Here is a 70,661-nt window from a genome sequence, read left to right on the forward strand (position 1 = left end):
AAGATTTGCACACTACTATCATGCGTTTTGCATGCCAACTAGCATATATGAAGGAACATGGGGATGCCGCGAATGTCAAGACGTTTAAATTTTCTCTGGGTAACAGAGATCAGCTTCCTGAACATAGAGGGTGCTGATTACAGGTGCTTCCAAGAGTCAAAGAGTCTAAACCAAGTGTAGCCGTTGCAACTGCTTGTTTCTCTCCCACTCCCACCCAAACCTTCCTCCCTTAACCCACAAGTATTTCAAAACCATGTTTCTAAAAACCAGCCATTTATATCTGTTTAGGTAAGTTACAGAGGAGTATGGTGGTGTATTTACAAGTTGGTTTGTCCAGGTATACTATAACTTAGTGTCTGTACTTAATATTGACAAAAAAATATATAAATATTTCTATCTATACACAGCAGGGCAGGAGCATCCGCGTGTTCTTGAGTAGTTGAGTTCTCCGTCCCCCACGGCCCTCCTCTCGTGGTGATCGTCCGGCCTTCAGTGCAGAGGAGACTAGAGTCTGGCAGCCCAGTCTGGCCCTTCCCCTCTCCTCCCTCCACTCCAGTGCTCCCAAACTGGTCTCAGGCAAGGAAAAATTAATGAGTGGTTGGGTAGGAAGAGACGGAAATGGGCGAATCCTAACGGAGCCTGACCCCTAGGGTGGGGAGATTCAGGGCCGCACGAGCACGTGGCCCTGGCCACCTCTAGGGGTAGGAGCCTTGTAGTTCATAGTTCGATTAGTGTGTCCTTGGTCATAGATCCAGCCCTACAAATTAGCTTGGTGAAAAAGGCAAGTGCGTCTAGGCAGGACTTCGTCCCCACCCTCAGGCACTGAGCCATTCAGGGTGGAGCCTGAAGTGTGGGTACAGGAGACTCTGGCTGATACAAAAATAATAATAAAATCAGTAATAAAAAAAAAATTATAAAACCTGTTGCTCGTCTGAATAGACCTGAGCAACAGTCTTGCTTTTGTTAAAACCCTGGAGGCGTTAAAAAGTCCTGAATATGCTTCTGGACATCACTGCTGGCTGAAGAAAGGAGCCCAGGCCCAGCTCTGCTGAGATGTGTCAGTGTGGAAGTCGTGTCCAGCGGCCAGTGCTCGGAGACCCTCGGGGCTGCTGGGAACGGGCTGGGCCGGCGGTGGGGGGGCTCCTCACACCTGGGAGTCGGCTCCCAGGGGGTGGAACAGCTCCTCGGGTGTCTTGTCGCTTTGGCTGGCTCCCCCCTGCCGGAACCCGGAAGCAATCTCATCGAAGGTCTTGCCTTTGGTCTCAGGAACTTTGAAGTAGGTGAAGATGAAGAACAGAATCAGGAGCACCGTGAAGATGATGAAGACGTAGGGGCCACACAGTTGCTGAAAGACACAGACACGCTTGTTTAGAGTCCTGACTCTCCACATTCTAGCTGTAGGATCTTTATTTTTTTTATTTTTTTTAAAGAGAGGAAGAGAGTTAGAAACTAGAGTTCTTAGTTAGAAACATCGATGAGAGAGAAACATCTATCAGCTGCCTCCTGCACACCCCCTACTGGGGATGTGCCCGAAACCAAGGTACACGCCCTTGATCGGAATTGAACCTGGGACCTTTCAGTCCGCAGGCTGAAGCTCTATCCACTGAGCCAAACCGGTCTCAGCTAGAATCTTTGATAAGTCACTTTACTCTTGAGGCCTCTGATCTGAGAAAGGGAAAACCCACCTACAGCCCAGGAGTGCTGGGGTGATTAAAGGAGAGCCTGCCTGCCTACAGTGGGCATGCAATAGGCTCCAGGGGTGCAGGTGCCCATTGCAGAGCAGAGTGGAGATAATTCAAAGCCAAGGAAAGAACCCTGGGGCTGAGGTCAGGGCTCTCAGCCGGGTAGCCTGGGCTTCTGAGACTCAGTCCAATGGGAACAGCTGGGAGAGCCCTTGGCAGGGGAGGAATGGTGTGCGGAGAAACGGGGGCTCTCACCTCCACATACTGGAAGCACATGCCCACGATGAAGTTCGAGGTCCAGTTGGAAAAACCGGCAACAGCAAAGGCAGCCGGGCGGGGGCCCTGGCTGAAGAGTTCGGCCACAATGAACCATGGGATGGGGCCAGGACCAACTTCAAAGAAGGCGACAAAGCCAAAGATGGCCACGATACTCAGATAGGACAGCTGGGGCACCTGCTCCTGTATAGGACAAGAGAGAGAGAGGGGAGGAGTGTTAGATGGGAGCTTCAGGAGACAGATTGCAGAGGCGGGCTGGGCTGGACAGCAGCAGGCCTGGGGCTGATCCTGGATTTACAGAGGGAGTGAAGTAGCCCGCCTTGGGGCTCAGTTTCCTCATGGGAACAAAATGATTGACGCCCTGCATGGTGGTGGTGAGCTCATCCGCCCTCCGGGGATGGTCACGCTGTGCCTGCAGGAGCGCTAAGAAGAGATCCCTGCGGCCTTGCTCTGGGTGCAAGCCAGTCTGCCGGTGGCGGGTGTCAGAAGCCTTGCAAGGCACCCAGCTCAGGGCCGGCACAGCATAGGCCTCAGACGTGTGGTTCTATATGGAATCACTGCCACCCTGAGGAGGCCACAGAGGAGGTTATGGGTTTTGGCCCAGAACCCAGATCTGCCACTCGTCACTGTGTGCCGGGCCTCTTAGAAATCATGGGACTTTCTAAGTCTCAGTTCAGCTGTAAAACCGGCGTACTGGCGCCTTCCTTGCGCAGAGGTTGGACACATGAGGGTTCGAGTACGTGAAGTGCCTGGCACAGGTTATCACAGAGGTTCCTCAAGGGCTTGCAGCCAGCAGGCCCGCGGTCAGTGCCTGACTTTGTCCTTATCTGCCACGTTACTAACCTCCCTGGGACTAGGTTTCCTCATCTGTAAAATGGGACTGACTACTGACTGAGCTACACGGAGTTGTGAGAACTGAGTGAGATCAGGCATGTGTTCACAGATGAAGACACTTAAAGGGTCAGCATCGGGCCAAGCAACTCGCGGGGAGAGGGGACTTGGGGTCTGCGGCTGGAGTGCTGTGGTGGGCCAGCTCCGTGCAGGGAGGAGCCAGCTCCGTGCAGGGAGGAGCCAGCTCCGTGCAGGGAGGAGCCAGCTCCGTGCAGGGAGGAGCCAGCTCCGTGCAGGGAGGAGCCAGCTCCGTGCAGGGAGGAGCCAGCTCCGTGCAGGGAGGAGCCAGCTCCGTGCAGGGAGGAGCCAGCTCCGTGCAGGGAGGAGCCAGCTCCGTGCAGGGAGGAGCCAGCTCCGTGCAGGGAGGAGCCAGCTCCGTGCAGGGAGGAGCCAGCTCCGTGCAGGGCAGGATGCGAGTGGGCAGAGTGCAGAACTAGGGAGATCAGCAACCCCAGCCTCTGGTGCCGACGGCCAGGCTGGGGCTGAGGCAGGCACTTTGGAATCAGAAGCAGCCCCCGTGAGCTCTGTACCCACCCTGCCACCTCACCCCTCACACGGTGCCAACTCACTATTAATGCCAGAGCGATGGTCATGAGCACGGCACAGCCCGCCATGCCAGCCAGGCCAATGAGGTGCAGCGTCCGCCGGCCAGCTCGTTCCACCACAAACAGCTGTGGGCAGAGAGAATGTCAGTGCACCCCCCCACACACCACATGGTGCCACGCTGAACCCCCCCCCCCCCACCCAGAGGTTCGCCCCAAGAGTGGGAAAGCCACGTGGCACTGCAGGGACCACGAGAAGATGGTACCCCCTCCTCCCGGGGACTCGGCGTGGGGGCCACACGGGGAGTGAGGGAAGGGAGGCTGGCACTAAAGCCCGACAGGAGCCAAGGGGGCTGAGAGCTGGCCCTGGAGAGCCAGACAGCCGAGCACCCCGACCGTGACCTTGGGCAAGCATCGCTCATCTCTGAGCATCCGTGTCATCAGCTGTCTGATAGGAGTAATGAGCTTGATGAGTTGAGGACGAGGCACTCAGGGAGCACATGACACAGGCCTGGCCCGCAGTAAGCGCTGCCACTCAGTCATGCGGCCGAGAGGCTCTAAGCTGGACCCTGGCTGCTGACCGGGGGGGGGGGGGGGGGGGGGGGCGGGCGGGCAAGGACGGGCACAGACTCACAGACTCACCGACACGACCGTGAAGGCGGTGTTGACGATGCCGGTGCCGATGGTGGCATACACAGGCTGCTGCACGCCCGCTTTCTCGAAGATGCTCGTGGAATAATAGAAGACCTGGGGACAGAGGAGTCATGGGCGCCGGGGTCGGGGGGGGGGGGCGGGGGGGCCGGGACACAGGGCGGGCCCAGGAGGACGGGGACGCTGCAGCAGTTTGGTGATCAGGAAGGCCCCTTTGGCGGGGGCTCTGTCCACAGCATGCACCTGACCACGGGGCTTGGCTGGGGCCACGGGAGGGCGGGTGTGGGGCACTCACGGCGTTGATGCCGGACAGCTGCTGGGACAGCTGCAGCACCACGGCGATGAGGATGGGCTGGCGGTAGAGGGGCGAGCGGAACAGCTCGGGGATGGTGACCTTCTTCTCCCGCATCATCTGCCGCCCCTCCTCCTTCATCTCCTGCAGGTCCCGGGTCACGTCCGCCAACCCGCGCAGCTTCTTGAGCACTGGGGGGCACGGAGGGGAGGCGGGCGGCTCAGAGCAGGAAGAGGGCCGGGCGGGGGCGGGGGCGGGGGCTGGGGAGGGGGCAGGGCCCCGCCCGTACCACTCTTGGCTCTGTTCTCCTCGTTGCGGTTGATGAGCAGGAAGCGGGGGCTCTCGGGGCAGAAGGGCAGCATGATGCACTGCGCCAAGGCCGGGACAAAGATGATGCTCAGCAGCAGGGGCCACAGCTCCCGGTTGCCCATGATGGAGTCCAGGCCGAACACCTGGGGAAGCAGGGCGGGAGGAAGCGGCTGTGAGCGCTCCAGCCCCGGCCCCACAAGCAGCCCCTGCGGGCCGGGGCCTGGGCCGCTGTGTGTCTGTGCTGCTTCAGGGAAAGGGCGCGGGCTCTGGGGCTCTGCCCTGATGTGAGGCTGCGAGTTCTCTGACCTCAGCTCCCTCACTGGGAGGAAAGGAGGACCTGCTTCCCGGCATCAGTGAGAGGACCAGTGGCCCAGGGCACGGGGACTGCCCCTCGTCCACGGGCCTCTCAGGCACAGGAGCAGGACAGCCCCAGAGAGGGCTCGTGCGGGGGAGACACGGAGGCCTGCAGCCATGGCAGAGCCCGGCCAAGGCGAGCCACCTCCGTGGCCTGTGGCTGAGTTCCCAGGCGAGGACAGAGGCTGAGCGAGCTGGGCCGGACGTGCTCTCCTGCCACAGAGGCCCAGGGGGAACCACGCGTGGCGGCGTGTCCTCTGGGACCCGTGCTAGGCCGTCCCAGGAGGCAGGGCTGCGGAAGGTGGGGCGAGAGGTCTAGCCGGGGGCTGTCTGGACACCCTCTCAGGAGCCACTGGGGCTGCAGGGCGGGGGCCGCGCGGGGGGAGCAGACCCTGCCCCACTCACCTGGGCGATGAGGATGCCGATGACGATGCCCAGCTGGTGCAGGGTGCCCAGGGCCCCTCGGAGGGCCGTGGGGGACACCTCCCCCACGTACATGGGCACGAAGCCCGTGGTCAGGCCGCAGTACACGCCGATGATGAAGCGGCCCAGGATCAGCATCTCAAAGGACTTGCCCAGTTTCGAGAAGCCCATGAGCACCGCGGCCATGAAGGCCAGCAGGTTTATCATCAGCATCGAGTTTCGCCTGCGGGTGGGGGAGAGGGTCACAGGTCAGGTGGGTCCTTTGATCCCCCAGACTCCCCAAGGACTGGGTCCTAGGGAATATCCGGGAATAGGCAGGGACATCTCCTCCAACCGCCCCCACTCCCATCCGGGACACCCCGGGCGGGGCCGGGACCCCTGTGCTCACCGGCCAAAGCGGTTAACGAAAAGGCCCACCGAGAAGGAGCCAATCATGCCCCCCACGGAGAAGATGGCCACGGAGAGGGACCAGAGCGTGGTGAGCGTGGTGGGCAGGATGTTCTCCCTGTAGCGGTGGAACCACGTCTGGTTGTAGAACTCCTCGATCACCTGCAGGGGGAGAAGCAGCCCGGTGGGCGGGGGAGGCCAGGACCCAGCGGCTCTTTTCCCTGGCACTTGCCACCCAAGGACGGGCATCTTACTGCAGGATGCCGAAGAGGGCCCTGTACCTGGCCACGCCCTAAACTCACCGCGTGCTCTCTTTTTTTTTATTAATTAGTATTTTTAAAATATATTTTATTGATTTTTTACAGAGAGGAAGGGGGAGGGATAGAGAGTTAGAAACATTGATGAGAGAGAAACACCGATCAGCTGCCTCCTGCACACGCCCCACTGGGGCGGTGCCTGCAACCAAGGTACAGGCCTCTGACCGAAATCAAACCCGGGACCTTTCAGTCCGCAGGATGACACTCTAGCCACTGAGCCAAACCGGTTTCAGCTGCATGTTCTTTTTTTTTTTTTTTTAATGTTTTTTATTGGTTTTTAGAGAGAGAAACATCGATTAGGCTGCCTCCTGTACGCCCCCTTCACCCCCCAACTGGGGATCAGGCCTGCAACCCGGGCATGTGCCTCAACTGGGAACCGAACCAGTGACCTCCTGGTTCGTGGGCTGATGTTCAACCACTGTCACAACAGCCAGGTCTACTACTGCATGTTCTTGAGCCAAGTCCCTCCCCACTGTGGGGCTGAGCTTCCCCAGGTGAGGAATAGGGGCTGGGCTCCGCCTCTGGCTCTCCTCCGCTGGGGGAATGGTGCCCCACCCTGTGGGTGGTGCGTGCTCAGCAGGACCTGCTGGGGACGACGGCAAATGCCCGGTGGAGGAGGTTCAGGCATAGAGCCGGGCGTTGAGAGCAAGTGCTCCTTCCCACTTGCCCCTTTCTCCTCAAGGAACCTAAGGCCCCAGCTCCTGTCACCAGGTTTCCCCCCCTCCCCCCTCTGCGGGAGAGGAAATACAGCCCGACAGACAGGTTCTGCCATTCCAGAGGCCCGGGGAGGGAGGGAAGGAGGGCAAGCTTACGGGCTCTACGCTCAGGGCCCGGTGTGCCAACGTGCACACAAGCCACGCTCATGAGACTCACTCTGCCACCCTTTTGTCTCCCAGGCCCAGCTCCTTGTGGCTGGACTGGAAATCCCATCCTGAAGGCCCCATGGCCCCCTCCCCTCTCCCAGGTGCCCAGCCGGGAAACATAGGAAAGGCTTGGACGAGGAAGTAGTTCTAGGAACTGCAGCCATCTGTCCTAGCACAGGCCTGCCCGCCATCCCCGTCCCTCCCCAGGGGAGGGCCTGGCCGGCTCCCAGGAATGTGAGAGGCAGGAGGCACTGGTTATGCCTGAGCACCCTCTCTCTCTAACTCCAGGACACGCAGACACACACCTAAGGCCATGGGACCGGCCAGACCTCCCCGGCCACATGTGCAGCGGGCACAGGCCCAATGTACCCAGAAGCAGCTTCCTGTGCACACAGACCTCACACACATATTCATGCCCACGTCACCTGAGCATTCCTGGCATCAGCCACTCACAAACCTGCGTGCCCCTCCTCCCCTCACCACTTGCGGCTCAAACAACCCCGTTCCCATCCCAGCGCCCTTTGCTGCATCATGCTGCAAGTTCATGCACACTTGGCAGATGCATCTCTTAGACACCCTCCCCTGGCCCTGTCCTCGGCCCTCCCTCACCTTCCCAAGTCCCAGGGGTCTAGCAGAAGAGGAGGCTGCGGTTAGGCACAATCACCAAAGGGGAACCGGAGGCCTCCGGTCCCAGGAATGCCATGAGCGTGCTGGGCCTGGCCGGAGGTTCCAGTGGATCCCTAGCCATCTTTTCTCAGCCCTGCTGCCATTGTCTGTCTCAGGTGTGGAGACACCTGGCAGGCTGGGCTCTAGGGAGTTAGGATAGGGGCCATGGGGAGTGGGGGGAGGAGAGAGGCAGCTCCAATGATCTACGTATTTATCCCAGGGAAGCCAGACAGTACAGGGTTAGGGACCTCGACACAAAGGCAGTCCCAGCTCTGTCCTTATCTCCAGCGTGATCAAAGACTAATGATCTCATCTCAAATGACAACATTGGAAATGCCTACGCTGTAGGAAGTTAATGAAGTGTCCTTACGGTGCTTACATGGTACCTGGCACCATCCCTAGGCCAAGGGATCCCACCACGTCCCAGTCCTGCCCTGAGGGAAGTGCAGACCATTGACGAAGTCTAACAAAGCCTGCATTTCACAACTCAAACCAGGGCTCCTGCCAGCTATCAGTCCAGCCTCCCATCTACCCATGCCTCTACCTTAGCCCTGCATACCACGTTCCCACCCCCGTGGCTACCCTGCCGGGAGGGCCCACCCTGCCTTACCACACTAAGACCTTTTGAGATCCAAGAAGTCTGTCCTCCCGGAGGACAGGGACCCCAGTGGATTCACACCGGGGCCTTTCCCAGAGCTGGTGCCAGGGACGCCTCGTGAGTGAAGGAACAAGTCCATGGAGAAAGGGCCCTAGGCCCTCCTTCTGGAAACCCCTGCCTCATCTGAGGGCAGAGAGAAGGCGGGTTCCAACAAACAAAACAAAACAGAGTGCCTGTGTTCCTCAAGGGACAAAGCCACCCCCGAGGAGGACCGGCCAGGAACAGGAATGCTCTGGTTATCGGCCCCGAGGAGAACAAGCTGTCCTGGATAAGGATACGGTCCAGATACACGACATGCCTCCGAGGCCCCACACTCTCCCGACCTGTCATCCGGGGGAAGTCCTGCTCCCTCCTGTCACTCTCTCTGCTGCCCTTAGCAACCAGACCTACACACAGCGAGAGGTGCTTGCCCCAGAGGCTCCTAAGTTGTGCCTCCTGCAGCTCTCAGAATCTCCCTGTGGTTCCGATGGTCGACCACAGAACTGCCCGCACCACCTTTTTTAGATTCTGCCAAGAAGTCGGCAGATGGGACTTGTCTGAATTGTGCACCAAGAGTCAACAGGTAAGGGCTGAGTGAGGACTTCCTGCCTAACATGAGCTGCAGGGTACAGGCAGAGGTGTCTGTCTGGGCATTTCAGGCCTGTAAGCCTCTTCTTGGGGCTGGCTTGGGGCTGGCTGGAGGAATATGTGCAAGTGAGGTGTGACTGGACTCCCCCCCTTCACCTCCAGTTAAGTCTCCTGCTTGTAGTGGCAAGTGAGAGGGCCCAAAGCTTATGCAGGCCTGGCTCCTGCATGGCTCATGGGCCCCTCTGCTACCTTATGGGGTTGAGGAAAGGGGAGCAGCCCAGCCCTCCACCTGGGAGGCCCCGCGCTCATCCTCTCTCCCCGCAACAGCACCTCTGGCCAAGCTGAGGCTGTGCCGTGGAGCCCTGCCTCTTGGTCTGAGACCCAACATTTCTGGGAAGAAGCGACGCCCTGTTCTCCATTCCTGCTGCCGGTGTGGGGGCCGTGTGTCCTCTGGCCCCTGCGGGTCCATGCCCCACGAGGTGCTCAAAGCTGGCCCTGGCCCAGGAAAGGCAGGGAGACAGATCCCTGGGGAGCCAGGAGAATGAGAGGTCCTGGGATCACTGCTTCCATCCAGTCACTGCCCGCAGCACCCCCCTTGCAGGGGCTGGGTACCCCGAAGGGAAGAACCTACTTACTACCCCCCTAAAAGAACCCCACAGATCCAGCCTCCACAGCATGTCTACTGGCAACATCCTCGGCCCGGCTCCTGTGTGAGGAGAGGCCTGGCCCGGGCTTCTCCTGAACATGCCACCTCATGCGCCCTCATCCCACGTGCTCGTCACAAGCCTGGCAGACACCCTGGGCCCTGCCATGACCTCCATCCGACCAATCACCAGGCCCTGTCAGTTCTGCACTCGCCCCTGGCACCTGCCCCTCAAGGACGGTCCTCACGCAACATCTGCCCTGGGTCGGATTCTGCTCCTGACTCCTCCCACCTGCTGAAGCCAGAGTTCTCTTCTCATAATTAATCCCCAACATGGCAGGCAGAGCCCTGCCCATCCAGTGCCCAGGCTCAGCTGCCCCTCTCCTCCGCTCCCTTACAGCTCATTCACCCTGCCAAGGTGCATTCTGGGGAGAAAGGGAGGGTCTTATGAGGGGGGGACTGTCAGGAGTTGGGGCTTTTAAGGATCTCTGCCCAGTTGCCCCCTCATTGAACTAGCGTGGCCTGCTCGGCGACACTGTGGGGGCCCACATGAGAAGTGGGTGGGCTCTGGGCAGGTGAGATCCCTCGGTTTCCGGTTAAAAGCGATGTCTCACCCTAGCCGTTCTCCGGGGTAAATAAGCATGGGGGGTGGGGGGAGGGAAGCAGGCTTACGTCACGTCTGACTCGTTGGGAATGATCCTCTCCTGCCCCCACACCCGAGCCGCTGTGGGTGACGGACCACATGCCTGCTGTCCACACAGGAAGTTCCCACTTCCGCCCTGCCCTGGCAGGAGGTGGAGTGCGCTGCCTGGCCCACGGAGTAAGCTGTTACTGCATCACCGCGCGTCCCTGAGGACCCTCCGCTTTCGCTTTCAGAGGCTTGCCATTTGCGAACTGCAGGGAGACGAAGCATTACTCTTAGGAATTTATACTGTGGGCAAGGACCCAAGGCTAGCGCCAGCCTCAGACTGCTGGTGGACAGTCAGCCCGGGAGAAAAACGCGGCTTTCAAGGCCTTACAGGACGTGACCACTCACCTGACAGGCAGTGAGCTCCCTTACAGCGGGAAGCATACCAGTCACAGTTCAGAGCAGGGCTGGTAAACATTTTATGCAAAAGGCTAGGTAGGAAATACTAGGGTCTGCAGACCACATATGGCCTCTGTTGCTTCCTTTTCTCCTCCCCTACCCCTAATCGTTTAAAAACATAAATGAAAAACATTCTTAACTTATGGGCCGTCCAAACAGGCAGCTAGCTGAATGTGGCCTTCTTGCCAACCTTGATCCAGAACTCTAGTGGATGACTACCAATAGAAGGGGTGTTCTGGAACCTCTGGCTGTCTCACCATCCTTCCCTGCAGACATCCCTCTCGCTCAGGAGGCCGGGGCCTTCTACAATAGATCATCCCGAGAGAGACTCAGAGCTCCCGCTCAACCTTCTCTCCTCTCCCAGAGACATTACTGTGGGGATGAAGGGGTTAACAGCCAGGCAAGCTTTGAGAAGGGCCAGCTCCTCCAACTGAGTCCCTCAGTCTGAATTTGACCCCTATTTCCTGTTCTCCCTTTCTGTCCCCCCCCATCCCCACAGCTGGAGCTGCACCCCATCCTCAGCCCGGAGTTTATGTCTCTACAGCAACTCTCAGCCACGCCCCAGGGCCAGCTGCTGGTTCAGAGCCAGAGGCTACAGGTGGGGCTGGTCAGAGAACCCTGCCCCTCGCGTCCGCTGGGCCACAGAAGGAGCTAGAAGCTGGGCCCCACCCGGCCGCAGAGGCCCCGACCACCCAGGCTGCTTCCCGGTTAGAGCCCGGGCTTGGCTTCTCCCCAAACCCAGCCAGGCCTTGGCACTGGGCTCCTCCTCACGGGGGCCTGGCCTCCGGGGTGTTCCCTGCAGACAGCCTCTCTCACCTGGGATGGATGAAGTGTCTCCTCCGCCCACACAACGCCCCCATGCTACCGGGGTACCCCACGCCCCTGCATTTTCCTTTGTGCTGCTGCTCTGCCTTCTCCCGGGGGCGCTGCTGACCGTCTTTCAGAAAAGGCACTAACTCTTCTGGAAAGCCGTCCTGATAACCGCCCTCCTCTGTCTCTGGTTCTCAAACAGGACATCCGGCAATGTGCGGAGGAGCCATCTTTGGCTGTCTCTCCGGTGGCTTACTACTGGCACCGAGGGGGCACAGATCAGGGGTGCCGCCAGACATCCTACGAGGCACGGGGCCCCGGGCATCTAGCTTTGAGAAAACCCTGCTCTAGGGCCCCTCCCTCTCCTCCGCTCCCGCTGGCCGGTCCACGTTTCCATGACGGCCCCGAGGAAGTCACTACTAGGTACTATGTGCTCCCCCCACACTGAATGTCAACACGAGGACCGTCTGATTCATCTGTGTGTCTGGGGCTCGGCGGAGGCTGGGGATAGGAAGAGCTGTCGCATGATATAGCTGGGACAGGGCGTCATAACGTCAGAAATTGTGTAAACGGTCGAAATGTCTGCATGTGACTCAGCCTGGCTGGGCTTGGAAGTCGGAGCAGGAGGGACCAGCTGGGCAGCAGCTGGAGGTGGGAAGGGGGTTTTCCGGGCTCATCAAACTACAGTATGATGGCTGGGGTTTCCACAGTGGTCAAGGGTGGGGCCTGGAGCCAGACTCCTTGGGTTCAAATCCCAGCTGTGTGTCCTTGGTTTAATGGCTTTAGCATCTCTGTGCTCCAGTTTCTTATAAAGGAGGGATTATAGTGCCTACCTAACGGGGTGATGGAAAGAATCAATTGCATTAGGATTTCTAAAGCACCGAGAACAATGCCTGACACACGGGAAGCGTAAGCGGCTGTGTTAGTGGAGATGGGGGAAGGGGAGAGGGGAGCCGGACTTTTTAGATCTAGGCACAGGTAAGGAAAGGCGCAGCCTGGTGGTGGTGGTGGTGGTGGGGCAGAGGGCTGGGACTGGGACACTAGCTCACCAAGTCACCCAGTCACTGGGTGAGGCAGACCTTGCTGGCTCTCCAGGCCAAGCTCCTCCTTTGTCAAACAAGGAGGGGCAGCCCAACTGTGTGTTTTCTGAGGATACCTCATCCTTAGACGTGCCTGACGCTGTCCCTGGGCCAGGAACTCATGGTTCCTAAATGGCCGTTAGTCATCCTGTTGGCAACTCAGCCACCTGTGGCGGGAGAGGCTGCTTCTCCACCCAGGCCGATGCCCTCGTTCATTCGTTCCCTCTGCGGCTGGGCTCCCCTCCCGCCTTCTCCCCCAGGGGGCAGGCGGCCTGGCACGGGGCCGCGGAGGGTCACGGAGGCATGGGGCCTGGAGTCCACCTCCGGCTCAGCCTCTCTCCCCGGCCGGGGGACCTCACCTAGCCTCGGTTTCCTACTTCACAGCCTCCGTCCCACGCACCTTGGGAAGCTACTGTGAGGAGATAATTTATGGGGAGCTGCTTTGTAAACATTTAAAATGATATTATCGTTAATTAACCACTTCCAGGAGGAAGCCCTCCGGGGCTGTTTTATGGAGGAGCCTGAGCTTCGGGTGATTAAGAGCAGCCCCGGAATGCTCACCTCCCGGACAGCGGGCGACCCATCAGCCCGCGCCGTTTCCTAAGAGAAGGTCTCAACGGACCGGGCAGTCGGCCTGACCTGTGGGCAATCGGCTGGACCATGCCGGCAGTTAGCTATTCGGCATTAGGGACACACTTCGTACCGCTGCATCTCACACAAGCTGCCCCCACGCCTGGGACACCTGCTCTCCCTCACCGTTAAGGTTTAAGGCAGGGGCCTGCAGGCCGTATACGGCCCAAGAAATCGTTTGGTCCGACCCTGCCAAGGCACTGGGGGTGAGTTCATTAAATGATTGATCAAATATAGCAGGCTCATTTTTAAGTTGGTAATGTTGTATGGCCTGGGAATGAAGTTATAAATATCCACATGGCCCTTGGCTGGAAAAAGGTTCCCCACCCTGCTTTAAGGTGTAGAGCAGCGGCCAAGTCCTTTGAGAAACCCTGCCTCTCTCTCCCACCTCCACACCCCGGCATCAGTCATTCCTTCCTCTTTGCTCCCGTATACCTTGAAGCCCTCTGATAATTATACTGGCTTTTCCCGAAGGAGAATCTCCCCATCTCCTGGGAGGCTGAGTCTTTGGAGGGCAGAGTCCTGCTCAGACCATGTGTAGGCAGCTGCCTGAGGGCCAGCATGTGCCCACCACTCTGTCCCTCTTGTTTAGGACACCACCTGGCACAGTCCCTATGGAACGAAATTGCAGAATCCCCGTGCCCAGCCTGCTCTGAGCTGTGCTTTCCGTTCTCGCTCTGACGTACTCTCCCCTCTTTGGGTGTTAAACGTATCCCTTCTAATCTGCCTCTGGCTGGGGCACAGGGGCCAGCCTTGTGAGAAGTGTTTGTCAAGTGCGAGAGTAAATAGATGGAGCGCGCCCCAGGAAGTGCTGCTCGGCTCAGGGTGTGCGTTATCCATTTCCACCGCTCGGGTCCCTGGCTCCAGTCCTGAGGCTGGCTCCTCAGTGACCTTTGGACGGGTGCCCACACACGCAGTTTATGGGCTCAGCTGGGCCCGAGGTGCTGCCCACCTGGCCTTCTAGAGGCCCTGGCTAGCTGCCCCACCTGTCCTCCACAGCACGTCTCACCTTCCACCTATTTCCGATGGGACTGGAGGCCCCAAGACCTGGAGGACTTTGCTCAGGATTTGTCCATATCCGCAACCTCAGAAGCATTAGTCCCTCCGGCCAGAAGCAGCCCCTCTGCCTCTGCTCCACCATCTTCCTCTGGAGGCGCTCCTCCTGGCTCCTCCTCACCCCCTTCTCCTCTGCCAACTCCTTACATGTTAAAAATGAAGGCTTGCCCTAGCCAGTTTGGCTCAGTGGATAGAGTGTCGACCTGTGGACCAAAGGGTCCTGGGTTTGATTCCAGTCAAGGGCATATACTTTCGTTACAGGCTCCTCACGGCCTGGGCCCTGGTGCAGGAAGCAACCAATTGATGTGTTTCTCTCACATTGATATTTCTCCCTGTCTTTCCCTCTCTCTAAAATACAATGGGAAAATATCATTGGGTAAAGATTAAAATAATAATAATTACAAAATAAAATGAAGTCTTTATATTTCTTCTTTTTAAATATATTTTTATTGATTTCAGAGAGAAGGAGAGAGAGAGATAGAAACATCAATGATGAGAGACTCATCGATTGGCTGCCTTACCACTGGGGACTGAGCCCGAAACCTGGGCATGTGCCCTTAACTGGAATCAAACCCAGGACCCTTCAGTCTGCAGGCCAAAGCTCTATCCACTGAGCCAAACCAGCCAGGTGGCCCCTCTAGCTAATACCCCTCTTCTCCCTTCTCCACCATGTCTCTCCTCTTTCCCACTCACCCTCTCTCTTCAACTGGCCACGGGGAGGTTTCTACTCACATGGCTCCCCAGTGGGTCTTCCACATCCAGAAATATGGGGCTGATTGGTCCAGGCTGACCTCCAGGCCCCTACAGCGTTCCTTCACTCCATTCCTCCGCCCACTATTCCCGAGTGCCTCTTACGATGGATGGACAGGCAAACCCAACACCCTGGCCCTCAGGTGCTTCCATTCTTCCTCTGTCTTGTGAGGTTTTGTCTCTTAGCTTGAAAGTGCCAGCTCTCCTCCCGCCTAGGATCCTCCTCTTCAATCAGTGAGGCTTGGCCCTCACTTCTCTCTATTCCAATCTCTCTAGAACAGTCTCCTCTCCCGCTATTTGAATACCAATGACCAACCTGTAGCTTTTCTCCAGCTGGTCCCTAAGAAACCGACCCCACGTCCAAGTGCATCTCGTACATCTCTGGTGGTGCCATCCCAAACCTCCATTCCTGCACGGCCCTCAGGCCCTGTCAGCGCCTCCCAAGCCTGAAACCTAGAAACAACTCTGAAACCCTGCCTTCTTGTCCTCACACCTATCTGATGACCAAATCCTGCCCATCCTTCCTACTCAGTGTTTGTTTTTCCACCCCTATTGCAAGAGCAGCCTTCTCACCAGCTTCCCAGTCTCTAGTCTCACATGTTCGGATCCATCCCATTCCCTAGACACCCGGATCATCACCCCAAAATACAAATCTGATTACTTCTGCCCTCCTTCATGGGTCCCCGCTGTCCTCATTCTAAACTCCACATTCCCTAGCTTGCCCTAGCCCATGGTCAGCAAACTGCGGCTCGTGAGCCACATGCAGCTCTTTGACCCCTGGAGTGTGGCTCTTCCACAAAATACCACGGCCTGGGTGAGTCTATTTTGAAGAAGTGGCGTTAGAAGAAGTTTAAGTTTAAAAAATTTGGCTCTCAAAAGAAATGTCAATCGTTGTACTGTTGATATTTGGCTGTGTTGACTAATGAGTTTGCCCACCACTGCCCCAGATGGTAGTGTGCACATGACCATTCTTTGCCCCCTCTCCCCCAAATATGTTATTATTGATTTCAGAGAGGGACAGAAAGAGAGATAGAAACATCACTGATTGGCTGCCTCCTGCATGCCCCCTACTGGGGATCCAGCCCACAACCTGGGCATGTGCCCTGACAGGGAATGGAAGCATGACTTCCTGGTTCATAGGTCAATGCTCAATCACTGAACCACACCCGTCAGGCCCACATGCCCAGTCTGACTGTCCCATGCCACACCGGTGGCTGAATATTTTACAGATGAAAGCTACCCTACCCACAGGCCCTTGGTGGCCAGGCTCTGGCTTAGCTGTGGCCTTCTCAATCTTTTCTCTCCTCCCATTCATCCAAGTCACACACCGGACTTTCTCTCCTCTGGGCATTTTATTCCCCTCTCTGCAGGGTGGAGGGCCCCTGCTCATCCCCACCCTGATGTTTCTGGAAAACACCTCCTGTGTCCTGCTCTGAGAGCCCTAGTTCTGTCAGTAACTCACTATGTCATCAGTCATGACATCACTTCACCCAATAGTTCTCAACTTTGGCTGCACATTAGAATCAGTTGGGGAGCTTTAAAAATTCGATGCCCGGGGGAATGGGGTGGCTGGGGAGAAGTCAATGAGGGAAAAATGAGCCTTATGTAATACTTTAAGCAATAAAGACTTCAGCTGAAACTGGTTTGGCTCAGTGGATAGAGCACAGGCCTGTGGACTGAAAGGTCCCAGGTTCGATTCCAGTCAAAGGCATGTACCTTGGTTGCGGGCACATCCCCAGTGGGGGACCTTAATAGGAGGGACCTTGTTTCTAACTATCCCTCTCTCTTCCTCTCTGTAAAAAAAAAAAAAATCAAAAAAATTTTTTTTAAAGAAAATAAAATAAAATAAAGACTTTAAATTAAAAAGAGGAAAAACAATTCGATGCCCAAACAGAAGCCCAGACCAATGAGCTCAGAATCTGGGAGTGTCCAGGGAATCCCAATGTGGCCTCAACCTCCTTCTATGATGATACAGATTTTCCGTCTGTAAGGATTCCCAAAAAAAGCCCGCTCCGAGGAATACACCTTGGCAAGGGCTGTTCAGAGAACTTAGCGAAGCAGGGCTGGTGGCTGCACCAAACACGCGCCCTCAGTTCCCATCCCAGAGAAGCTGAGAAAAGCTCCTTCATGACTCAGCAGGCCAGGCCTTCCTGTGACCTGCTCCTCAGCACAGGGCGTAGCTCCGACAGCCACCCTCCGCCTGCTGGGAGGAGGCCCAGCTCTGACTCCGACACCACCTTGTCCTTCCCACGGGCCCCCGAGCCTTGGGAGCTAGCCACTCTCACTTTCTAGCCTGAAAGCGAATGTCCACTCTCACTTCGCCCTCCCCAGGGAGGTGCAGCATTTTACACTCACAAGCAGGTCGGTCAGGAAGGGGTCGTGTAAACAAGAACGTGGCTTCTGACACCACCATTGACTAGCTACAGGACCTTGAGGCCATTAGTCATGCCATCCACCCTCATCTGCCCAGGGCCAGTTCTCAGGTTCGCAAAATGGAAATCACCGCCCAACCTCAGGAACATATGCAGGAGGCCTGGTGTGGAGGAGGGAGGGAGGCAGTCCAGTTCCCTTTCCTGACTGCTTTCCTCTTCCCTCCTCCCTGGGGCAAGAGGGCTGGGCTGAGGTGATCACCAGGGTCCCTCCTAGTGAACAAGTGAGGGCAGATCTGGGATGCGTTGTGGGGAGAGGAAGTGAGCACAGGCCTTCAGCCCCTGCGGGTTCCCTAGGGCAAGACGCCATTTGTGTTTTGACTGGCAGAGGGCCTCCAGGGAGAGGAGGCGGCTCAACCTAGAGTGGGAGGCCTTATAAGGAGTGTGCTGTGCGTGGATGGGTGTGAGCACAGGCTCAGGGGCCGTCAGGCCCGGAGGGCTCCCCGGCAGACTGGTGCTGGACACCCGCTCCATCCCTGACGAGCTGCGTGATGCCAGACAGGTGCCTTCTCTCCGGCTACTCTCTCCATCTGCAGGATGGGCATGGTGGATGCTGCCCACCTGCCTTTTAGGGCAGCAGGTGAGCAGCCAGTGAGATAAGCACCACGAGAGCCCTCTCTGGCCCCAGGTACCACTTAAAAGCAGCACCGTTATACCAGGGATTGCTCTGATTATTACAAATGTCTGCGTTGTAGAGGAGGCTGCTCAAGGTCCCTTCTATGAAGACCCCATGTTTCTATAGGTTCCAAGCTTCTAGAATTCTGAAGCCCCAAGAATTTAAGGCCAATGGTAAGAACCTCTGACCTGTTCGGGGCCAGAAAAGAGGCAAATGGTGAGTTGGCATAAATGCCTGACACCTCAGAGGCCGGGTGAGTGTGTGAGAGGGTGTGCAGTGCGAGCTGGTGCTGATAAGCCAAGGAAAGCAGAGCACTCACCTTCTGGGGGGCATTGATAACCCCGGTGTTGTAGCCGAACTGCAGGGAGCCGAGCACTGCCCCTCCCACGGCCAACATAAGCGTGCCGGTCAGCTTCTGCAGAGAAAAAAAACACACACTGTTACAGGCAGCTCTGGGCCGGGTTACTACAGGGCAGAGCCTGGGCGGGCAGGTTCTCTGGCTCAGGTATCTTGCCTGACTCCTGGCGCTCCACCAGCCTTTCTCCCAGGAAACTTGGCCACTTTTTGACTCCAGGTGCCCTAACCAGCCCTCCTGACTTCTAGACACCAGGCTGGCCAGACTCATTCTGGGCGGAGGGGGAACTGGGTCTCCTCTCTCTCTCTGCAGCTAGGTTTCAGCTACAGATGGACAGGCCTTGGCTTCTCTGGGGTGTCATTCTCTGGGTGGAGCCATGCCGGGGTGCAGGTGGCTCCAGACTGTTTGGGGAGATCCAGGAAGCAATGCCCCTAGGAAAGGGGACCAAATTACACGGGAGAAACTACAATACATAGATGGGTGGGGGAGGGGGAGCCTTGGATTTGGACTCAAAAGGGGCTAACTTCTGATTCTAGTCTGCCTGCCTACTTGCTCTGTGAATTCTAGCGCGCTAAGTGTTGATAAGACTTAGCTCCCCCGCTCGTCCCAGACCCTCTGTTTGCTGGTCTGCAAAATGGGAACAGTTTCAGGCTGATCAGCATTGGAAATGTGGTCCCATCCTTCCCTCCCTCCATTCACCGTGGGAAACGGAGCCCCAGGAGGCAGAGGTGAGGGAGAGCAGAGTTTCCAGCTCGCTCAGAGGTCTACAGAGAGCCAGGCTGGAGCTCAGGGTTCCAGGATTCCCCACCTCGTGTCCCTCACGTAGCCATCCTGGACCTTGAACCTCTCAGGGTTATTTGGACACAGATGACATACGGCTCAGGAATGCGCTCCGGAAAAGTACATGACAGGAGGCAAGCAGAAGCATGGGGCCAAGGCTTTTCAACGGGCAAAGGGGAGAAAGGTGGTGGTGGGTTTCTGCCCCCCGGATGCTGGGGCCTGAGAGCAGCAGGCAGGTGGGCCCTGGGTGACGAGGCCCCTTGCTAGAGAGTCCGTGCCTTGTAGCAAGAGCGCCTCTTGTTAAAAGAGGAACTTTTTTTCTTTTAAAACAAAGAAGTCAAGAATGTGACATGCGGTTTGGCTCAGTGGATGGAGCACTGGTCTGTGGACTGAAAGGTCCCAGGTTCGATTCCGATCAAGGGCATGTACCTTGGTTGTGGGCACATCCCCAGTAGGGGGTGTACAGGAGGCAGCTAGTGGATGTTTCTCTCTCATCGATGTTTCTAGCTCTTTATCCCCCTCCCTTCCTCTCTGTAAAAAAAAGCAATAAAATATATATTTTTTAAAAGAAATGTGACATTAGGCAGGCCCTTAACTGGTAGTGAGAGAATGGAGCCAGGGGAGGGACAGCAAAGAACTACCGTGGACATCACACCAGGCTGGGCCCTGAGGAGAGGGCTGGCAGCTCACAGTCCTGAGCCATGCCCTCATGGCTCTCAGCTCAGCCACGCCTTGTGATGGGCCTCAGTTTCCCCACCGAACCCTCACTGACAGCACTGGGCTTAGCTGCTCATCAGACATGTTCCCAGTGTGGTCTTTCCATTCTCTGCTATGAGGCCAACACTGAGAAAGCCGAGGTTTTCACAGCAGAGGCTGAGGAGGAGGAAGGGGCTTCGGCCAGCCCGAGGGCGCAAGCTCAGAGTCCGCTCTTCACCGGTGAGCGCTGGGCCCTTCCTTTCCCCAGCCCCTCCCGGGCCAAACTCTGGACATTCATCCTGGATGCCGGGGCTTTCTTCGCGGCAGGCTGCACCCCCTTTAAACCCTGTCCCTCCCCGCCCAGCACCCCAACCCCACTCAGCTCACCCCAGAGCCCCCAGAGCGCCCTTCTCTCAACCCCTGAGGAAGCCTTCAGACCCAGGGAGTCAGGTCTGAGTGGCTGGTGAGTACCTGACAGCCCCCTCCGGTGGGCCCCAGCACAGCCCACTCATAGGCTGACCCCTGGACTGAGGAAGAGGATGCGGAAGGCACGGAGCAATGGCAGAGGCGGGGCTGAACGGTGGCTGCTGAACCTCACCATGTGAGCGTGTTCCGCCTGGTGAGTCACATGCTGGGGGCTGTCCAGCGGGTTGTCCAGAGTGTGACAAACACGGTACGACAGAGATGTTTCTCTAGTACACAACAGAGTAAGCGCAAAACAAGCCATGCGGCCCCGGCCAGTGTGGCTCAGTTGGTAGGGCGTTGTCCTGAGCGCTGAAAGGCTGTCGGTGGTTCGGTCCCCTAGGCACATGCTTGGGGCTGCGGACTTGATCCCTGGCAGGGGGTGTGCAGGAGGTGGGCGATGGATGCTTTGCTCTTGCATCCATGTTTCTCTCCTTCTCTCTAAAAATAAAAATATTTTAAAAAAAATCCTCGATATAACGAGCGATGCAAACCTATGATTTAATAAAACGTGTCCCAATTATATAATGCAATATTAACTTGGGACAAACACCAAGATATATTAAGTTAAAAAAAAAAAAGCAAGCTTCAGAGCAGTATGCTATATGCTACTTTTTGGGAAATAAATAAATAAATAAGGCTTGGGGTATAAATATCTACTTATTTAAGGGCACATAAGAAAGATATTTTAGCCAAAACTGGTTTGGCTCAGGGGACTGAAAGGTCCCAGGTTCGATTCCAGTCAAGGGCATGTACCTTGGTTGCGGGCCACATTCCCAGTGGGGGGTGTGCAGGAGGCAGCTGATTGATGTTTCTCTCTCATCAATGTGTTTCTAACTCTCTATCCCTCTCCTTTCTTCTCTGTAAAAAAAATCAATTTTATATATCGATATATATATTTTAGGGGATCTGAGTAGCAGAGGCAGCTTTGGCACATTTTTGAACTTTTTACAAGCCCTGAAGTTTCATATGACTTAGAACAAAGCAAATGAAGTGAAAAATGACACAGATGAGATGTGTCCTGGTAAAAATCACGCCGGTAGCACATGAATACATGAGGCTGCGGCCGGGGCCCTGTGAGAAGTAGTGCTGTTATCACAGGCCCTGTTCTCAGTCTGGCTGGCATCTTCCAGGGGCCTCTCTGGGTCTCTTTAGTCACCCCCGGGACCCCGACCAGCAGCTGTCGCCTCTGGCGGCTGCTAGGAATCAAGGACTGTGCTATTTGGCAGGTCAAGGTCAAACTCTGCTATAGAAAACCTGCCTGTCCACGCCCTGGGTTATAAGCACATCCACCCAGGCAGGCTGCTGCGTGAGGACCCACAGAAACGCTCGGGGATCCGTGCTGACATCACGGAAGAGGCTTCTGGTCCGGTGCGCAGGCCAGTGCGGTCTGAGCTTCAACCAGCCGGTGGGAGAGGGCACTGTGGGGGTCCTGGGCAGAGAGACTTCTGGTTTTGCCTGGGGTCCATCAAAGATGGGTTCTGCGGAGGGGACACCGGAGTTGGGCCGTGAAGGGCTCCATGCAGGGAGTCTGCCAAGCGGGGAAGGTGGTGGCAAGACTGCATTCCAGGTAACGGAACAGCATGTGCGAGGGGAAAAGGAGGCCCCATAGGGGGCCCCTGATGAAACAGGAGGTGCTCAGCGTGGCTGGATGCGAGGTGCCCATGCTCTCTGGTAGGCACCAACCACACAGTTACACTCCTTCCCCCTGCGCCCACCAGACCCAGCTTGGCCGCTGCTGGCCTTAGGGTCAGGAGGCCCAGGCTGAAGGGCAGGGAGCTGCTTCCCTCACCGTGGACTTGGGATCTGTGGTGGCCCTGGCTCTGGTTTCTTCACATAGGAAATGGGGACGAGAGTTCCTTCCCTGCAGGATTGCTGTCAAGGTCTGAATCAGTGCCCATCATAGAGCTCGCAGGGTTCACTAGACAAGTGTTTTCTGAATCAGGGGAGGAGGGGAAGCCACCCTCGGCCGGGCGGCCATAGCACCGTCCGCTCCCACCATCCCTGTGGCTGGAACTGAAGCATGGTGACGGAATCCATTTATTCAACATGTATTTATTTATATTTTGGGGGGTCAAGCTAACGGACAAGTTGGTGGTGCCTTAGGAAAGGGGTGCAAACCCCACGGCCTGCAGTTTTCTTAGGAAGCCTTTTCTAGGGGTGCATAGTCATGTGGAGCCCAGGCCCTGAGGCCCCCCTGGGGATGGGACTGCCTCTACAACACCCACACTCCTCCGGGCCTTTCCCTTGCCGTGTCTGCTACAGTCCCCCGCTTTTGCTCCAAGTAGCTGGGAACACTCACCTGCTGTTTACCCACCAGACTGGGAACTCAGTAAGCAGGGCCTAGAGTGCCCGGGGTAGGACACAGCACAGGGACTTTGTAAAAGACCCACCGCTTCTGAATTTAACTTTTGGACAAAACTGGCTCTGTGTGTATCTGCTCTGCCAGGACGGTATTCACTCTCACGGACTAACTTGGCCATTTGTCAGTCCTCCGATGAGCACTGAAAGCTCCGCTCTGAGAGGCGGAAACAGGCCAACAGGAACGGCCTACCCCCACCCACCGGGCTGGAGAGGAAAGACCACCGAGCCCAGTTTACCCCCGACACCCGTCGGGTGCCCCAGACACTCCAGGTCAGCAACGGCTCAGGCCCAAGGTCCCACACCGAGAGGGACAGCACACCCCCAAACATCGTCCCCTCTGTACTAAGTCTGGGGGTCCGGAGCCTCGCCGAGAGCTCCCCCTCCCCCAGAAGCCAGCGGTGAGGTGTCAGCAACTGGGACCTCTCCTCCCACACACCGAGATGCTGCTGCTGGCTCTGGCCGGGTAGCGTTGCGAGCAGCATAGCCTTTTGACTTGCTGCGTGCCCTTCCTCGGACTTGGCCTTCAGCAGAACCTCGGTGGATCCTGGCAGAGGGAGGGCAGGTGGCTACTGCCATTTGGAGTCAGGATGTGGCTCCCATGGCTTCCCCAGGCGCAGGGGAGCAGGGGACACAGACTTTGTAACTGGTTGGCCCCCAGCTCTAAAGAGATGGGGACTGAGGGAGTGGGAGCTTACTGGGTCCATGGCAGCCCCCTTTGTACTTATTTCCTGTACATTTCTTTTTAAAGATTTCACGTGAACAGCATTCTGGGTAAAAAAGAGAAAGCCCAATGCCATGGCTGGGTGGCTCAGTTGGTTCAAGCATCATCCCATCTACCCAAAGGTTGTGGGTTTGATTCTCATACCTAAACTGCCAGTTCAATCCCATGTCGGGGCATGTACAGGAGACAACAGATCAGTGTTTCTCACACTGATGTTTCTCTCTCCCCCTCTCTCTCTCTAAGGTCAATGAACATATCCTTGGGTGAGGATTAAAAAAAAAGGCCCAAGAAATTGCATAATAGCCTTAAAACCCCTGTGTGAAAAACGGAAGCAGAAGGTCAGGGCAGCGGCCCAGGACACCCAGCGGACAAAGCCGCTGCTGGGACGGAGTTCTTTGGATTCCTGTGCTGCCTTCTGCCCTCTCTGCCCTTTCCTCCTCAGAGCTGAGCAATGGCTTATATGGCCCCAAAGCCTGACCTTCCGGGGACCTCAGGCATTTACTGCCTTTGAAGCCATTCGCTTCCACCCTCCCAGGGATGTCAGGACTTGCCGGGCGGAGCCTCTCTGTCCCCGGCCCCGGAGGCAGAAGGCACTGATCAATCCTTTGTGTGTGGGGAGCGGTCCTCATCAATCTTTAAAGCAGGAGGAGAGGAGGGAGCCGCTGAATCTAGCAGCACCTGCAGCACCTGCAGCACCAGTAAGGGGCCAGGCACCATCCCAGGGGCTGCTGACACACCCCATTTCACCACGATGAGCACACGCTGGGGAGAGATTGCTCCCACCTTCACAGATGAGAAAATGGGGGGCTCGGAGAGGAACATGGGTACCGGCACATCCCTCGGCTTCTGTGACATTTCAAGCGGGGAGGGAGGGGTCTCTGATGCCAACGTCTGCCCTTCCTGCTCCTGTCCTCCCCGCTGCGCTTCCGGGTTCTGGCCCCTGAAGGAAACAAGGTTTCTACCTGGTGCTTTCTATGTAGGTCAGATCCCCATCCAGCAGCGCGGGGCCTTGCCCATTCTGAGTCAGAACAGCCCAGGCCCAAGCTCCTGGCCACTCGGGTGGATTTTGCTCCAAGGTCGGCGACAACGGCCCTTGGACCGAGTCCAGCCTGCCAGCTAAGAATGGGCTTTATGTTTTCTTAACGAGCTGGGGAAAAGGACTAATATTTTGCGGTGCAAGAAAATTGTATTAAATTTCAGTGAGCCTTAATAGAGTTTGATTGAAACACAGCCACGCCACGCTCACTGGTTTATGTATTGTTGATGGCTGTTTCTGTGCGACAGTGACAGGGATGAGTGATCGTGGCTGACGGTGACAGAGCCGGTGATATTTACTTACTACGTGGCTCTTCACAGAAAAAGTTTGCCAATTTCTACTTTAAGCCCCAGGTCCCCTGAACCGCGCTACGTGCAAACTCGATGGGTAAACGGCACAGGATTTTCAAAGCCTTTCAGGCAAAACCACGTTGTTCTCCCTAAATAAGTAAAACGGGGCTGCTCCTAAAACGAGATGTTAGCAAAACCGGTGTGGCTCAGTGGATAGAGCATTAGCCTACGGACTGAAAGGTCCTAGGTTCAATTCCGGTCAAGGGCATGTACCTGGGTTGTGGGCACGTCCCCAGTAGGGGGTGTGCAAGAGGCAGCTGATCGATGATTCTCTCTCTCTATCCCTCTCCTTTCCTCTCTATAAAAAAATCTATAAAATATATATTTTAAAAATATAAAATGAGATGTTAAATGCAAACAACTAACTCCCTGGGCTGTGTGTGTGTGGGCCCTGCGTCAGGACCTGGACACCTGGAGAAGCTGCCACCCTGAGGGGGTACCCCTTCATCGGTGAGATGGGTACCAATTCAACTCTGGCCAATTTAATTTGATAAGACCATGGGGATAGGCAAAAGTCCACGACACTCTCGGCAAACAAATATAAGTTCCAGCTTCCCCGACCTTGAACATGCCCTTTCCCCTAAGACCTCCAGTTCTCAATAAGAGAGGTTTTCTACAAAAAATAAATTACATTACTAAGGAAAGGATAATGCTTGGATGCACATTCCCAACACTATGCTAGTCAATGGGGAATTGGGCACTCTACACCAAATTCCTTTCTGGAACTTGATATTTTAGTTGAGGGCGAGGACGGAAAAGAAATACCTAAGATATACATCAGGCGATGAGTGGCATGAAGAAAAAGTGATGGGGGTACCATTTTGTAATCACGGGACACGCCTGTCATGGAACACTATGTAGCTGGTTGAAAAGAATGCAACACATCTGTATGTACTTGATCTGGAATAGAGCCCCAGGGTAGATTTTTTTCAGAGGAAAAAAAGCGAAGTACAAAACAATGACTAGAATGTACATTTTGCGTAGAGAAAGGGAAGATAATTAGCTTGTACAAATGGTACTTGCTTCTACACGCAGAGAAGAACTGCGAGAATTTACTCCTAACGGGTGGTGGGCCACGCAGAACGGGATCCAATTACATAAAAATTACACTTACAGGCACACATACCCACACGCACAAAATGAGGTGTGTGAGGGTAAACAGCAAACTGTTACAGCTGGGGGAAGGCATTTACTCTTTTACTGTGTGTATTTCTCCACAGTGGCCTCCAATACTTCTATAATAATAATAAAAAAAAAAAATCCACAACCTGACCCAGAGAGGTATTTTCTGTTTTCCTACTGCGGCGGTTGAAGAAATGAGTTCCAGTAGGGGGTGTGGCTGGCCTCAGGTCCTTGTTGGAGAAATGAGTTCCAGTAGGGGGTGTGGCTGGCCTGAGGTCGGATGGTGGAGCTGTTGCCTAGGGGACCTCCTTTTCCTCCCCACTCCCAAACGTCTCCACAGGGAGGAGGGCGGGGGGAATCTGGTGACACGGACGGAGAGGCCTCCCTCTGTAGCCAAATGCTCCATAAACTGGGATCTGGCAAAAGCTCTCTCCCCCTCAACTTCCAGGGTGCCGAGGCCCCTGGGAGGCAGACGCCAGAGAGGTGGTCTTGGGAGAGGATGGGTGCTGCCTTCATTCTGCCCAAATCCAAGGCCTTGTTCCTGTCAAACCCCAGCATTTACGCCTTAGCTACGGCTTCCCTGGCCACCAGGCCGGATGGCAGGGCCTCCAGCTCCATTCCACCCCTCCCACGGACCGAGGTAACAATGGAGGTTTGTTTTGGTGGCCAGGCGGGGTCTGTGGGCCCGGACACAGCCTCTCTGAGCCCGCAGGATGCCTTCTTGGCCTCTACGATCCTGGGGACGCCGGTTACCAAACTGGTTACCAAACTGGTTACCAAACTGCGTGGCTTTTTCACCTTTCTGTCCAGGAGTGCCGTGGGGGAAGGGCCTCGGGTCCCCAGCCAGTGCCTCCACACACTTTCCCCTTTGTTCCCGGCCTCCGCACCTCTGCCAGCCCGGGGAAGGGGGGACTGGATGCCCGTACCCTTGGAGCCAGAGCCGAGCTCTGGGCCGCGACACCCCGTGACCAGGAGGCTGAGCTCCCTGAAGTCACAAGCTGATTAGGGGGGATTTGGGGCTGACCCAGCTCTGGGGCAAGTGGGGTCGGGTCCCCGAATGGCTCAGCCCGGGACAAGGATCCTCATGGAGATGTTTACAATAGCCTGCGCACCCAAGCAGGCCGGACTGAGGGTGTATCCACTTAAAATAGCCGCTGCTCTGACTTAGGGCCCCGGGCCTGTCTCACCGCACCCACCACAGGGGAGCAAGCCTCCATGTTCCAGGGGAGAAACCAGAGCTCCGAGGAGAGCCACTTCCCCAAGGTCATAGTTTTGTGAGGACACATGTTGTTCCCGCTCACAGAAGGGTTTCAGTTGTCAAGTTGTGCCTAATCCAACTCTGAGACTCCTGCCGAGTCCAGAGAGAGCTTGCTAAGCCCCAGGAGTCTGGGAATTCCTCCTCCCTCAGGGTGCGTGCAGGATGGCACAGAGGACAGGGGTGTGGAGAAAGCATCTTTTTTTCCTTTTTTTTTTTAATACGATAGAACATCTCCACTATTTTGTGAAAGCCTCATCTCAGTCACGTCTCTTTCCTTCTCTGGCCTCAGTTTCCTCCTCTGCCAAATGGAAGGCCCCTTTTTGCTCTGACTTTCCTTCACCCTCTCCTGTCACTCTAGGAAGAGGGCAGTGTGTCTTGAGGCAGGAGGCTCGGTGTGTGACCTTGGGAAAGTCGTTTTTCACTGGGTTGTGATTCATTTCGCCCTGACAGGGGAGGCAGGGCAGCCACGTTAGCTGACTCATCTCTCACCCCTGGGCTGGCGACCTCTGCAAACCAGTTTCCTGACAAACCCCTAACTGGGGAAGAACTGGAACCTTCATGATTCCTTGACCAAGTGGTACTCGCAGCCCAGACACCCTGGGGTTCCCCGAAAGTACACACTGTCAGAATGCCAGGCTTCTGGACAGAGGCCACAGCTCAGGTCCAGGAAACCTGAGGCCCAGGTAAGAGCAATGCATCCTGGGAGCCCACATCAGCCAGGACGACTTATGGACCATCCACGGGGACACACACATTTTCCTTCTGAATTCTTACAGCTATTCTAATGATGAAAATAACATTAGCAGGCAGATAAGGCAACTGAGCTACGCTGGACTTCAGAACCACATCTGACCTCAGAAAAGCATTTAACTAGCCAGGTGCTTAGCAAACGGTTAAGGATATTCTCCACTACTGAGCCATGCCAGCCCGGACACTGTTAAGCATATTCTACCTCCACGCAGAAATATTCACTTATCCACTCAACAAATAAACACCCAGGTCCTCTATATCTATCACACGCTGAACAGATAGTTCTTATCCTGGAAGGGGCACACAGTTATCTGCCTTACACACAGAGAAACGGAGGCCCAGAGAGGTTCAGCGGCCTGCCAGGGTCCTGAGATAACACAGCAAGGGTTCGAGGACTTGGTGCTCTCAAGCCCTCGCCCCTAGCGCTTTTCCTTTTGGTTTTTATTAGGTTCTATCCCAGCATTACAGGCTAACTTAGGACTGTCAGAATACGCGCTCCCCAGGGCGTGGTGAAGCCAGCAGTCAGGATTCAATAGGTAAGAGGGAGCCTTTTCCCGCTGAGGGCACAGCCCGGTGTCAATGTCAGGCCCCGCTCTGCCCAGCCGGACCCCGGACCCCGCACCACACAACTCTGTAGCCTGCAGGCAGGGACGGTGCGGAGCTCAGGCTCCCCAGTTTTTTAAAAAAGCGCATCCTCGCGCCTTCCTAGCCCAGGAGATGGGACCATCCAAGCGGATAAGAGGGAAAGTTTCCAAGAAAAAAAAAGTGACTTGAAAACCTGGGAGGAAGGAAAGAAACCATGTCCTGCACGCGGGAGGGGCTCGATCCATACCCGTTCTGGGTCGGACAAAGCCGTCCCGGAGGGAAGAGGGGTTGCTCGTCCCCCCGTTCAGAGCGGGACGCCTCCAGGTCCCCAGCCCCCTTCCTCTGGCTCCCCTTCAGCCTGGGGTCCCTTCCCGCGCCCCAGCCCCGGGGACACGCGGCGGCGGCCCCGCCCCAGAGGGAAGCGTGCCTCCCCGGACCACGTGAAGCTCCGGGGCCTGCGCTCCTCGGCCAGAAGGGCCTCCGGGGTACCCAACTTCTCATCTAAAGCCCGGGAGGCCCCGGGCACCCCGGAGCCGGAGTCCCCCGGCCTCAGCGGGGAGCCCTGCGCCCCGGAGCCCAGGCCGCGCGAGCTGCGGCGCCCCGGGAAAGGGGAGCGGCGGCGGGGTGCCAGCAGGAGGAGGGTCCCGCCTCCTCCGCACGCCGCCGCGGGGCCGGGCCGGGCCGGGCCGGGGGCTCGGCCGGCTCAGCCAATGGGTGCCACAGGAGGAGTCCGGGCGCCGGGAGATCGTGAGAGACGTGAGCCTCCGGTCCCGCGCAGCTGCCCCGGAAGCCACACACTCTGTGCGGGCGCCGAGAGCGCGCGCGCCGGGCGCCGCCGAGCGCGCCGGGTCCGAGCCCCGGCCACCGCCGCGGCCCGGTCCCCGCGCGGTAGGCCGGCGCCCCGGAGATCCGGGACGCGCGCCGCCCGCCCCCCGGGTACACGGCGCGGCCGGCGGCAAGAGGGACCCGGGCCGGGCGAGCGCGCGGCTCACCTTATCGCTGGGATCCATGGCCGGGCTGTGTGGCGCCGGAGGCTCCGGGTGCAGCGGGCGCGCGGGCGGGCGGGCGGCTCAGGTCCCGAGACTACGACGGCGAGTGTGATGGCGCTCTCTCCCAGGACCCGCGGTCTGGGAGCTCCGCGAGGCCACCTCCACGGTTTATAGGACCCCGGGCATTGGCTGGCGCCACTGGTGTGTGTGTGTGTGTGTGTGTGTGTGTGTGTGTGTGTGTGTGTGTGTGAGAGTGCTGGGGCGGGGGAGGGGGCGCGGGGGCGGGGCCTGGGCACGTCGGGGGCGGGGCTGCGCGGGGAGGGGGCCCGAGAGAGGACTCCCGTCACTCCGACGCTTGGGTGAAGGAGTGTAGAAGGACGGCAGAGATGATGAACGAATGGGCCGTCAATCTGCCTGCTTCCTGCCACCTTTTAAAAAATACTTTATTTTTTAATTGATTTGAGAGAGAGAGAGAGTCGTTGTTCCGCTTATTTTGCATTGATTGATTGCTTCTTGTATGTGCCCTGACCCAGGATGGACGGGCGCATCCGGAGGACCCTGTACCCAACTGACGTACCAGGCTCCTGGCAACTCTTCTAGCCTTTCATTGAGTGCCTTTTGGGTCTTGCACGCAGTCTCTGTTCCTTAGCACATCTAGTCTACTCTGGGTGCCTCTTCCCAGCAGCTAGGGGTCTCACTTCCCCAGGGACAGAGGTATGGGTCCCTAACCCTAACACTAGCTAGCCTCATGGAGACCCAAAACTAGAGAGGACGCAAGAGGGGAGACGTACCACCACACTGCAGGGGTAAGAATGCACACAGGAGCAGGATTTGTATCACGGAGAGAGCGGAGATCTTCGGGGAAGGGGGAGGGGGAGGGCAGCAGGGTGTAGAAGAATGAATGTGAGGTCGCCAGGTCGGTCAGTGTAAAGGCCATTCTTGGCAAAGGGAAGAACTCATGCAGAGACGGCAGGCAGGCAGAGAGTAATTGCTGAAGGGAAGAAAGAATCTTCCCACCCAGCTCAGAGACGGATGGTGGAGCCCTGGAGTCAGAAGACCGAATCCCAGCTCTGCTGTTTACTGTCCAGACATCCCTGGGCAGATCCCTTCTCTCTCGGAGCCTCAAGACCTGCGTTTATAAAACGGGTATACCAATTCCCTCCTGGGTAAGCCTGAGGTGAATGGATGCGAGTTAAAGTTTACCCAAATAAATGGTATTAATTCATGGTGTCGGAATTTCAACCACTCCCCTTCCTATTGCCATGGTGGCCCTCGAAGGCAAAGTGGAGTGACCAAGCAGCGTTACCCCTGCCTTTCACACCCTACCTGCTCAAACAGACACCCATGACCTGGTTGAAATTTCATTTCTCTAACTTTTCCCTGTGAAAGTTGTATGACCCCTGGAGGCTGTCTTTAGAGGTACAGTCATCAGAAGCTATTGACCCTGGGTCAGAGATTAGACTCTCAGGCCTGCTAGTCTATTTTGGGGTGGCTGAGTCCTGTGAAATAGGATTGAACTTCAACCAAGGAGGGAACACCAGAAACAATAAGTAGCATTTGAGCCTGGAAGGTTGGGTTGGGGAGTGGAAGAGGGGGTGCAGGGGGCGGGGGGGGGGGGGGGGGGGGGGGAGAGGGAGCATAAACAAATAAATGCCTGAAAGTGGGTCATGAAGGTGCAGCTTAATTAAGCCAGAGAGAGCCAGGCTAAGTAGCCCCTGTGCTTGAAGTGTTGGGGTTGGGGGCTGGGAGAGGAAGGAGATGAGCCTGGAGGGAATCTGAATGAGAGAAGAAGCTGGTGGGTGAGGGTCACAAAGGCCCTCAAATGCCAGGTATAGGAGTCAGGACTTGGTTCAGTAGGCAGAGGAGAGCCACGGAGGGTTTTTGAGCAGAAGAAGGACTTGCGGCAATCTCGGCCTCCCCTCAAGCCTACCCTACCCTCTACTCTAAAGGCTAGAGGCTTTAGAGTTGTGAAGAGTCCCGGGGAGCCCTGGCCGTCATCTCGGAGGGCCCAAGCGGCCCCCCTCCCCAAGCTGCGTTCACACTGGCAGCTTTGTCTCTGAGGCCGCCAGGAAGGAACTGGGGACTTTTCTGGGTTTGATTCCAAGCCATTCCAGGCTTGGCTGCTCGGAGGAAGAGAGCATGCTGGGATCGGCAGGGCGGTCCCAGGTGGTGATGGCAGATGATGCTGGAGTGCGTGCCGGAGCGCACGCCTGTGGGCTAGTGGGCTCCCCCTGCGGCGGCCGAGGGGGCGGCGCTGAGTCCTAGCGGCTCCGCCTCCCGTCTCCCGAGTCATCTGTGAGTAAGCCCGGGAAAAGGCTTTTACATTTTTATTATTTTCTTTTTGCCTTTAAAAGGCAAACGTCATGGCAGTCTGGAGGAAAGGCCCGCTGAGTCAATTGCAGCTGATGCAAGGGCGGCTGGCGGGGGCTGGGATGCGGGAGTCCCAGACCGCAGGATGTTTTGCATCTCAAATCCTCCCGAGCTGCAGGTAAACACGGTGTTGGACTCCTCCGAGACCTGGTGGGCCAAGCAGGACAGTTTTTTTGTGCTTCATGTTTTCGCTCTCATTGGCACACCTGTTCAAACCACCTGCTCCTAGAGAATGTTCTGCTTGCCTTCTTTATCCTTCTGTGTCCTTCTCTGCAAGATCCCTCAGGGCCACCACTCGCTCCGTCACTCCTGTGTTCTCTCCTGAGCACCAGGCTTGTCTGTCCCGCTGTCTCCAGGACAGCCCTCGTCATGTCCCACAGGGACCTGGCACTGCCCATGTTTAACTCTAGACGCACCAGCTTCTCCTACCCCTTCTGGTCCCCAGTCCAGAGATGGCTCCTCTAATTCACCAAATTACTGATTCCTCCCCCTCCCCCCCCCCACCATGGCCCTGAGCTTTAATATAACTCAACAGGCACTGGTACTAATCTTGTCATTATTTGAAATGTTGGTACTTTGTCATTATGGGGTATTTTTTTTCTTTCGTTTTGATTTTAGGAAATACTCTATGAAATACACTACTTATCTTTATGACTGCGCTTTTGGCACCCCCTTAAGTCTTCCTGGGGAGATGAGTGCCTCGCTTGCCACACCCTAATTCTGACCTGACTGGTCATGTTTTGTAATCAGGGTGCTGCTCACTCAGGGTGTGTCCGTTTGTCACAATTCAGTGAGCTGTACACGTCCAATTTTTGCACTTTTCTGCATGTATATTATGCTTCAATTAAAAAATGTACTATTATTTTTTACTAAAAAATAAATAAAAAAACCTCTCTGGTTTCAAGGGAATGTCTGCTGTCTGCTTCTTCTACAATAGCTAGCATCCCCAGCACCAAAAAACAATCCCGCGCACACTGGGACTTCGTACTAATTTGTTGTTTTTTTAAAATATGTTTTTTATTGATTTGAGAGAGAGAGAGAGAGAGAGAGAAACACTGATGTGAGAAAGAAACATCCATCAGTTGCCTCCTGCACACACCTGACTGGGACCAAACCCACAAGCTGGGCATGTGCCCTGACTGGGAATCAAACCCGTGACCTTTGGTGCACGGGACGATTGATCAATGTTCTACCAATCAGGTCACATTGGCCAAGGCTCAGGACTTATTTGTTGAATGAATGAATGGATACAATATTATTTCAGTTAATTTAATCCCCACAGAAACTCTGTATTTTGCTCTCCTTTTTTAAAAAATGGAACACTGAGATTCAGGAAGGTGAAGTAATCTGCCAAGGATCACACAGGTAGTAAGCTTGAGTTCCAGCGCCTCGGTTAAAAAAATAAACAAAAACTCCTGACCAGCAGTGTACCTAGGTCCGGCCCTATCACTTAGATTACAATTATTTGAACTGTATCTTTCTCTAGATAATGACTTCCTTGGGGCAGGGACTCAGGCATTTCTGACTTCCTTCTTCTAGCTAGTTGCTTAGCACAAGAGAAAGGCTATCAATGTTTAAATGAATGAAGCAAAGAATGAATGAATGAGGCCAACCGTGATAGGTGGGGGGTAGAGCACAGGTTTCGAAGATAGATCTGCTGGCTGTGTATCTTTGGGTATATTATGTAGCCTTTCTGAGTCTCAATTTCCCCGCCTATAAAATCTGAATAATATCAGTATCTTCCTCAAAGAATGATTGAGAATATAAAGGAGAAAACGACTGTTGAGTGACAGGCATATGATAGATAACTTGAAAAATGGTAACTATTATTGTTTCTAGTGTTTTCCATTTTCAACGCCTATTTATATCAGGGTGGCAGGAATCTGCCTCTCTCTGTTTCCACGTATTGTTTTCTGGGGGTCTCTGGAGGAGGAAGGAGGGGACCTGATGCAGCCCACAGGAACTTTCTTCCTCACGCTGGTCAGGAGAGCAAGCGCTGGGATGGTCCGGAAGTCTGGCCCAGCTCCTCACGGCCAGCGGTGCCACCGTGGATGAGTTGCTTCATCTCTGCGAGCTGCAATGACCTCTCTGTAGGATGGGGCTCAGAATAAGCTTGATCTTACGGGGCTCTTCTGAGGGTCCAAGGGCATGTTCCTGGGCCTAGCACACAGTAGGTCCTTCATAACATTTACCTCTGAGGAATTGATCTGGCACTCTGAGGTGGGAGAAGCACATGGAGACAGAGGGACTCAGAGACCCCGACAAGTCCCAGTACGAATGGGAAAAACAAGCAGCCTGGCTGGGCTCCATTTTGTTCTTAGAATCTTATTTCTCCTGAGAAGCGGAATAATAATCCCCTTTATGCGGATGCAACTTCGTGCAAAACCTTCCCACTTGTCCTTCCTTGGTTCCTGTCTCTTCACACCTTGTGCTGAGGGCAAGACCACGTTTTATGTATACATCCCCTGGGCAGTTTAAGGAGATTAAGGCTTACTCGCTTTACCGAAGAAGGAAATTGGTAGCAAATTGAAGGTATGAAACCTGGACCTCACCCTTTCCTTCCCCCATACCCCAAACCCCCTCAGGGGAACAGGAACCACTGGCTGGCATCCAGCCATGCCTGCCCCCACCTGGCAGTCAGGCACATGCTTCAGAGTTGCTGGCTGACTCACCCCATTATCCCCGAGCTGACTCACTTTAGGAGACGGACAGAGAACCAGTTGTGAGCTTGTGGAGTCCTCCCTCCCCTCTGCACTGAGGCTTGAAATTAACACCCAAAGTCAGGTGAGCTCTTAAGAAAGGGAAAGCCCTGGGCTGGCTGGAGGCGGAGATCTCAGGACTTAGGAGGGGGCGGTTCAGTTCCACCCTGGCTCTGCTACAGGTTTGCTGGGGAACTGCAGGCAAGTCACTTTCTGAGTCCGTCTCTTCAGGTTTGTAATGAGGGTGTTGTAATGGGTGACTTCCAAAGTCACTTTCTGTGTCACAATGACACGTGTGTGTGCTGACAGTTTACGATGTGCCAAGTACAGGGCGAAGTGAGCGGTATAGAATGATCTCCTTTAATTCCGGTAACAAATCCTGGGCATGCTGTTTTATCCCATGTCACAGAAGGAAACTGAGGCATGGTTTCAGGATAGCTTGCCCCAGGTCAAGCAAGTAAACCAATGGTAGAAGTAAGGATTGAGTGCTGTCTGTCTCCAGAACTCTCACAATCACATCCATACTTACTCCCTTTATTCCAGTGGATCTGTTTCCTCAAAAACAATGGTGACAGAACGTACATACGTATCATAAAATTTCCATTTTAACCATTTATGTAGACAGTTCAGTGGCATTAAGCACATTCACACTGTTGTGCAACTATCCCTACTATCCATCTCCAGAACTTTTTCATCTTCTCAAATAGAAATTCCATACCCAATAAAGAGTAATTCCCCCCCATCTCCTTACACCCACCCCCAGCCCTTGGCAACCACCATTCTACTTTCTGTCCTTTGAAATTGACTACTCTAGTTACCTGGTAAACTTTCCTCATTTTAAAAACTATGGTAATAAAGATCAAGAGTTGTCTGGCTGGAGTGGTTCAGTGGTTGAGCATCAACCTATAAATCAGGAGGTCATGGTTCGATTCCCAGGCAGGGCACATGCTCGGGTTGTGGGCTCAATCCCCAGTGTGGGGTGGGCAGGAGGCAGCCAATCAGTGATTCTCTCTCATCACTGATGTTTCTGTCTCTCTGTCTCCCTCTCCCACTCTGAAATCAGTAAAAAAAAAATAATTAAAAAAAAATAGTCAAGAGTTATTTGATCCATCTACCGTGTCTCCCCAAAAATAAGACATCCTCCGAAAATAAGACCTACTTACAGGTTTCCTTCTGAGTGAAATATAAGGCATCCCCCGAAAATAAGGCCCCCCCTAGGCTAAACATGAGAGATTTGGTCCACTGATTCTGAAAGAAATGGAGTCACAAGAAATTCACCAGGAAATTCAGGAATTGGATTGTTATGATGATGTTCCAGACGATGATGACATGATTGTCATTGAATAAATGAGTAAATTCTTGATACTGTAGGATTCACAGTTTGTCTGGTTTGTGTTGACAACTACCGTACTACCGTACGGTAAACAGGTAATAAATTTTCTTTATTTTCATTTAACAATAAATGTGTACCGTATTCTTCTTCATGGAAAAATAAGACATCCCCTGAAAATAAGACCTAGCGCATCTTTGGGAGCAAAAATTCATATAAGACACTGTCTTATTTTCGGGGAAACAGGGTAGTTGGGCATTTGGCTAGACTTGGATTGAAGTACCAATCCTTCTATTCAACAGCGGTGTGCCCTCAGGCAGAATAAATGTTGCCTGGTGGGACTATTGATTGAATCACAGGGCACAATGCATATGAAGGTGTTGGGAAAGTCTGATGCCACTTCTAGAGCTTGTAAAATATACCTTCTGCCAAAACTGGTTTGGCTCAATGGATAGAGCGTCGACCTGCAGACTGAAGGGTCCCAGGTTCAATTCCAGTCAAGGGCATGTGCCTTGGTTGCGGCACATCCCCGGTGGGGGGTGTGCAGGAGGCAGCTGATCGATGATTCTCTCTCATCAATGTGTTTCTAACTCTCTATCCCTCTCTCTTCCTCTCTGTAAAAAATTAATAAACTATATATATATATATATATATATATATATATATATATAACCTTCTTCCTGGAGGTCTGGGACCAGGACCCCAACGTTAAGTTGATAGGTGTGAGAGCTGGAAAGAAATTTAGAATTGTGTGTATCAACCCATTTACAGGTAGGAAGACTGAGACCTAGAGACGTGGTAATGACTTACCCAAGGCCATGGAACTTGATGCATTCATTCCCATCTGTGCCCTGAGCACGAGGCCGTGACTATGGCAGGCGTCCGGCAGACGTTCGCTGTTGAGGTTGGAAAGCAGAGGCGTAGAAGAAGGGCTTCGACTGCTTGTGTTCCAGCCTGTGTGCCTGGGATTGTAGAGTGGATGGTAGAGCCTCTGCTTGTAGAAGGTACTGGGGCAATATTCTTTTCTCTTGGGTTCTCCTTTTTACCAGTTCCCAGAGGCCTGCCCTTGTGGCTGATGGGCACCATTTTCCTCCTTTCCTTAGAGTAATAATGTTGGGATTTTTCAGTTGCAGGTATCAATATATTTAAGACAATTTCAGTCAGTAAAAGAGAATTCATTAAAGCATACCGGTATAGAGGTGTCTACTAAATCAGTGCCAGAGAGGCAGTCAGGGGCTGAAAAAGGTAGGGGTTCGTGAGGAAACTACCACCAGGATGGTCTCCATCCCTCACCAGGCTTTATTCCTGTCTCTTTTCACGGACAGGTATGTTCTGCTCTACCCGACAGGATGTGACCATCACACAATGCCAGGCCTCACATGGACCACAGCAACGACCCTCAAAGTTGACTCAGCTGTTTCCTGGTCCTGCTTCTGTTTGTAGAGGAGAAAAGCAGATTAGTTCCACTTTGGTCAGAGGTTTGCCCTGGGTCCAATTGGCTGTGGTCAGACCAATTGGGGTCATAGAGCACAGACAAAGAGAACAGGGTGGTGCGGAGGAAGGGGTATGAGTCACAAAGGCAAACATGTGTGTATATTAGAAATGTTGAATAGAAACATACACACACTGATATGAAAAGAAAATCAAGCCCAGTTGGTGAGGCTCAGTGGTTGAGCATTGATCTCTGTCAGCGTTGATGTTTCTATCTCTCCCTCTCCCTTCCTTTCTCTGGAAAAAATCAATAAAAGCATTTTTTTAAAAAAATCAAGAAATTGTTTTGAATGAAAACGCACACACACACACACACACACACAAAAACAGGTTATAAAACAGTACATTTATCATATTTTAAAATGTAAATATGCACCTTGGTTAGAGCATTGGTCCACAGACTGAAGGGTCGCCAGTTCGATTCCCAGTCAAGGGCACATACTTCATTGCAGGCTTGAACCTCCAGCTCTGGTCAGGGTTTGAATGGGAGGCAACCAATTGATGTGCCTCTCTCACATTGATATTTATCTCTCTCTACCTCCCTTCTTCCTCCCCTCCACTCTCTAAAAAAATCAGTGGAAAAAAATATCCTCAGGTGAGGATAAAAAAACAAAAGAAGTCAATATGCCTATGTAATATAATTGAATTTCTATACATATATATGTGTATATATATATACATATACATATATATATGATAAATGTTCATTGAAATGATGGATAGTAGGATTGGGGATAGCTTTTATTTTCTTTTGTAATGCCTACATTAAAAATTTTTTTTTCTCTAATGAATATTAGTTGAGTTATAAAAGACTTATAATAACTCTTACCTCACAGGGCTGCAGTGTGGTTGACTAGCACATTGATTCACTTCTTCAGTGAGTATTTATTAAGGATCTGTTATGTGATGGTTTATAAAAGCTGCACAGTGACTGGCCTGTGACAAAGACTCAGTAATTGGCGTCACCCAGGCCCTGCCTTTCAGGAATGCACAAGGCTGGCTGCTCAGACACAGGCCTTCTGCTTTTCTGCTTCGTGCGTTCTTAAAATCTAGAAAATGGCCTGGCCAGCGTGGCTGGATGGTTGAGGGTCAACTTATAAACTAGGAGGTCACAGTTGATTCCCAGTCAGGGCACACACCAGGGGTTGCCAGCTCAATCCCCAGGAGGTAGCCCATCAATGATTCTCTCATCATTGATGTTTCTCTCTCTCCCCTTCTCAGAAATCAATAAAATCTTTAAAATAAAATGTTAAAGAAAACAAAAATCTAGGAAATGAAAACAAACGGGTTGTTTCAGCCATCTACGGCTTGTAAAATAACTACTCCGAAATGTAGTGGCTTTAAACTGCAAATGTTTTGTTCCTCATGATTTTGTGCGGTTCTGTTCCCTGTGACACTGCGGAGGTGCTTTTATCCATGCAGTTGCTTTCAGGGGATCCCGGGCTGGGGCCATTCTCTCCGTATGGTGTTGCATCCTCTTCCGTCTCCAGCGGCACAGCCCCAACTTCCGTACAGCGTGACAGCGTGGTGGCTGCGCCCAAAAGGGAACAATCCCTGTGGAACGCTGATCAAACATGCTTTAATCCCTGCACATCCTCCTGGGTATTACTTGCTTTCTCTCTTAACCTATCATGAGCATTTTCTCTGGGAGTAAATATTCTTCCCAGCCTGAGTTTTAGTGGCTGGCCAAGATCCCGCCATTGATTAACCAATGAATATTTAGGTGGCTTTCATTTGGGGGCAGTTATGAACAACTCGAATTTTGTATCAAGAAATCGGTACAAATCCTTGGAGGAGGGGGACGACAGGAGGAGAGGACAGGGGCATTTTTAAGGCTTTGCCAAATCATTCTTCAAAACTGTCGTGCATACTGCACTTCTAGCAGCTGTCAAGGGACTGCCCTTTCCACAATCCTCCGGCCAATACTGGGTGTGTCTATATATTTTCAGTCTTTGTCAATTAGATCAGTGAAAAATGGTATCTCATTGTTGTCTTCAAAAGAGAGAATGCTAGAAGTTGCCAGATGGCTTCAGAAGAATTCTTGCCTTTTCCTCAGAAGCAGCCTAACAAGTCAGCAGGGGCCGGGCAGGGTGGTGCAGTATCTCTCAGCCCACGGACTCTAAAGGCCGGAAAAAGGGAGAACAGCCTTGATGACCGAGCTCCTGGTCAAGGAGGTGAGGTCACTGTGTCTTTGCAGTGCAATTGACTGGGACAAGTTCCCTGCTGCCCTGTCTCGGGTCTGAGAGTTTTCAGTGGGCACAGGGCACAGGACCTCACCTGCCAGGCTCCCAACACCTATCTTGACTTGGCCCTGTCCCATATGACCCACTGGTGCTGAGGTCTGGACCTGGCCAGCTATGGCTGATGACAGTTTTAAGGCAAGGTGCATGAAGTGGGACCCCAAGATCAATCCTTGGCTTTGAGCAGCCAGAGCCTTGGCCTCAAACACTCATGAATGGGGGGCGATTTTCTGTGTGGAAGTGGGAGTCCTTGACTCAGAGCCAGCTCAGCTGCTTTATAGCTGTGGTGGAAGCAATGAAGCCTTGCTGAGCCTCAATTTCTTTATCTACAATAAGTGGGTAGGAGAGCTTTTAGGATTCTTATGTACTTTGTTCATGTCTGACACTTGTAGTCTTCGTAGGACCCTGCCAGAACTAATAGAAAGATGTGGAAGGCACCGAAACCGGTTTGGCTCAGTGGTAGAGCGTCGGTCTGTGGACTGAAAGGTCCCAGGTTTGATTCCGGTCAAGGGCATGTACATTGGTTGCAGGCACATCCCTGGTAGGGGGTGTGCAAGAGGCAGCTGGTTGATGTTTCTCTCTCATCGACGTTTCTAGCTCTCTATCCCTCTCTCTTCCTCTCTGTAAAAAATCAATAAAATATATTTAAAAAAAAAGAAAAAAGAAAGATGTGGAAGGCTATTCAACCTTTAAGCTCTGAAAGGTCAGTGCCAACCACTCCCTATCTAATTAAGACAATGGTAACTGAGGCAACTTCCCCACCAAATAATCGTGTAAATCCTTACTGGTAAGATAATTTGTTATTGGGATTACCTAAGGGCTATGGGTGTATCCAAAACCCGAATAAAAGGGATAGCAAGGCCAAAATAAGGCCGTAGTCCTCCCACTAGCGGTGGTCTCCTGCCTGGCCCCCAATATTCCCAAATCAACACTTTTCTAGTCTCTTTTCATTTGTGGGCGGTCTTCTCCAGAACCCAAACCCTGAACCGAAATCCTGAACCACGCAGGACGTGAAAGCGGTTCACACAGGGCCCCTCCGAGACTGGGAGTATCCTGCCTCCGTTACTGGTGAGGCAAAGTGAGGTCTGGAGAAGGGAAAGAACTTGCCCAAGATCATGCAGCAAATAAGTAGCAGACTTGGAAATGAGCTCAGGCCAGTCTGGAACCAAAGCTCACACAGATACCTTCTGTGGGCTTTACAAAGGGCGGGTGAGGAAAGGACGTGTTAAAGAGCTCTGTGCCTGGCCAGCGTAGCTCAGTGGTTGTGAACCAGGAAGTTGTGATTTGATTCCCAGTCAGGGCACATGCCTGGGTTGCGGATGGGATGTGCAAGAGGCAGCCAGTCAATGATCCTCAACATTGATGTTGCTATTTTTCTCTCCCTCTCCCTCTCTGAAATCAGTAAAAAGAAAAACAAAAAAAACCCCCCAACATTTTTAAAAAAAAAGAACTCTACAACTTCTTACGAGTTAAAGAACATCTGTAGTGACAGCGGTTAACATCTGTAGTACCTGGGCCGCTAACTAGCCTCGCTCTCAGTGCCGGGGACTGGCTGGCTGGGCACGCACCTTGGAGAGCCAGGTTTCCCACTGGAGTGCTCCAGGAAGGTGCCTGACCACAACTACAACTCTGCTTCAGTCTGAGTCCCCTCCACAGAGGTCCCTCACTCAACGCTCCCCTTTAGACGGAGGTGCTAGGTGCCCCTGATAGGCACCTGAGCCTTGTTGCAGTCAGTCCTCACGATGATTCTGTGTGAAAGGCACTGTTGAGATCCTGTTCTCTGGATGAGGGGCTGGGGCACAGGCAGGTTTTAGGTGAGCTGCCAGGGCGACAGAGCTCGATCCCAGGATGACTTGGGGTCTCCTCCTCCCGACCAGGGCCTAGAGTTTTTTTACCCTGAGATCATCAGAACGGCGTCTCAGCCCTGAAGGCAGCCAGGGCAGAGCCACGCTCTGCCTGGCAGATGGGGGAGCGGAGTGGGCTCAGGCAGAGGAGGAGGCTTGCTCCCTCCACCACCACAGCTTCTTCAGTCGGGAGTGCTGGAGGGGAAGTGGAGGAGAAAAGCTTGCCAGAGGTGCCAGACTTCTGCCTGCCAGCTGAGAGATGGCCTCGTAAGGAATGGGGCGTTCCTTCCTAGGAACTGGTGGAGCAGATGGGTGGGGAGTGAGATCAGAGGGCAGGCCAGGTCAGGTCCCTGGGGGGTTGTGGGAAAAGGAGAGGAGCCTGGAACAGGCTGGGAATGGAGCTTGGCCTCAGGATTACCTAGCTGGAGGTGAAACAGGGAGTGTGGAGTGTGGAGCTTGGGATCAGAGGCCCCTAGGTACAAGAGCTCCTTGTGAGAACAGTGAGATTGTGCAGGTAGCTCCCTGCCCCTCAGGGTCCTCATCTGTAAAGGGCCCGAAGCACAGTGGGTAAGATCGCACTATCTGGAGCCCTGCCTGGTAGGTCCTGGGTCTACCACTTCCAGTGTGACTGGGGCAAGTCCTCTCTGGGCCTGTTTCCTCATGTTGTCAGATGGGCCCAGTAAGAACAGTGACTCCTGCACAAGCTGTTGTGAGTATTTAAGGGCCCAGCTGCACACGTAGACGTTTCCTGCAGGGTCTTCACCTAGTCATCATCTTCATAATCATCATCATCTTTATCCACCTCAGAGGATGCTTGGGGGGCTCTCACAGGCCACTGGTGCAGGCATTACTGGTTAACGACTGGGCGGAGGGACAGGAGCTCTGAATAAGGTGGTGGGAGGAGCAGTGAGACACACAGGAAGGAGCTGAGTTCTGCCTGGCTGGGAGGAGGACGGGATGGAAGTTCCTGCAGGAGGGGGCTTTCTGGGCCTGGGGGGATGTGTAGAAGTTCCCCGGGCAGAGAAGGCAGAAAGCAGAGAGATGAACGTGAGTGAGACAGCCTGAGCGTGTCTGGGGACCATGGAGCGGCTCCATGAGGCTGGATGTTTGGGATCAGGGGCTAGGCGAGAGGCTGCACAGGGGCACTGGGCCCAGATGGCAAAGGGCTCAGAGAGCGTGGCCTGGGGGTTAAAGTGGCTCCAGTGGGTGAGAGTGTCTATGCCTGTCTGCCTGGCAGCATCTCCCGAGGGACTTTATAAACACAGGTTCTGTGGCTCCACCAGCAATATTCTGAGTGGTAGGTCTCAGGTGGGACCAAGAATCTATACTGTTTAAAGCTCCCCAGGAAATGGGAACCCTGGCATGGGGAGAGGGTGTCTCTAAGCAGAGAAAGGCCCCATTGGAATACCCACCCCGGACCTCCAGGATCTAAGCAAGAGCTTGAGAAGGTGAGGATGAGGTGATGAGCTCTCTGTTTCTGAACTCAAGCCTCTTAACACTCTCCCAGGGCATCCCACACTCTGTTGGCCACATTTGTCACCAGGTCTGGCTCCATCCATCCATCCATCCTTCCATCCGTCCATCCATCCATCCATCCATCCATCCATCCACCCATCCTTCCATCCATCCATCCATCCATCCATCCATCCATCCATCCATCCATCCTTCATCCATCCATCCTTCCATCCATCCATCCTTTCATCCATCCATCCATCCATCCATCCATCCATCTTGTTATTCATGCAACAAGCAGTTTTTGAGCTCTCCCACCATGCGTCTGTCATGGGGTTAGGTCCTGGAGTACAATGATGAATAAAACAGACACTCTATACCCCTCACAAAGCTTTTTGTCAGTTCTGGCTCTCTCAGCTGGCTGAGCATGGAGTGCTTTGTCATCAGGAATATGGCTAAATAAAAGAAAGCTAGGACAGGGAACTCACCAGGGGCTTTAGACAGTGGTAGCGGGAGGGCCCACTGGTCCAGCCTCCAGGCCAGGAGGGTCCTAGTGCCCAGGGTAGGCATGAACTGTGCAGCTACTCTCCCCCCTTCAAATCCCCCCTTCTACCCCCCCCCCCCCCCCCCCCCCCCAACACACACACACACAAAAAATGCAACAGGCTTGGGTAAGGCCTGAGCAACTCTTCCCAAGGGGAGGGTCAAGGAGCACTTCCTTGCAGAGGTAGCAGAAATAACAAACATGAGGAAATGACAGGGATTCCAAGGCTTTTCAGAGCACAGGGCTCTGGTACAGGACGCAGCCACCCAGAGAGATGGGTTGGGACCTGCTTCAGCAACTTCCTGGCCTCCCTCTTGGAGCCATCTCCTGGTGTTCTCTGCTTTTGTTTCATCGTGACCCCTGGCCTGCTCCAACATCACCCACACCATCCCCAGCGTGGGTGTTGTGGATGCCATTGTCTCACTCACTCATTGCTATTCATTCATTTCTTCATGCACTCAGCACATAAGTACTTTGTGCCAGGCACTGAGGATAAAGCTAGAAGCAGAATACGGCTTCACATGGAACTCCCACTTGGGTGAGAAACAAATGCAATGAGACAACTCTAACACAATGTGATTATTGCCACCATGGTGTTGTGCTTAGGGTGTTATAAACCCAGGGAGGAACAAGGGAAAGCTGATTCTTGATGAAGGAATCGGAACTTGAGGAAAGCATGGCAAGCAGTGAGGACAGCTTGAAGGAAGAGTAAAAAGATGGTTTGCCTTTGCCAGGGAATGTTCCAAGGACAGCAGGAGTGGAGGCTGGAGAGATCAGAAGGACAGTCCATGAAGGACCTTGAATGCTGGACTAAGGAACTGGGATGCTCTACTGTAGGCAATAGGGAGCTTTTGGAGGATTGAGAGCAAGGAAGAGACACAGATCTGCATCTTAGAGGGATGTATGAAAGCTGGTTTGGAGGGGTGGGCTGGAGAAGGAGAGGCCAGGCAGGGTGTCCAGTAAGAGGGCAAGACACAGTCCAGGTAGGAAAGCCAAGCCTAATCTAGGGCAGGTCACTAAGCAGGTATAAGCATCTCTGGGCATAAGAACTAAGGTGGATATGGGGCAAATGGGCTATAGAGCTGGCCCCACTCAGCAGCTGGGCGTTTTCACGTCAAAGAGAGTCTGAAACAGGGAGGAACTCCTAGGCTTTGGGCTTGAACAGGCTCAAGGTCAGCAGATAAAGCTGGGTCTGTGTCTAGAGACAGGAGGTCCACAGCAGGACCCCAGTCTAACATAGGAATCAGGGCAAAATCTGGCCCTGGGGAAGAGTTCCCATGGGTCAAGCAGGGTGTCCGATGGAGCCCTGGTCCTGACGGGAGAAGAAGCTACAAGGCTAGGGGCAAACCTGGCTCCAGCACCTTTGTGTCCCAGACCACCTCCCTTCTTTTCTTTTCAAATATATTTTATTGATTTTTCACAGAGAGGAAGAGAAAGAGAGAGTTAGAAACATCAATGAGAGAGAGACATCAATCAGCTGCCTCTTGCACACCCCCTACTGGGGATGTGCCCGCAACCAAGGTACTTGCCCTTGACCGGAATCGAACCTTTCAGTCCGCAGGCTGACACTCTATCCACTGAGCCAAACTGGTTTTGGCAGGCTTTTCATCTTGACTCCAGTTACCATCTGCTCCGAACCTGGGGACCCAAAGGCTGCAGCAGGTCTGACCTCCCCTCACCTTTAAGCTCCTGCGAGGATGAACTGGGCTCCCTCTTCTCAGGTGCATTTGGGAGTGTGCTCACCTTACCAGGTCCCTTCACAATACAATCACAAGATGATTATCTAAAGTACATGGACACCAGCATTCCCTGCCTAGCATCACTCACACAACAAACATGTTTACACACCCACAGTGTGCCAGTCTTTTTTTAAAAATATATTTTATTGATTTTTTTACAGAGAGGAAGGGAGAGAGATAGAGAGCTAGAAACATCGATGAGAGAGAAACATCGATCAGCTGCCTCCTGCACACCCCCTACTGGGGATGTGCCCTCAACCAACGTACATGCCCTTGACCGGAATCGAACCTGGGACCCCTCAGTCCGCAGACCGACGCTCTACCACTGAGCCAAACCGGTTTCGGCGAGAGCTGAACTTAAAAGGTTGAATCAGATTCAGTCCTTGTTCTAGAAGGTTCACAGTATAATGGAGACAAACACTTTCAGCACAACACAATCTATTCCAATATGACACAGCGCAGTTCAATATGACTCAACTCAACTCAGCACACACACCTCAACTCTCAGGTCGGTTTTACAGATCCCTGACCAGGAAAAAAAAGGACAGTTCCTAGGTAAAAGGGTTGAGTGGTCTCACCAGGTAGGGAGGGGAGTGCTTATAGGAATGCCAGTAGTAGAGGGTAGAGATAAAGAGGTTCCATGGTCAGAATACCTGGCTTCAGAACTGCTGTTGTAATCTTGGACTGATGATTTAGCTCTCCGTGCCTCCATTTCCACTTCAGCAAAATGGAGAGAATAATGGATATCTCATAAGGGTTTGAGAATGAACCCGGCCGGTGTGGCTCAATGGTTGAGCGTAAACCTATGAACTAAGCCATCACCAGTTTGATTCCAGGTCAGGGTACATGCCCGGGTTGTGGGCTCAGTCCCCAGTAGGGGACGTTCAGAGGCAGCCAATCAGTGATTCTCATCATTGATGTTTCTATCTCTTTCTCCCTGTCCCTTCTTTTCTCTTAAAAAAAAAAATCAATAAAGACACATTATAAATGAATTAATTGAAGTGGAGACATCTGTAATAGTGTTAACAATAAAAATAAAGTAATAATCATTAACTATGATAATACATGTAGAGTGCCTGGTACCATGCCTGGCATGTGGTAACGCAACAGCATTATTGCTGGTGGTGAAGGTTGTTGCCTTAGAACTGTAACGCCTTCTTATACTCTTAAATTCTTTAAGTCAGAAAACTGTAGTCACAGAACCCTAGGGTCTTCAAATCTTAAACATAGAATCTAAATAAAGCAGAGAGCCTGAAGGTCAGCTGGGGGCCTCCCTGTCCCTTCCAATGGTGGTGACATTTCTTCCAATGCCTCAGGGCCAGGGCTGTCCCGTTCTTGCTCAGGCTGTCCACTATGTGCCTCTGGAGAGAGCCATTCACATAAGCTTTGATATGAATGGAGCCCCCTGGATACTGTAGGGCCCCTTGATGCCTGCACCGCCACACAGGGTTGCCCTGCTTTATCCCAGAGATGCCAGCTAAATGCCAGGGGATTCAGTTACCCTCATCACCTCGGCCTCCAGCAGAGCATGCTGGCTTGGTCCGGAACCACACTGACTTGAATGTTATGAAACTCAGATCCTTATTTGGATTTCTTATTAAAAATAATAATAAAATAAAATCACTCCTCCCAAGCATTCCTGAGAGTACATTTTATAGATGTTTTGGATGTTCCAGAGAAGGATCACGTCTTGTGGAGCACAGCCTGCTGGCATCTAGATGTGCAACGGGACATGTGCTCCCACTCTCTCCCCAATCCCCCCAGAGCCCAGGCTCTCAGTCAGATGTCTACTAAAACCATCAGCAAAGCATTTCCCCCACAAAGATAGTTCCCTCTACATCATCATATTGAGTACCGCTTATAAAACCTGAAAGTCACAGAACATTAAAATCAAATAACCTTAGAAATAAGAATCTTGGAATAATCTGGCTCAAGGAACACAAGGTTTAAAAACCACAGAGATTTTTAGAATCCTCCAAATTTTACAACTGGAAGGGGCCATTCGGGGTCATGGAGTCAACACCTTATTCAGCACAGACATCTCTCCTATAACAACACAGCTGGCACATACTGACTCTCCATCTTAACACAGCTCTTGCTCTCTCACCAGGTGATCTATTTGTCCATGGTAGGATTATATCAGCTGTCCTCAGAAATGCTTGAGATAGGAGGCTCTTAACTTTCTTTTATTCTTGTCATCACACAAGTGGAGAGGGACTGTAGAGCATTGACGGTTGAGACCCAAGAGGTGGGACCTGGGTGGTCCAACGTATGATAATCATAGTGAGCTCAGATATGATTGGGGCAGGGCTGCAGCCAGAGGGTGAGGCTAATGGTAGTGGTTAACATGTTTTTGTTTTATTTTTTAATCCTCGCCCGAGGATATTTTTCCTTGACTTTTAGAGACAGAAGAAGAGAGAGGAAAAGACACAGAGAGATATTGATGTGAGAGAAACACATTGATTGGTTGCTTCCTACACATGCCCCGACCAGGGCCTGGGCCAGGAGGGAGCCTGCAACAAAGATATGTGCCCTTGACTTAAATCAAACCTGGACCCTTGTTCCACTGAGCTAGACCAGCTAGGGCAATGTGTATTAATTGATGAGTTGTATTTTTCATTTAGTTCAAAATATTTTTAAATTTCTCTCGATGTCTTTCTTGACTCCATATGTTATTCAGAAGTGTGTTATCTAACCTCCCCGTATTTGGGGATTTCTCAGGTTTCTATGAGAGCTTTCTAGTTTAATTTCAATGTGATCTGAGAACAGATATTGTATGACTTCTATTCTTTTGGACTTGTGAAAGTTATGTTTTATGGACCAGAATATGGTCTATCTTGGTGAATATGCCATGTGAGCTTGAGAAGGATGTATATTCTACTGCTACTGGATAGGTAGTTGATAGATATCAATTATATTCAGTTGATTAATAGTGCTGTAGAGTTCAGCTATGTCCTTACTGAGTTTTTGCCTGCTGGATCTGTCCATTTCTGACTGCAAGGTGTTTAAGTCTCCAACTCTAAGAGTGGATTCATCTATTTCTCTTCACAATTCTATCACTTTTTATCTCATGTATTTTGATACTCTGCTATTAGGCATAACACATTAAGGATCGTGTGTTATTGGATTGTTGATCCATTTTTCATTACATAATGCCCATCTTTATTTCTGATAACAGTCTGCTCTGGCTGAAATGAATACAAACTACTCCTATTTTCTTGTGGTTAGTATAGTCTATCTTTCTCCATCTATTACTTTTATTTTTTATCTGTTACTTTTCATCTATATGCGTCTTTATATTTGAAGTGGGTTTATTTAGATAACATATAGTTGGGTCTTGTTTTTTTTTTTTAATCTACCTGACAATCTGTCTTTTAATTGGTCTATTTAGACCATTAACATTAAAGTGATTACATGATAAAGTTGGATAAGTGTCTGCCATATTTGTTACTATTTTTTTATTCATTGTCCTTTCTTTGTATCTAGTTTTGTCTTCTACTCTTTTTCTGCCTTCTGTGGTTTTAGTTGAACATTTTATGATTCCATTTTCTCTCCTTTCTTAGCTTATCAATTTTACTCCTTTTTAAACTTTTTTTTTAATGATTGCCTTAGAGTTTGCAATATACATTTACACCAATCCAAGTCCATTTTCAACTAAACTGTTCTGTTTTACAGCGCAAGTACCTTATAATAACTAATATTTCTAATTCTTCCTTCCTGTCCCTTATATCATTGCTGTCATTCATTTCAATTATACATAAGTTGTAACCATCCTTGTTGCCATTATTTTGAACAAACCTATCTGTTAAGATCAATTAAGAAGAAAAACTTAAAAAAAAAAAAAAGAAGAAAAACTTTAAAAAATGTATTTTCCCTTCACTTATTTCTTCTTTGATTCTCTTCCCTTTTAAACGCAGATCAAAGTTTCTGACCTATATCACCTTTCTTTTCTTTGAAGAAGTTCTTTTGACATTTCTTGCAAGACAGGTCTACTGGCAGCACATTCTTTCCATTTTTATTTGCCTGAGAAAGTCGTCATTCCTCCTTCATTTTGAAGGACATTTTACAGATACAGAATTCTAGTTTGTGGTGTTTTTCTCTCAGCTTTAAATATTTCACTTTATTCTCTTCTTGCTAACATGGTATCTGAGGAGAGGTCAGATGCGATTCTTATCTTTGTTCCCCTATAGATAAGGTATTTGTTTCTTCTGGTTTCTTTCATCTTTGATTTTTCTGTAGTCAATGTAATAATAAAGGTGTAGCTTCTTTTTTTGGGTGGGGAGGGTGAGATTTTTCTGCTTGGTGTTTTCTTAGCTTTCTGGATCTATGGTTTGGTGTCTGACATTAACTTGGGTGAAATTGTCAGTCATTATTCCTTCAACTATTGCTTCTGTTCCTCCCTCTTCTCTTCAGGTATTCACAGTATGTAGGTTATACCCTTTTTTTTTTTTTTAATGTATTTTATTGATTTTTTTACAGAGAGGAAGGGAGAGGGACAGAGAGTTAGAAACATCGATGAAAGAGAAACATCGATCAGCTGCCTTCTGCACACCCCCCACCGGGGATGTGCCCGCAACCAAGTTACATGCTCTTGATTGGAATCGAACCTGGGACCTTTCAGTCCACAGGCCGATGCTCTATCCACTGAGCCACACCAGTTCCGGCTGTTATACCTTTTGTAATTGTCCCACTGTTCTCCCTTCATCCCCCAGTCAGTATGTATTTTTTCTCTTTGTTTTTCAGCTTTGCAAGTTTCTACTGAAATAACCTTAAGCTGGAGATTCTTTCCTCAGCTATGTCCAGAGCCCATCAAAGGCATTTTTATTTCTGTAGGTATTTTTTTTTATCTCTAGCATTTCTTTTTGATCTTAGAAATGTCATGTCTGCTTCCATCGCTCATCTGTTCTTGATGTTGTCTACTTTTTCCATTAGAGCCCTTAGCATAGCAATCATGGTTGTTTAAATTTTCCAGTCTGATGATTCTAATGTCCCCGCCTGATTTCACTGCTTGCTCAAGTTGTATTTGCAATTTTTTGTTGAAAGCTGGGCATGATGTACCGGGTAGGAGGAATGTCTAAAGAGACCTTAGTGATGTGGTGGTAAAGGTGTGGGAGACGGGACGCATTTTATAGTCCTATGGTTATGTCTCGGTATTTTATTTATTTATTTATTTATTTATTTATTTATTTAATATATTTTATTGATTCTGTACAGAGAGGAAGGGAGAGAGATAGAGAGCTAGAAACATCGATGAGAGAGATGTGCCCGCAACCAAGGTACATACCCTTGACCGGAATCGAACCCGGGTCCCCTCAGTCCCCAAGCCGACGCTCTATCCATTGAGCCAAACCGGTTTCGGCTGTCTCAGTATTTTAGTGAACCTGCATTCTGGGACAGGTGTTTCTCAGTCTCCCCCCCCCTCACCTTCCACCTTACTTAGGCAGTGGGATATTTCCCTTCCAGATAGGTCACACTCTGATAGAACCCCAATAGGCTGGGCTCTGATAAATAGTTTCTACTGAGGGCAGATTTTGTTAAGAAGAACAGAATGCGCTGTGCGTATTTCTACCCCATGGGAAGCAGAGGGGATTTTTTTCATGTTTACTGTGAGGACCTGGTCAAGCTACTGGAGTAAAACTCACAAACCTGTGGGGGTATCCCTGTGGTTGGGTCTCCCGGAATTTTAAACTCTCGGACTTGTCCACAGAGAGCCTCCAGCAATTCTTCGATGACAGTTCGGGTTTTCCCGTCTCGTCCTCATTCCTGCGGAGGTTTCTGCTCTGGCGCGTTGCTATTCTCTGCAGCCACCTGTCTGTCTCTCCCGTGTTTGGCTCAGTGGTTGGCCCCGTGACCTCACTTCTCTGACGGATTTAAGAAGACTTGTTGGTTTTCCAGTTTATTCAGCTTTTAAATTTGCTGACTTCCAAACTCCTTACAGTCCAGCTTGGAAGTGCGAATCTTGCTTTTACCAAACCAGAGTTCATGTACCTGACCCTTCAAAAGACCAAAACTCAATATGTCAGAGTTTGGAATAAGGGAAAGTTCATTGACTAAGAAGGTGCCGGCCAACAAAACGGGAGACCGAATGGTACCTCAAATCCATCCTGCTCACTAGACTAGGTTAAAGTCTTTAAGGGGCTGGGGAGCAGTATGCAGAAGTAATGGCGGGGTACATCATTTTAATTGGAGGGGATTGGAATTGGCCATTTGTAGTAAAGGGGCATCAACACTGGGTCTTCCCGGACAAGGAGCGCTTGGCTTCTGAAAGGCTCTGGTGTTCAAGTTCTGGTTCTGACCTGGTCCTCTGGTTCCAGGGGAAGGAGAGCTGAGACTTCCAGGTGCAGCTGGCCATCACCGTTCTCTCCCCTGCACATGCTTTGGCTGCATGACTTGCAGTTTTAGTTTGTTGTCTCTGAGAGGCAACCCAGTATCTCATTCAACAGAACAGGAACGTGGAGAGCTGGTTCTGTGTTCACATCGCTATCATGTATGAACACCCATGCGAAGTACGTACTTTTTATATATTATCTCATTTAATCCTCGCATCAGCCTTGTGAGGTAGCACCATTACTCCGTTTTGTAGAAGCGATTCTTGTGGCTCCGGAGGAGTAAGTGACTCCCTCCAGGCCGCACAGTTAGAAAGTAGGATTTGAACTTCGGTCTGTTTAATTAGGATGCCTCCATGTGTCTCACCCATCCTGCCACCTCTCACAGCTAAGCAGATTCTGACAGGGCTTGATGCCCAGAGGCAGACACAAGTCAGGACTAGAAACTGGGCTCAGGCAAAAGAGAGGATGGGACTCAGAGGATAGGAAAGTTCCCAGGGCTCATTCCTGGCAGGCAAAGCCCCAGGTCTCCAAAGATAAGTGCGAAATCCTGAGCCTGCCCCTTAGGGAAGTCGCTTTACCTCCCCCAGCCTCGGATTCTTAGCAAGTAGCCTAGGGCCTGGAAAATGGCAACTAAAAAAAAAAAAAAAAGGGGGGGGGGGGGGGGGGGGGGAGAGGGGTGAGGAGATTTTACTGTTGTTGTTGATGGTAGGTAGTTGTTAATGTTGCCAGCTAGAATGCTGCAGGTGCTAATCCCTGTTCAGTCCTGGTCAGGTGAAGTTGGAGACTGGAGAAGAGGTCAGAGCTGCCAGACTCCAGCTGGGATGGCTGGGGAAGGTGAAGGCACTGGAGGAATCATTTCATTGATAAAAGTTATAATGAGATACCCCAGCTCTGTCATCCCCTGGGACACACCAGTTACCTCCTCTTCCTGGCTACTGCCCGGGTTGGCTGGCACCCAGTGCTTGAGCAGTTGACAGCACAATAGGATCCGTCTCTGTCTGGGGCCAGGTGTGCCACCTGGTGTAAGGGAGGGAAAACCTCCTGGATTCAGCACAGAGCCAACCCTGACGCTTCCTGGTTGATTCCAATGCCAGCTCTGATGACAGGAACTTCTGGTGAAGATGGAGTAACAAAGACTATATTTACTCTCCCATCTGAAACATGAGTTTTGCTGTCCAGCTAAGTATGAATCAACTAGAAATTGTATTCATCTACGTGAGTGGAGGGTGGGGGAGTGGGGAGAGAACCACTCCAAAGGATAAGTGGATTAGTGCTCAGAGTTCACACAAAGCTGGGAAACAGAGCCTATTCCTGACAGCCTGATAGTCAGAATGGAAAATCTCATTTAGGGCCATCCATTAGAGTAGGGGTGTCGAACTCAATCAGAGAAGGAGCCAAAATCTAAAATCCAGCCTAAATCGCTGGCCGAATGGTTTACTGAACAGTCATAAACTGTCATTGTGATGGAAACGCAGCGGAGTGCAGTGATGACAGCGTGGTGTGGGCCACATAGCAAGGCCTGGCGGGACGGATTTGGCCCGCGGGCCTTGTGTTTGACACATGTGCATTAGAGTACTAAGAAGGGTCTTGGCTGAGTGCCGAGGGAAAGTAATCCCATAGTAGACGCAACAAAATAATCGCACTGTTTCCAAGTATTTAATGACTTTCCAGAACAAAACCCAAGATTCTTTATAGAAACACAAAACAACTCAGAGCCCAACAAGGTAAATTTCACAGTGTCTGCCATCCCAATCAACAATTACTATCCCTAGCCCTAGGTCTGGCTCAGTGGATAGAGCGTCAGCCTGTGGATTGAAGGGTCTTGGGTTCAGTTCCGGTCAAGGGCACATGCTTCTGTTGCAGGGCTTGGTTGGGGTGCTTCCAGGAGGCAACTAATCAATATGTCTCTCCCATATCCATGTTTCTCTCTCTGTGTCTCTCCATTCCCTTCCATTCTCTCTAAAAATAAATGGAAAATATCCTGGGGTGAGGACTATCAATAACAAAAAAACACAAAGAAGCAGGAAAACGCTACCCATAGTGAAGAGATAATCAATCAATTGAACTGATGGTACAATTAATAGATAGTAACATGAAAATTGGTGTGTTTTATATGTTAACGAGAAGAGAGATAGACTATGTAGAGACATGAACTAGCTAAATAAAAAAAGTTTAAAAATTGGTACTTTTAATTAAAAAATTTAAAAAGATCCAAATAAAAACTTTTAGAGGTGGAAACTACAATGTTGGATATATAAAATACAGTGGATGGAAATAACAGTAGATTAGACATTGCAAAAAGGAGATTAGTGAACTTAAAAAAAAATAGTTACAGAAACTTCAAAATGAAATACAGAGAAAAAAGACTTTAAAAAGCCAATAGTTTAGTGAACTGTGGTACAACTTCAAACAGCCAAATAGCGAGTTCAATAAAGGGGTGGGGTGGGGGTGGGGGGCGGGGGAACAATAAAAGGCAAATAAGATTGGAAAAGAAGTGAAACTATCTTTACAGACATGATTGCTTGTCTCGAAAATCTTATGAGATCTGCAAAAAAGATACTAGAACTTATAAGATAAACATACAAAACTCAATTATATTTCCATACTTTAGCCACAAACAATCTGAAATGGAAATTTTAAAAAATTTCAGTGGCATAAAAATATAAAATTTTTAGGGATAAATCTGATTTTATATATCTATATCTATATCTATATCTAAACATCTATATCTATATATCTATATGTCTATATCTATAGCCATATGATCTACTCGTATACACTGAAAATGATAAAATATTGCTAAGATAAGTTAGCACTGTCCATAAAAAGTTGATAAATTTGACTTCATCAAAATTAAAATTTACTGATCATAGACATTGTGAAGAAAATGAAATGGCAGCCACAGATTGGGAGAAAAGGATTACATATCAATATTTGACAAGTTTGCAGACTACATAAAAAATCTTACCAGTTATGCCCTGTGGCTCAGTTGGTTGAGTGTTGTCCCATGCACCAAAAGGTCACAGGTTTGATTATCAGTCAGGGCACATGGTGGGGTTGCATGCTTGATCCTTGCAGGATGCAACTGATAGATGTTTCTCTCTCACATCAATGTCTCTCTCTTTCTCTCTTCCTTTCTTTCTCTCCCTCCCTCCTCCTCCTCCTCCTCCTCCTCCTCCTCCTCCTCCTCCTCCTCCTCCTCCTCCTCCTCCTCCCTCTTCTTCTTCTTCTTCTTCTTCTTCTTCTTCTTCTTCTTCTTCTTCTTCTTCTTCTTCTTCTTCTTCTTCTTCTCCTGCTTCTCTTTCTCCCTCTCCCCCTTCCTCCTCTCTAATATCAATAAAAACATATTTAAAAAAGAACCTTACCACTCAACACTGAGCAAACAAACCAATTAAAATATGGACAAAGATTTTATGGACAAAAAAAAAAAGATTTTATGGACAAAAATTTGAGCAGACACTTCACTAAAGAAAATATATGGATGCTAATAAAAGTATGAAAAAACCCTCAATATCACAGAGATGCAAATTGAAACTACAGTATGTCTATTAGATCTATTAGAACATGTAGAATTCATAAGACTTGACCACACCAAGCCTTTGGTGAATATGTGAAGCGGCTGGAAGTCTCAGATGTTGCTGGTGGGAGTGTTAAATGGTATCACCACTTTGGAAAAACAGTTTGGCAGTTTAATAAAAAGTTAAACATAACCCATGTTGTGAACCAGCCATTCCTCTCTTAATTATTTACCCAAGAGAATTGAAAGCATTACAAAAACTTGTACATGAATATTCATAGCAACTACTATATTTATAATAGCCAAAATCTGGAAACAGTCCAAGTCCCAGGCCGAGGGAAAAAGGAAAAAGGGGTTGGCCTGGGATTCTTTAGATGGAGGTTTAAACAGGGGCCATGGAAGCCCTGGCCAGCTAGTTCAGTTGGTTAGACCATCATCCCAATACACCAGGGTTGTGGGTTGGATCCCTGGTCAGAGCACATGCAAGGATCAACCAGTGAAAGCATAAATAAGTGGAACAACAAATCAGTGTTTTTCCCTCTCTCAAATCAATAAAGAAAAGTAAACAGGGGCCACGTGGAGTGTGGAGCTGGGATAAGAGGCCCCTAGATATAAATTATATCGGTGCTACTTATGGTGAGTGTGGGCACATAGTTCCCTGCCCCTCAGTGCCCTCAACTGTAAAAGGCCTGAAGCACAGTGGGTACAGCCATGGTATCTGGAGTCCTGGCTGGTAGGTCCTGGCCTGCCATTTCCAATGTGACTGGGGCAAGTCCTCTCTGGGCCTCGGAGTCCTCATATGTCAGATGGACCCGGTAAGGACAGCGCCCTGCACCAGGTCTCTGTTGTGAGGATGTAAGGGCCCAGCTGCACATGGAGACGTTTTCTGCAGGCTCTTCACCTAGGCATCATCTTGATCATCATCTTCTCCGTCCACCCCAGAGGATGCTTGGGGGCTTTCACAGGCCACTGGTGCAGGCATTACTGGTTAACGATCGGGCAGAGTGACAGGTGCTCTGAATAAGGTGGTGGGAGGAGCAGTGAGACCCACAGGAAGGAGCCGAGCTCTGCCTGGCTGGGAGGAGGACGGGGTGGAAGTTCCTGCAGGAGGGGGCTTTCTGGGCCTGGGAGGATGTGTAGAAGCTCCCCGGGCAGAGAAGGCAGAAAGCAGAGAGATGAACGTGAGTGAGACAGCCTGAGCGTGTCTGGGGACCACGGAGCGGTTCCATGAGGCTGGATGTTTGGGGGGAGGGGCCAGGCGAGAGGCTGCACAGGGGCACTGGGTTCAGATGGCAGAGGGCTCAGAGTGTGTTGCCTGGGGGATTAAACTGGCTCCAGTGGATGGGAGTCTCTATTCTTGTCTGCATGGCAGCATCTCCCGAGGGACTTTATAAACACAGGTCTGTGGCTCCACCAGCAATATTCTGAGTAGTAGGTCTCAGGCGGGATCAGGAATCTATACTGCTTAAGCTCACAAGAAATTCGGATGCCCACCGGGTATGGGAACCCCGGTATGGGGAGAGGCTGTCTCTTAGCAGAGAAAGAACCCCGGACCTCCAGGATCTGAGCAAGAGCTTGAGAAGGTGAGGAGGGCATGTGAGAGTCCCCTGACTCTGACCCCCACCTCCCACCCTCTCCAGGGGAGACCCACGCTCAAAATGCCACATTCCCTGCCAGAAAGTTTCTTATAAAGTGACATCTTTACATTACGACGGCAATTGAAGACATATGACAGCACAGTCCGCCCAGAGGTCTGTAAGGGGAAGCTCAGGCAGGAGAGTTCTCTTTGTGGTGCCCACAGTTGGCAACAACATTCACGCTCACAGGTGAGTGGAGAGAGTCACACAATGGGCACCGCGCACAGTGAAAGGAATGAGCTGTTGATGCAACAACAGGATGGACGGGGAATGAGCCGGATGAAAGAAGCCAGAGCAAAAAATAAACAAAGGGAAGCGTTGGTAATGTGCAGGGCTCCGTTTCTGTGACGTACTAGGAAACGCAAACTAATCTGCGGTGCCAGGAGCAGAGCCATGGCTGCGTGGGGTGGAGGGCGGGGGAGATAAGAGGGAGGGGTTGATGGAGGGGAATAAGCGACTTCTGGGGTGAGAGATACGCGCCTTATCTTGGCGGTGGTGCTGGCTTCCAGTGTGTATACATGTGTCAAACCGCCCAATAGCATCATTTAAACGTGTGCTGTTTACCGTGTGTGCATCACCCCCCAATGAGCTGCTCACAGCCCTGAGGCCAGCTCTGCGCAGCCGTGCGGTGTGGTCCTCACCCAGCACCTTGCCATGTCCTCCTGCGAATGCCAGGGCCCCTTGGCGGTTGCCGTGCACGCGGCGCTGTCTGCTCAGTGCTGTGAGGGATTTTCATTTAACCTCACCAGGCAGGGGTGGTGCTGTTGTTATTGTCTCTTTCACATTCGAGGAAACTGAAGCTCAGAGAGGCTAAGTCACTTTCCCCAGGAAATGTCACCTGACTGAGCCCCAGCCCCAGCGTTCACCCCTCAAGCAAACTCTGGAAGGATCTGTTCTTATGATTATACAAACATTGTCATATTTGTGGAAACAAAACTTCAATAGCTTTCAATAAATCCTTGTACATCCTGAAAATCTTATCACATCTTATGATTTTTATTTTTCATGTTTTTTTTTAATCCATATGAAAGGAGTATTTTTACCGCGGTAATAAAAAATGTACATCGAAATTTGTTTTCTCCTTCTCAACCTTACAACTTCACTTGTAGTCTTATTGCCTTCTCCATAAAGAATAAAAAGAAGAACAGTTTTCAGATAGGTGATTTTTCTGTTTCCAAGTAAAGTCCTAAAAAATGGGGGCAGGGCACAAAGTGTGATGTTTTTCTTCTTTATCCTGATCTAAAACACAACTCAACCTTTTCACTTTCTGGTGGAAGCCGGTGTCTTCCTGGAACCCGAGCCTGGACTCTGAAGTCCTGGGGTAGTATCAATTTTTACCCACGGCTCTAGGAAGTAGCACACTTCCCAATAGGTTCTGAAAAGAGAAAGAGTGGAAGGAAGGGAGGAAGGAAGGAAGGAAGGAAGGAAAGTTCCTAATAGTTTTTTTAAATTTTTTATTTATTGATTTTATATAGGGAGAGAGACATCAATTTGTTGTTCAAATTATTTATGCACTCACTGGCTGCTTCTTGTTTGTGCCCAAACTAGAATGGAACCACATCCTTGGTATTTTAGGATGATGCTCTAACCAGCTGAGCTATCTGGCCAGAGCTCATACTCATTTGTTGAAAAGACTATGCTTTCCTATTGAATTAACTTGGCCCCTTTATAAAAAAATAATTGATTACATATGTGTGGTTCTATTTCTGGACTCTTATATTCCACTGATTAAAAGTCTATCCTTACATCAATACTCAGTGTCTTGACTTTTATATTAAATCTTAATCAAACTTCGTTCTTCCTTTACGAAATTATTTTCATTATGCTAGCACCTTCACATTTTCATGTAAATCTTGGAATCAGCTTCTTACTTTCTACAAAGACATAATGCATGTGTCTTGACTGAGGTGTTATTGAACCTATAGATCTATTTGAGAAGAAGTAACACCTTAACAATATTGAGTCTTCCCATCCATGAACATGCTGTATCTTTCTATTATACAATTTCTCTCAGTAATGTTTTGTTGTTTCCTATGACCCAGACAAGACTGTGGGTGGCAGGGGGTCCCATCCCACCCATAGTCAGGCTTTTGGGCTTAGTGAGTGAGGGCCTGGGGGTCTCAGTCCATGTTTGACTAGGAAATGAGAGACACAGTGGCATGGGCATGCTGACTCCAGCTGAGTTGGAGCCAGATCAATAAACCTAGATTAGTTTTCTGTGCCTGCTGTAGCAAATTACCACACACTGGGTAGCTTAAAACAATAGAAAATGTGTGCTCTCAGGGTTTTGTAGTTTAGAATTCTGAAAGCAAGCTGTTGGCACGGCTCCACTCCCTCCCTGGACTCTGTGGAAGAATTTGTTCCTTGCTTTTCCAGCCTCTGATGGCTGCAGGTGTTCCTGGCTTGTAGCCACATCACTCCAATCTCTGCCTCTGTCTTTACATCTCCTTCTTCACAGTGAACATATGTCTTCTCCTCTCTCTGCTTCTCTGCCTCTTTTGTAAGAACACTGGTAGAGAACCAGGATGGTAAACACTGGTACTCACCACCTCACATAACCACATCAAAATTAAAACTAAAATACAGAACAACAATCATTCAGTGCTGCCTGAAATCTGGCTAAATGAAGTCCTACAACTAGAGAAGTAAAGAAGAAAGCATGCCCCACCAGTGTGGCTCAGTGGTTGAATATAAACATCTGAACCAAGAGATCATAGTTTAATTCCTGGTCAGGGTACATGCCTGGGTTTCAGGCTTGATCAATGATTCTTTCTCATCATTACTGCTTCTATCTCTTTTTCTCTCTGAAATAAAAATCTAACTTTTAAAAAAAGAAGAAAGCACATTGAGACTGGTATGGGGGACTGAGATGCAGAATGGGCTGGTTTGACACCTATGTGTGGCTTTTTTTTTTTTTTTTTTTTTTTTTTTTTTTTTTTTTCCAGGAGGGATATCTCCGACGGTGAAGAAATTCCTCTGTAACTTTGGGCTGAAAAACCAGTGGAAATTGTGGCTGACTGGCATAGAGGCTACTGGAGATCCAGGCAGTTCCTCTTAAAGGGCCAACACATGGACATACTCTGACTTTCTCCCTCTTGGCTCTAGCACTGGGCAGCCTCTTTGGGAGATTCAGGGACATATGGGGAGAAACTAGATGGTCTGGCAGCAGAGCAGAAACTCAGGGGCAGCTTTCTCCCCTCAGGGGTTGCTCATAGGAGTCATTGTTCCTATGCTGGGACCTCCTCCATTGCAAAGCTGAGTGGCAGCCATCTATGAGGTTTCATTAGCCTGGCTCACACAGTTCTCTCCATACTGGTGATTCCCTGAGACCCTGTCACATCTGATTTGCAGTCCCACCCAAGCCGTTTGCAGCATCTTTTCCATATGAATGGCCTATCTTGACTCAGGCTTCAGACTTTCCTAAAATTTCTAAAACTAAGAAAAGCTGAAGCCAGCATGTCCCAAACCTATTAATACAAGGCACAAGGCCTGGCACTAGCACCAGCCTGCCTTGCTTCACAGCTTGGCCTTACCTTGGCACTTCCAAGCCCAATACAAGTAGCAGTTATCTGCAGATTCTCGGTAGCTCCTTCTGGGTGGCTCCAGGCAGTGGCTACCTTTGCACTTTCTGGGAGGCCCCAAAACCAGTGTACCTGGTGGACAGCTAAAGACCATACATGATTACAACTCTATACATCTACTAGCGACACACTCAAGGGCCAGACTCAGTGAATACCAAAGCTCCACGGAAGAAGTCCTGCTCCATAGGGATGTCTCTTGCACAGTAGTTATTCCATTGTAGCCACAGCTGGTCCTCATAGCCAGAAGAGAGAGAATCATTGATTGCTTGCTTCCTGCATGACCCCCACTGGGGGTTGAGCCCACAGTCTGGGCATGTGCCCTGACTCGAATCAAGCTGGTTCATAGATTGACTCTCAACCACTGAGCAATGCCAGCCGGGCCCCACTACTTATTTAGACACTAAATTAGCTTGTGCTGCCATAACAAAATATCACAGATCAGGTGGCTTAAACAACAGAAGTATATTTTCTCACAGTTCTGGAGGGTAGATGCTGAGATTGAAACCAAGGGACCTTATGACTGATTATATTTAGCTTTAAATCCTACCTAGCCTTTCCCCAGGATCATCAGCAACCCCCAAGGCAGCAGAAAACATTGCCTGTACATGACAAATGATCAAAAGATACAGACCCCTGGCAGGCTAAAGATGACATGCTGACCTAAGTTATGTTTCAGCAACTGAGCCCAAGGTGGAATGACCCTCTGGCTACTTTTCCATGAGACAAAACAGAGGGACTCCAGAACAGACCTCTGAACTGTCCTCAAGATCTGAAGAAATGATTTATTACTGTTACTCACCTCCAACCAATCAGCTCCCAACACGACCCTGAAGCCTTCACTCCTGGTGACTTGGGAGTTTTGCCCTATATAGCTTTGTCTTATGTGCCATCAGAGAGTTTGGGCTTTTGAGCATTAGCTTCAGTTCTCCTAGATGGCACCATTCATAATAAAATAGGCAATATTTCTCCACTGCAATTCTTGATGTTTAGGGCTTGGCTCTGCTAGTGCCAGGTGGGTGAACTCGTTCTGCGTGATTATGTTATTCAAGGTGTCAGGGTAGTCCATTCTGGTGAGAGTCCTTTTCTTGACTTATAGGTCTGCCTATATCTCCACATGGCCTTCCCTCTGTGTGTAGGAGTCAAGGAGTAGCACGCCCTTGAGCTGTCTTTTCTTATAAAGACACGATTCCTATCAGATCAGGACCCCACCCTTCTGATTTCATTTAACGTTACTTATTTCCTTAGTGGCCCCATCTCTGTGTCAGGACTCCAACATATAAACTTGGAAGGGATATAAGCATTCAATCCATAATAGACTCTTTTGCTTATGTTCTTATTGAATCATCTCTATATCATCAGGTAAGGATTAATATTCCTACATTCCCGGTGAGAAAACAAGCTCATAGAAGAGGTAATTGGCCGAAACCGGTTTGGCTCAGTGGATAGAGTGTCGACCTGCGGACTGAAGGGTCCCAGGTTCGATTCCAGTCAAGGGCATATACCTTGGTTGTGGGCACATCCCCGGTGGGGGATGTGCAAGAGGCAGCTGATCGATGATTCTCTCATCGATGTTTCTAACTCTCTATCCCTCTCTCTTCCTCTCTGTAAAAAAAATCAATAAAATATATATTTTTTAAAATAAAAAATAAATAAAAAATAAAATAAAAAAAGAGGTAATTGCCCAAGTAACTCACTTACCAGAGTCAGAAGTTAAAGTCAGGCCAGTCTGGCTCTGACGTCCAAGCTAGATGCATTGCCCAGGGCTTTACTGGGAACTCCCCAGCTAAGCTTCTGGCTGGAACCTGCACAGGCTGCTCTCACTGCTGCTGCCTTCCATGTGCACTCACACTGCACAGCCTCTCACAGCAGCGCCCCATCTCCAGCCCCCATGGCTCCCAGGTGTCTTTGGAAGGCAGTGACCCGAAGGAGGAAGGCAGGGGCTCTGGAGTTGGTCTTCCCTGTGTGTACACTGGCTTGAGCCATGCAAGGGGGGAGGGTGGTCTGAGGAGAGTGACCTGGGAGGGGCCCTGGAGGAAGCCCCTTGTCTGCAGTGAGCCAGGAGACTCTAGATGGGGTGCGAGCAGGACAGCCTCCATGAGTGATCTGTGGTAGTCTGTTCCATCGTCTGTTTCCTCATCTGGTGGCAATGGGTGTTCAGTCCATCTGTAAGATATGTTCCAGTCCTGAACTTCTATGATATAAAAGGCTGCCATATTGACAAAAGTCCTCATGTTTGCACAGCCCTAAGAGGGGTCCAAAAAACATTAATACTTTTACTCCCACCTTCTATGTTCTTCTGGCTGGCTAATGACCAAATTAACAGAGACACAGTAATAGGTAAAAATAAAAGTTTAATACACGCACACAGGAAGTCACATAGACATGATTAATCCATGAAAATTCCAAAGACAATGAGGCAATATTGGGTGTATAACACACACACACACACACACACACACACACACACACACACACACACATATATATATAATTTCAGAGAAGAAGGGGGAGTGGGAGAGAGAGATAGAAACATCAATGATGGGAGAGAATAATTAATTGGCTGTCTCCTGCACACTCTACCAGGGATCCAGCCCACAACCTGAGCATGTGCCCTGACTGGGAATCTTACCGTGACATCCTGCTTCATAGGTCGACGCTCAAGCACCGAGCCGCCTCAGCTGGGTATATAATACATTTTTGGACAAATGAGGGGTGGAGGGAGGGTAATGTATTAGATTTCAGAAGTAAGATGGGTGATTTACAGGTCCTTGAGGAAGAACAGGAAAATCCTTGGTAGGAAACTCACACAAGGGGCACAGGGGGTGTCTAGCTAACAGGCACCTGCCTGAATCTCCCTTGTCTACCATACTTAGTTCACATTAGGCTGAGGCAGCATCCCAAGATCTCCTTCCTCAAGAAGGTTTCTCTGTCTGAATCTCTTGGGTAGGAAAGGGGTCCTTTCTTTCTTTTCTTTTCTTTCTTCTTCTTCTTCTTCTTCTTCTTCTTCTTCTTCTTCTTCTTCTTTTTTAAATATATTTTATTGATTTTGTACAGAGAGGAAGGGAGAGAGATACAGTGTTAGAAACATCAATGAGAGAGTCATTGATCAGCTGCCTCTTGCACACCCCCTACTGGGATATGCCCGGATCCAAGGTACATGCCCTTGACTGGAATCAAACCCGGGACCCTTCAGTCCCCAAGCTGATGCTCTATCCATTGAGCCAAACCGGTCTCGGCTTTCTTTTTTTAAAATTTTTATTTTTTATTAAATTATTATCTGTGTACATATCTTACCATTGCCCACCCCCCCACTCCAATATATGCCCTCCCTTCCCCAGAGTTTTGTGTCCATTGGGGGTCCTTTCTTTCTATCTTTAAAAAAAAATATATGTTTTTTAATTGATCTGAGGGAGAGAGATAGAAGCATCAATGAGACAGAACATTAATCCGTTGCCTCCTCCATGCCCCTCCCCCACACTGGGGATGGAGTCCACAACATGGGCATGTGCCCCAATGGGGAATTGAACCAATGGCCCCTGTTCATGGGATCACACTCCTGGCCTGTTTATTTCTTTTTTCTTTTTTTTTTTCTTTTTTAATTTATTTTATTGATTTTTTTACAGAGAGGAAGAGAGAGGGTCAGAGAGTTAGAAATGTCGATGAGAGAGAAACATCGACCAGCTGCCTCTTGCACACCCCCTACCGGGGATGTGCCCGCAACCAAGGTACATGCCCTTGACTGGAATCAAACCTGGGACCTTTCAGTCTGAAGGCTGACGCTCTATCCACTGAGTCAAACTGGTTTCGGCTGGCCTGTTTATTTCTTAATAAACATCTTAAATTCAGTATGCCCCTCCCCCACACTGGGAATGGAGTCCACCACATGGGCATGTGGCCCAATGGGGAATTGAACCAATGACCCCTTGTTCATGGGATCACAATCCTGGCCTGTTTATTTCTTAATAAACATCTTAAATTCAGTATCCCAGAAAGTAGCTTCAGGGTGGCAGACTTTTGGTTAACACCTTTCTAGTTAAACAAATGCTCTCACTCATCACTTAACCATTCAGTGAACATTTCCTTCCAGGCCATGTGCTGGACCATGTGTTGGCCAATCCTGGGCAATAGAGGACACAGAGAGGAGGGAGACCCAGTTCCCACTCTCAGAGGCCTGCAAGTGCAGGTATAGAGGCAGACATAAGGGAGGAGTGGGTGAGAGTGTGACAGGCGAAGGAAGATCCTGGGCTCTGAGGGAGGGGGATGTGGAGGGAGGAGTAGTGACCCTGTTATGGGTGAGGTGCCCTCTGTGTCCCCGCCTGTTGATGGTGGAAGTGGGCTTCTTGGGGTGCAGCAGGAACAAGAATTTCCTGAGCACCGCACCTTCCCCTTCCTCCCCAGTATGAGGTATCCGGGAAAGCTGTATTGATGACGTAACATGAAGGGAGCTCCCCTCCATGGTCTCATCGCCCTCCATTCTGCCATAGATTCCCATCTTGTCTCTAGCAGAGCTAGAATGAAAGCCGCTGCCCAGAGTCTTTGTTCCATATCACAGCACAGCCCGGTCCTGCACTTGGCTAGCTTACTTGTGTTCCCAGCTGCAGTCATTGTGTGTGGGGTCTGCATGGCCAAGGGCCGTGCAGTTTCTAGGGCCACGTGGCCTGCTAGTGTGGGTGATGGAGCAAGCGAGTGCAAAGAAGCAGGAGTGAAGCAGAGGAGCAAGAGAGAGAGTTTATAACTCTCTGTCTCAGGGTTATAACCAGGAGCTTAACCAATTAAGCCTTTGGGATTTCATATGCTGGCAGTGGCTCTGCCATGCTGGCCAATGATCTTTGTTCCTCAGGCTAGACTGACAGGTGTCTAGCTAACCTTCCCTACATCACCCCAACTTCACTGAGCATGCGCCCATCTTCCCCTTGATTGGACCCCTTTCCTTGGTGATTTGCAGAGAAGGGACAGATGGCTCCTTGAGAAGTGTGAAACTGCAGCTTCCTGGTGAAGTTGCCCAGAGGAGCATGCTTACAACGTCTGGCCTCTCCTTTGCCTTCTTCCTGTTATTAATATTAACTAGCTATCATAGTTAGGATGGTAACAACCCACATCCAGTAAAGCAAAGAAGGCAGTTTTGTCTGCACTTTATATAAGGAAACTGAGGCTGAGCCAGAAAGAATGACCTAAGGCCACATAACCAGAAAGTGGCCGGCCTGCCTGCAATCCCTTGTCTTCTGGAGAACACTGGGATGGAGGGAGGAAGAAATTGATAGAGCCTCCCTTCCTCCAATTGATGGACAGACACAAACCCCACCTGGGGCCAGACATACCTGAGCACTGACCCACCAATCAGCACCTGCCAAATATCCTAAGCCCCCGATTCCTAAGTCTTTAGGTCCCTAATCATCAATCAGCGTGTGCTAACTACTGTAAGCCCCGTCCCCTATCCTCTCCTCAAAAGTAGATCCCCAGGTGTCTTCAGGCCTCTTTCTTTCTGGAAGCAGCCGGCTTAGGTACCCTTCTCTCCAATAAAAGCCTGTGTCCTGGCATCCCAGTCTCTAGCTACCTTCTTTAGTTAATCTTTTAGAAATCTGAGCCAGACACTGAAGATGCCTGTGAAGAGTTCTCAGTCTGGGGGGAAGGTGGACATCACTACTCTGCTCTCAGGAATGTTCACCGAGCACAGCGTGGTCACCTGGTGGCTGTGTCACAGGGTGTCCTGGCCCCTTCCTGGGGAGCTGCAGCCTGCTGGGGGGAGGATGCACACCAGGGTCAGAGCAGTGACAATCCCCAAGAAGTCTCAGCCTGGGCAAGCAGAGGGTTTCAACCCCCATGAATGCATGGCCTCCAACATTTATTCACCCATCCATCCATCTATCCATCCATCCACCCACCCACTTGTGTGGCTTTCATTCAGTCGCCTTACAGTACTGAGAGCCATGTGTGTACCCAGCCTATATTCACGGAGGGAGCCTTCCCTTCGTCTCCAAACACCTGAGTCCTCAGCTCGTGGGGCTGCAGCCCTGTGTCTGATCTGTGTGTGTAATGACTGCTGCTCAGTGGCCGGGACAGTCCCAGGGCAGGGAGCTGGCTCACTCCTCCGTGGCTGAGCTAGAGGAGGCTGCACAGGCTCTCTGGTGCCTCGCAGCTTCTCTTCGCTGCTCCCAGCACTCCCTCTCCAGGAACGGGTGTTCTGGGCCCGGTTGCACGGGCAGAGGTTGTGTGAGCACAAAGAACACACTCCCTAGGTCTACTGGTCAGCCCCAAAGCAGAAGTCAGGATCGGAGGGGCCCAGGTCACAGGATTGTCTCTGTTCCCCACTGTACTGATGAGAAAACTGAGGCAGCTGATACCCTCACACACACACACACACACACACACACACACACACTCATACACACAACATAGCTCCTAGTTCTGCCAAGGCCTGAGCAGCTCTCCTGTGTGGCCCCTGGCCTCACATTTGGATGCTCTGATGGGGATGGGGGCCTCTCTGGAATGGGCTGCTGGGAGGTGTGATGGGGGAAGGGCAGCTGCTCCCATTCTGAGGACATTCCCTCCCAAAGTGCCTTTGATCTCTAGTGAGCCTGGCCCCAATCTCCCAGTTCTGCTCCAGGATTGCCCTGCGTGAAGGACAAAGAGGTGTGTGTGTGTGTGTGTGTGTGTGTGTGTGTGTGTGTAGGGGTGGGCTGTGGGGGAGTGAACAGGCAGGATAAAACCAAAGGATCCTTCCAGGGCTCATTCTCCAGCCCTCCTTGACAATGGGGTAGGGATGAGGTTGTCTCTTGAATGGTTCCTGGGGGCACACACCGACCAGGGGAGTGTAAAATTAGGTGGGGTCACGGGTCTGTAGGAACACACACACACACACACACACACACTCGCTCTGCATGGGTACCCGAGTGTTTGGAGGGGATTGCGAGCACCATGAGGGCCTGGTACAATCAGGAGTGCCGCCCAGGATGCTCCCTGAGGCCTTGGCCTCCCTCTCATCCCCACCAGCATCCCCGGTGCCCCCTCCTTTGATGTGCACAGGACTGTCTTGCGTCAAGAGCCACCAGTCCGTTCCAGTGGGCTCCTAGATAAGACATTCCGGAGCGCAGACAAGAACTGCGCACAAGAATGCTCTGCAGATCAAATTCCGTTCAGAGCGCAGAGCATGTCCTCTCTCTGGGGGTGGGGGTGCGGTCGGGAGTCCGGGGGGCGCTGCCTGGCTTAGCGGGACCCGCGGGCCAGGCCCTGTCTTGATTTCTCCAGAGACATTGGTTGTCCCTGCAGGAGCCCCTTCTCCTTCTCGGGCCGTGGGGCTCGTGGAGGGGAAGATCTGGCGGAGGAGACGCTCCGGACTCAGGCTGGGTGTGCCTGGAGCCCCGGCCACACCCCCTGTGCTCCCCACTTTGGGTCTGAGGGGCCCCCGGAGCCGCCAGGCGGCGGGCCGGGCGGCGCCCAGCGGGCGACACTGGCCCTTTGTTACCTGCTCGGCGCGGGGCGGACGAGCGCTACGTGCAGCCCGGGAGGGCGGGCTGGGGGCTCCGGCCCTCCCGCTTCCCCCCTCCCGAATCCCCGCCCTCCTCCGCGCGGGGCCGGGGCCTCCTGGGGCCTCCTGGCTGAACCTGCTCCGCGCTCCGCCCCTGCCGGGCACCTGCTGTCTGCCACCGGCGGGGACTGCCCGCCCGCCGCCCCCAAACCAGCCTGTACTTTCCCTTCAGGGTGCAGGCCACTTCCTGACTAACCTGCCTGATTAACGGGAACCCCAAGGCCCAGCTCAGTCTGCTTCTGGGAAGCCTCCCAGTGTTAGGGGCAACCCCTGTGTTTAGGGGCAACCCCTGTGCCTGCTCAATCCGGGTCGCGGCTTGTCACCCCTCAAGATCCAGGGCGGGGCCAGCACCCTGGGCAGCCAGGCCCCATCTTCCCCAAAGATGTCTTCTGTGTGTGTGTGTGTGTGTGTGTGTGTGTGTGTGTGTGTGTGTGTTTGTGTGTGTGGAAGGGGTGGGGGTAAATGAGTGACTTTAGAGCCAGGCAGGAAAGAACACCCAGATTCCCTGAGCCCCCGTGCCCCTGTCCGCTGCCTGAACGGTTGTCTGAGCCGGCCAGTCCTTGCCACCTACTCCTGGGACTTCTTGGGTGACCTGAGGCCCTTCATGTGCCTGACCTGCTCAGCCAGAACCTCTGGCACCCCAGCCCCTGCCCAGACTGACTCACTCCAGGCACAAGCGGCAGCCAGACCCCTCCAAGCCTGGTCCTCCTAAGTAGCCCTCCCTGGTCCTCGGGGTTTTGTGGTGATCTGGGCCCCTGAATTTTTTGCTTTACGCATCATGTTGCATTTCCCCCTCATTGTCACCCTAAAAACAAGCTCTTTCTCCCACTTGATGCTGGTGCCTTTTTCTCCAAGGCCTCTCAGGGGACAACTGGTTCTTTGAGCCGCTCCCCACCTCCTACCCCACCCCACCCCGCCTTTCCAGCCAGAACTGGGCAGGGCTGGGATTCTTGCACTGGGCCACGTCAGGCTGGGCCCCTGTGGCTTTGCACCTGGTGCAGGAATTTAACGGGGAGAGCGTGCAGGGCGTGGTGGGTGAGAGACCTGAGGGGCTGGCTGCAGGAATGTGGGGCTCCAGACGGACGGACAGAAACCCAGCAAAAGGTAGAGGGGCCCAGAGAGCCGGCTTTCCCAGGCCCTGGGAAACAAAGACGAGTTTGAATGACAAAGGTCCCCCGGGGACCGAGGCCGGCTGTGAGCGGGGGAGTGTGGGAAGAGGAGGGTCAGAGGGGCGGGAAGGAAGCTGCCCTAGGGTTCCCATCTCCAGCGGCCCTTTCAAGTCCTGTTAGACCCACAACAATGAGAGGAACTGACAGAAGGACACTGTGGGCAAAGGATGATTAACGTAATTCACTGAGGAAATATAAAAACTTGACGAAAACGCTAGAGATTCCGAAGTACAAAGAAAAGGAGGTGCCGGCTTTTCTTTCCTATAGAATCGGTCAAGATGAAAAAGGAGGACACCAGATGTCGGTGAGGAAGCCAGTGCCTTTTCCTCTGCAGAGGAGGGGCATGTGGAAGGCTGCTGCAGGACCATTGGCAGTATGTATATACAGACACTTTTAAAAGAGTTAGGCTTTTAAAAATATTTTTAATTGATTTTTAGAGAGAGCATGAGAGTGAGAACGACTAATGAGAGAGAGAGAAACAGAATAGGCTGCCTCCTGCAGGCACCCCGACTGGGATCGAACCCGTAACCTGGGTCTGTGCCCCGACCGGGAACTGAACCCCCACCTTTTGGTGCACAGGACAATGCTCCACACTGGCCAGGGCTAAAGGAGTTATTCTTTGATTTAACAATGCAACTTCCAGACTATATCCTAAAATCAAAGGTTATTTATCCCAGCCTTATTTATAACAAGGGAAAGTTGGAAATTCCCTAAATGTTCAATGACAGGAAATTGGGTAAATAGATTCATAGATGAAGAGCTGTGCACAGATGAAATATTAGGCACTTGGTGAATATTAAAGATATGAGGAAACACTCAAGCTATTCTAGTAAGTGAAAAGGGGAAGTGAAAATAGCATTGACTCCAATTTTATGCAATGTCTATATAAATAGGCACAATATCTTCCATTCATAGTGCTGGGCTGGGTGTTCTACCCTGTGCTAAGCACTGGACCCAGTTTCTCATTCAAGCATCACAGCAGCTTTGCCAGGGAGATTCTAGTAACTGCATTGTGGGGGCGTGGGGAGAACACTCCCCACACACATACAAGGAAACTCACCAAAATGCTAAGTGTGAAATGAGAGGGCATGAGTTGTCCCCTCCGCCCGAGCCCCTCCTCCCCGAGATTCCACTTCCAAAGAGGAAGTGTACTTTTCTTTTTTCTTCTTTTTTTTTCCTTTTTAAAAAAATATATATATTTTATTGATTTTGTACAGAGAGGAAGGGAGAGAGATAGAGAGCTAGAGACATCGATGAGAGAGAGTCATCGATCAGCTGCCTCTTGCACACCCCCCACTGGGGATATGTCCGCAACCAAGGTACAATACATGCCCTCGACAGGAATCGAACCTGGGGCCCTTCAGTCCCCAAGCCGACGCTCTATCCATTGGGCCAAACCGGCTTTGGCAGAAGTGTACTTTTCTCTCTCTCTCTCTCTCTCTCTCTCTCTCTCTCTCTCTCTCTCTCTCTCTATATATATATATATATATATATATATATATATATATATATATATATATATTTGATCTTTTTACAGAGATGAAGGAAGAGGGATAGAGAGTTAGAAACATCAATGGGAGAGAAACATCTATCAGCTTCCTCCTGCACACCTCCTACTGGGGATGTGCCCACAACCAAGGTACATGCCCTTGATCGGAATTGAACCTGGGACCCTTCAGTCCTCAGGCTGACTCTCTATCCACTGAGCCAAACCGGCTAGGGCCAGAAGTGTATTTTTCAGTTTATTT

General features: G+C 51.4%; 1 protein-coding gene and 1 long non-coding RNA gene across 3 annotated transcripts; one reads left to right on the forward strand and one right to left on the reverse strand.

Moving 5' to 3' along the window:
- Positions 1–256: 256 nt before the first annotated feature.
- SLC2A1 (solute carrier family 2 member 1) lies at positions 257–29,630 on the reverse strand. Of its 2 annotated transcripts, none has more exons than XM_036445422.2 (10): positions 29,450–29,630; positions 18,298–18,393; positions 5,809–5,969; positions 5,403–5,643; positions 4,624–4,786; positions 4,338–4,525; positions 4,034–4,138; positions 3,419–3,520; positions 1,938–2,141; positions 257–1,345 (listed from the first exon to the last, which is right to left on the reverse strand). In XM_036445422.2, the coding sequence occupies exons 1-10, from the start codon at positions 29,465–29,467 to the stop codon at positions 1,145–1,147; spliced, it is 1,479 nt and encodes a 492-aa protein (XP_036301315.1). In that variant the 5' UTR covers positions 29,468–29,630; the 3' UTR covers positions 257–1,144. The 2 variants fall into 2 exon arrangements, with proteins under 2 accessions (XP_036301315.1, XP_036301316.1); XM_036445423.2 differs by lacking the exons at positions 18,298–18,393; positions 29,450–29,630 and adding exons at positions 16,396–16,417; positions 24,107–24,112.
- Positions 29,520–30,990, forward strand: LOC123652726. The gene is made up of 2 exons (XR_006742202.1): positions 29,520–29,653; positions 29,980–30,990. It is a non-coding gene; the product is annotated as an uncharacterized LOC123652726 (long non-coding RNA).
- The last annotated feature ends 39,671 nt before the right edge of the window (positions 30,991–70,661 follow it).

This window comes from Pipistrellus kuhlii, unplaced genomic scaffold (assembly GCF_014108245.1).
Source record: "Pipistrellus kuhlii isolate mPipKuh1 unplaced genomic scaffold, mPipKuh1.p scaffold_m20_p_2, whole genome shotgun sequence".
In the NCBI taxonomy this organism is placed as follows: domain Eukaryota; kingdom Metazoa; phylum Chordata; class Mammalia; order Chiroptera; family Vespertilionidae; genus Pipistrellus; species Pipistrellus kuhlii.

Excerpts from the sequence above, each read along its gene's own strand:
- SLC2A1 (XM_036445422.2), bottom strand. Across the intron at positions 4,526-4,623 it reads GGAGAACAGAGCCAAGAGTG|TGCTCAAGAAGCTGCGCGGG; the intron begins GTACGGGCGGGG and ends CGTGCCCCCCAG. Across the intron at positions 4,139-4,337 it reads AGCTGTCCGGCATCAACGCC|GTCTTCTATTATTCCACGAG; the intron begins GTGAGTGCCCCA and ends CTCTGTCCCCAG.